Source organism: Trichomycterus rosablanca, chromosome 1, assembly GCF_030014385.1.
Source record: "Trichomycterus rosablanca isolate fTriRos1 chromosome 1, fTriRos1.hap1, whole genome shotgun sequence".
NCBI classification, from domain to species: domain Eukaryota; kingdom Metazoa; phylum Chordata; class Actinopteri; order Siluriformes; family Trichomycteridae; genus Trichomycterus; species Trichomycterus rosablanca.
This window is the reverse complement of record NC_085988.1, coordinates 85,202,612-85,262,850: the sequence shown is the minus strand read 5'-3', so window position 1 is coordinate 85,262,850 and position 60,239 is coordinate 85,202,612. Positions and strand designations below refer to the sequence as shown.

The 60,239-nt window shown below is 44.0% G+C and overlaps 3 protein-coding genes and 1 long non-coding RNA gene across 7 annotated transcripts in view; 3 read left to right on the top strand and 1 right to left on the bottom strand.

Moving 5' to 3' along the window:
• Positions 1-7,204: 7,204 nt before the first annotated feature.
• Positions 7,205-13,706, top strand: guca1aa (guanylate cyclase activator 1Aa). Its single transcript, XM_063007359.1, has 4 exons — positions 7,205-7,402; positions 9,025-9,174; positions 13,334-13,427; positions 13,579-13,706. Exons 1-4 carry the CDS (start codon positions 7,205-7,207, stop codon positions 13,704-13,706), a joined length of 570 nt encoding a protein of 189 aa, XP_062863429.1.
• A 5,506-nt stretch (positions 13,707-19,212) lies between these two features.
• On the bottom strand, positions 19,213-39,648 carry orc5 (origin recognition complex, subunit 5). 4 transcript variants are annotated; one of them, XM_063007322.1, is made up of 15 exons: positions 39,588-39,648; positions 35,957-36,073; positions 35,224-35,316; positions 34,854-35,039; positions 34,296-34,370; positions 33,347-33,458; positions 31,395-31,525; positions 30,784-30,832; positions 25,153-25,243; positions 25,026-25,072; positions 24,815-24,927; positions 24,605-24,652; positions 24,329-24,439; positions 20,554-20,666; positions 19,213-19,512 (listed from the first exon to the last, which is right to left on the bottom strand). In XM_063007322.1, the coding sequence occupies exons 2-15, from the start codon at positions 36,071-36,073 to the stop codon at positions 19,467-19,469; spliced, it is 1,332 nt and encodes a 443-aa protein (XP_062863392.1). In that variant the 5' UTR covers positions 39,588-39,648; the 3' UTR covers positions 19,213-19,466. The 4 variants fall into 4 exon arrangements, with proteins under 4 accessions (XP_062863392.1, XP_062863408.1, XP_062863400.1 ...); XM_063007338.1 differs by lacking the exon at positions 34,296-34,370; XM_063007330.1 differs by lacking the exon at positions 39,588-39,648 and having other exon boundaries at positions 35,957-36,240.
• Positions 39,649-43,944: 4,296 nt separating this feature from the next.
• LOC134325206 (uncharacterized) lies at positions 43,945-45,281 on the top strand. Its single transcript, XR_010014267.1, has 2 exons — positions 43,945-44,139; positions 44,795-45,281. It is a non-coding gene; the product is annotated as an uncharacterized LOC134325206 (long non-coding RNA).
• A 2,609-nt stretch (positions 45,282-47,890) lies between these two features.
• lhfpl3 (LHFPL tetraspan subfamily member 3) overlaps positions 47,891-60,239 on the top strand; it is a 29,691-nt gene continuing 17,342 nt past the window's right edge. Inside the window, exon 1 of the mRNA XM_062997033.1 lies at positions 47,891-48,564. Within this exon, the coding sequence (XP_062853103.1) occupies positions 48,162-48,564 (403 nt within the window). The 5' untranslated portion in view covers positions 47,891-48,161. The remainder of the gene's footprint in view (positions 48,565-60,239) is intronic.

Here is a 60,239-nt window from a genome sequence, read left to right as displayed (position 1 = left end):
TTTCAATCATTTTCTCACACATCTGTGGACAAACTGGATCCTCTGATCATCTTTACTCATCAGAGACTCTCAGCCTTTCCTGGATGCTGCTTTTGTACCAAACCATGATTACAATCACCTGTACACATCACATCATTATTTAGATTTTTCACCTCATTACTAGCTCTAAATTGCCGCCGTCCCAACTTTTTTTGGGATGTGCTGCAGGCCTGAAATGCAGGAATGGATGTTTATTAATAAATGAAATAAAGTTGAGCAGATAAAAGATGAAATATCTCAGGTTCATCCTGTCTGACATCAAATAAAAGTCAATGTAAGAAACTCTGTGTTTGTATTATATTTGCATTTTCCATACTGTCCCAACTTTTTCTGATTTGGGGTTGTACATGAATTAAAACATTAGAAGTGTTGTCCTAATACTTTCTGTCTGAATCAAGTGTTTAATTTTCTGTCTCTATCACAGGTGCTGGATCATAAAGACCTGAGGGACGAGGGAGCGTCCATAAACTCCGACCCCCCAAACTCAGCTGCTCTCACTGTGGACCGTCTCATATCTACTGGACACAAACTTCTGAAACGTGCAGCTTTTACAGAACTGGAACCCCAGGATCTGACCCCTGACCCCTGAATGCGGTCTCGGCGTGCAGTTTGGAACGATGATCCAGCCCAGACGGCGAGGCCTGGCCGTGCAGGTGAACCTGATGGTTCAGTACTGGAAGCGGTTGGGTCGTAGCTTCCTCCTGCTGGCTCATTACGTGTCGGTGTTCGGGGGTGTCGCCGCCCGCTCCGTCGGCTGGTTGGTGGACGTGATGGAGTGGGCGGAGCTCTTGACGAGACACACGGCGTCGGTGTTCGAGTGCGTACACAGTAAGCTGCGGCGGTTGTGTCGCGGACGGACGGCGAAGATCGTCTCCAATCACGACACGAAGTCGGGGTGAAGGTCTGAATATGCGCTAATTCTGAAAAATTCTCGTCGCTATGCAGAGTGGGCGTGGTCGGACAGAGAATGGACGATTTTAGCCTCGTTTAGCCATGATTTAGCATTTAGCTATAATTAACTCATACTTTTGTGATTCAGTCTGACTTTGCAGCTTCATAAAGGCAATTTAACGTCCCAGAATTAGCAAGACGGACCAAACCATGTTTGGTTTATGTTTGTTGACCTGCTAGCAAAGCTAAGTTAGCTCGGTAATTAACTAAACGACGTTTTTCTGCCTCCTGTTTGACTATAAACGGTTTATAATCAGGTGTATTAACATTATATTACATTTACATTTACATTGTATATTAAATAGCAGATATTAAAGCAGATATTAAATAGCAGACGCTACAGCGCTACAATTAGCATTATCAGGTTGGTTAACATTACATTAAAAAGGAGACGCTACAGCGCTACAATTAGCATTATCAGGTTGGTTAACATTACATTAAATAGGAGACGCTACAGCGCTACAATTAGCATTATCAGGTTGGTTAACATTACATTAAAAAGGAGACGCTACAGCGCTACAATTAGCATTATCAGGTTGGTTAACATTACATTAAATAGCAGACGCTACAGCGCTACAATTAGCATTATCAGGTTGGTTAACATTACATTAAATAGCAGACGCTACAGCGCTACAATTAGCATTATCAGGTTGGTTAACATTACATTAAATAGCAGACGCTACAGCGCTACAATTAGCATTATCAGGTTGGTTACAACTATATAAAAAGAGAGAGATTTGGAGACCCCTCTGGTAGAAACATGTCATTGCAGGCAAAATTAAATAGTGTAACTCTACGTCGCAGCTACGTGACAGGGACGTAACGAAGCCTAAAATTATTCTCTGATTTTAAAATACGGAGTGAATAATCAGTTTGTGTCCTTATAAATCATGTAAAGAAGCTTATTTTAAGCTGCAGTGTGTAAGCTTGGGAGGATTTGGAGACCCCTCTGGTAGAAACATGTCATTGCAGGCAAAATTAAATTGTGTAACTCTACGTAACGTGGCCTAAAATTATTCTCTGATTTTAAAATGCGGATTAAATAATCAGTTTGTGTCCTTATTAATCATGTAATGACGTTTATTTTAAGCGTCTACAATATTTTGTTTATTTGGAGACCCCTGTGGTAGAAACATGTCATTGCAGGCAAAATTAAATAGTGTAACTCTACATCACAGCTACGTCACAGAGACGTAACGAAGCCTAAAATTATTCTCTGATTTTAAAATGCCTCGTTTTATATCAAAGTTGTTTGTTTCATTATTGTTTATGTAATGAAGTTAATATCAGTGTGCAGTGTGTGAGCTCGGGGGGATTTTGGAGACCGCTCTGGTAGAAACATGTCATTGCAAGCTAAATTAAATTGTTTAACTCTACGTCACAGCCTAAAATTATTCTCTGATTTTCAAATGCATTGTTTTATATCGCAGAATCAGTTTGTGTTCTTATTATTCATGTAATGAGTTTTATTTTAAGCTGCAGTGGTTAAGCTCGGGGGGATTTTGGAGACCCCTCTGGTAGAAACATGTCATTGCAGGCGAAATGAAATTGCACGTCTATTTGGGAAGTTTGGGAACACTGATGAGATTTATGAGTCTAAAAAACGTGCTGACGGCGCTGAATGCTCAGCGGTCCAGTGGCGCAGTGGCCTAGCTCACTACAGCTCGAATCAGGGTTTAATATCAGCCGGACGGGCGTCTAAACAGACACGATTGACTTCGTCTGACTGGTGGTTGAAGCATTGCGATCAGGACGTTCCTGCTTTGTGTCCGGTGTTTTTCAGTGGAACAGGACCCGCCGCATCACTGACCAGGATAAAAGAATGCATTTTTATTTTGTTTTTTTTTTAATATTACAAATCGTTCAGAGTGGCCAAAAGTATGTGGACACCAGTCCTAATGATAAAATACACGATATGCAACAGTTTGAGGAAGGCCCTTTGACTCTTGAGTGTGTTCTTGAGGAACTCTAGTGGGTGTGGCCTGCCTCAAATACCCTTCGAGATGAATCGGAACACCGATTGCTCACAAATTCTGTTTTGCCCAAATAGGCACAAATTGCCTAGATAACCTAGATACTCTAGCGATGACATACTGAAAGGAGGGGCGGTGTCCAAATACTTTTGGCCGTATGGTGTGAACGGTGCCGGCTAACAGTATGTACAGTGTTGTTGTTGTACAGCATGTTCCTGCATCATTTCTTAAAAGCACTGAAGCCTGAAACCTAAAATCCTGACTGTATTCTAATTTTGTATACTCACTTTTCATTATAACCCTTGCAATTTCAAAAAAAGTTGGGACGGCATTAGTGTAAACAAAACCAGGCAGCGAAGAGCAAAAGTATTTAATGATTCAACTCATCAACTTTGATAAGTAGGTGATGTCAAAGAAATTAAATAATCCGTTTGTGTTCTTATTATTAATGTAATGAGGTTTATTTCAGTGTGCACTGTGTGAGCTCAGGGGGGATTTGGAGACCCCTCTGGTAGAAACATGTCATTACAGGCTAAATTAAATTGTTTAACTCTACGTTACAGCTACGTCACAGGGACGTAACGTAGCCTAAAATTATTCTCTGATTTTAAAATGCGTCATTTTATATCAAAGAAACGGAACAAGTTGTTTTTGTTTCATTATTATTGATGTAATGAAGTGTGCAGTGTGTAAGCTCGGGGAGATTTGGAGACCCCTCTGGTAGAAACTTGTCATTGCAGGCAAAATTAAATCACATTAGTACATTTACATTTACATTTTCAGCATTTAGCAGACGCCTTTATCCAAAGCGACTTACAGTACATTTACAGTAAACAGTCTGAGCAATTGAGGGTTAAGGGCCTTGCTCAAGGGCCCAACAGCAGCAACCTGGCAGTGGTGGGGCTTGAACCAGCAACCTTCTGATTACTAGTCCAGTACCCTAACAACTAGGCTACGGCTTGCCCTTAGTACATTTTAATCTGTAAGTTTGGGAACATTTATGAGATTTATGAGTTTAAAACAGTGCTGATGGTGCTTTAATAAGTACATAAACACTTATCATAAATGTAACGACTGCGTCACGTTCCAAAAAAGCTGGGACAGGGGCGCGTTTACTATTGCGTTACGTCCCTTTTCTTTTTTTTAAATCTATTTTATCTGTTTTATCGTAGTAAATCAGTCTTACGCTGCTGGTGGAACCCTGATTGCAGTCGGGGTGGGCATATCGCTGCTCACGCCTCCTCCGACCCGCACTCAGCCCTTAGCGGAACCCTTTTTTACCCATGCATTCTGCACAGGCGCCTCTATCTGCTAATCAGGGTCCTTACACTGCGTTTGAAGACCCCGCCCACATAGTCCGGTCATTCCGCTTTAGAGGAAACGTGTCTGCTGCAGGCACTGCCAAATATGCCCACTAGATGGCGCCCAGCCGACCGGTGGCAACGCCGAGTTTCGAACCGAGGAGAATATCCCGCTGCGCCACCGGCGCACCTTGTCACTTTCCTTTTAACAACTTTAATATGTAATAATTTGAGAACCAAGGGCATCAGTTGTTGTAGTTTGTGGACTTTTGGACTGCAGGCGGGCCAGTCTAGCACCTGCACCCTTTAATAACAGAGCGACTACTGAAAGACGTCGTCTAGATGATAGATTTGTTTAAGTTACTCATGTCACTGGCACCAACACCACCCGACTTCCACATACCACAACAAACTCTGGCTTTAACTCTAATCTGAATCTTTCAATAATATCATGGACTGTAGATGGTAAAAATCAACAAATTACTTGCATTAATGCGTTAAGAAACGTTCTTAATATTTTGAACCTGCACTTTCTTGTAAACGACTGACGCATGATGTTTTGTTTTTTTATTATTTGCCAGGTCCAACTTTTTTGGAACACGTTGTAGTCATAAATCAGGCACGAGTGAACATTCACACAAATAAATAAATAAAGCATAAACGTTAAATATCTCTCCTCTTTGTGCTGATTTTAATGTGGAAGAACAAACCACTGACCACCGACCGTCCCAACTTTTTTTGGAACTGGGTTTGTTTTCAAAAGTATTCTTTTTGATCATGTGTTCACAATAAAGGAATCGTTTCAATAAACGTGTGTGTGTGTGTGTGTGTGTGTGTTTAGTTCCTGCACTTAACAATAAAGACTAGTGGGTAGAGCTGTGGGCTATCAATCGAAAGGTTATGGGTTCTAATCCAGGTGGACCCTTGAGCGAGGCCTTTAATCCTCTCGGCTGACCCTGCACTCTGACCCCAGCATTCCAAACAAACTGAGATATGCTGTACACACCAATAAAGGCGTTCTTCTTCTTAAATGGAAAACAGTTTGGGGAAGGACCTTTGATTGATTCATGATGTAAAAGGGTCCACCATGGTAGAAAATGGCATTGACGTCAGTGTTCCGGTTCATCCCAGAGCTGTTTAGTAGGGCTGATGGCTTCATGCTATAGTCAAACTGGAAGAGAAAAGGGCCTTCCCTAAACTGTTTCTGTAAAGTTGGAAGCATATCATTTCCTTTAGCAGCTGTTGTGGCTGAAACACATGAATTCGGTGATTAGAAGATCAGCTCATGGACGGATGACCTCACATTCCTTCAAAAATCACTCCGTTCTGATGATTTTCCCACCTCGCAAAACGTCAGAAGGTGGATTGGCTGCTATAAATGTTGCCGCCCTATCCAAGGTGGCACCGTAACCCACCCAAAACTGGTCTTGGTACCACATGAAGTCATTTATAACTCGCTATGTACACTATATTGCCAGAAGTATTCGCTCGTCTGCCTTCACACACATAAGAACTTGAGTGACTCCCATTCTTAATCCATAGGGTTTAATATGATGTCGCCACCCTTTGCAGCTATAACAGCTTCAGCTCCTCTGGGAAGGCTTTCCACAAGGGTTAGGAGTGTGTTTATGGGAATTTTGACCATCCTTCCAGAAGCGCATTTGATGTTGGATGAGAAGGCCTGGCTCACAGTCTCCGCTCTAATTCATCCCAAAGGTTTTCTATCAGGTCGAGGTCAGGACTCTGAGCAGGCCAGTCAAGTTCTTCCACACCAAACTGGCTCGTCCACGTTTTTATGGACCTTGTGCTTTGTGCACTGGTGCGCAGTCATGTTGGAACAGGAAGGGGGGCCATCCCCAAACTGTTCCCACAAAGTCGGGAGCATGAAATTGTCCAGAATCTTGGTACGCTGAAGCATTAAGAGTTCCTTTCACTGGAACTAAGGGGCCGAGCCCGACTCCTGAAAAACACCCCCACACCATAATCCCCCCTCCACCACACTTCACACTCGGCACAATACAGTCAGACAGGTACCGTTCTCCTGGCAACCGCCAAACCCAGACTCGTCACTCCAGAGAACACGTCTCCGCTGCTCTAGAGTCCAGTGGCGGCGTGCTTTACACCACTCGGTGATGTAAGGCTTGGATGCAGCTGCTCGGCCATGGAAACCCGTTCCATGAAGCTCTACACACTGTTCTTGAGCTGATCTGAAGGCCACATGAAGTTTGGAGGTCTGTAGTGATGGACTCTGCAGAAAGTTGGTGACCTCTGCGCACTATGTTCCTCAGCATCCGCTGACTCGCCCTGTCATTTTACGTGGTAACACTCGGTCGCTGTCGTTCCCAATCGCTTCCACTTTGTTATACCAGCACTGACGGTCGACTGTGGAATATTTAGTAGTGAGGAGATTTCACCACTGGACTTGTTGCACAGGTGGCATCACGGTACCACGCTGGAATTCACTGAGCTCCTGAGAGCGACCCGTTCTTTCACTAATGTGTGTAGAAGCGTCTGCATGCCAAGGTGCTCGGTTTTATTCACCTGTGGCCATGGAAGTGATCGGAACACCTGAATTCAGTGATCTGGATGGAGGAGTGAATACTTCTGGCAATATAGTGTAACTTAGTCGTGGTCCACGGAGCTGAAAATGATCCAGAACGCGTGATGATTAGCGTGACCCACACACACGTGAGCTAAATAAAATCCGACTTTGTCCTTGTAAGCCTCATAACTATATTCAGCTCTGGATTAGGACACGTCCGTCAGCATCAGTCCGTCCCAGACGGCTACAAAAGGGGCACGGAGCTCCCGGCTCTTCCCCGGACGCCCGAGTCGCGAGTCTGTGAGACGCGAGGACCTCGCCGGGATCTCGCCTGCACGGCGGAACGATTTGGCTCCTCGTCGTAACCTCTTCTCTCAGACTCTCAGGTGGTTGTGGACATGGGGAACTCGAGCGGCTGCACCGTGGACGACCTGCAGGCCGTGGAGATGCACCTCTGGTACAAGAAGTTCATGACCGAGTGTCCGTCCGGTCAGCTGACGCTGCACGAGTTCAAGCAGTTCTTCGGCCTGAGGGGTCTGGACCCGGAGGCCAGTGCCTACATCGAGCAGATGTTCCGCACCTTCGACATGAACAAGGTGAGAACCGGCCGCGTTCTGGAACCTTCCAGAGGCGGGGTGCACTGGCCAAAAGTATGTGAACACCTTTTAATGTTAAGTTCAGGGGGTTCCGTCGCACTCACTGGTAAAAAGAGTGTGAAATGTATTCAGTCAGATGAAATCAACAGTTTGGGGAAGGACCTCACCTGTTTTGGTTCACTGTGTCCCCGTTTACAAAGCAAGGTCCATTCAGACATGAAAGCCTGACCTCACAAATTCCCACGTACACACTTCAAAATTTCTGGCAAGCCTTCCCAGAAGATTGAAGGCTGAGATGAGTGAGCAGCTTCTTGGAAAAGATAAATTTTACGAGATTGGGCAACCCCTTAGTTACTTATTTTAGAAATTTTCTAGAGGCAAATTATTATTATTATTATTATTATTAATTATATATATTTATTTATTTGTTTATTTATTTTGTAATTATTTATTTATTTAATTTTGATTTATTATATTTTAAGTACATAGTTTTCTCTAAATATTGTATTGTTATTATTTTATTTTATTATTTTTAAATATTTTATACAAATATTTATATTTATTTACTTATCTATTTATTTATTTTCTATATTTACATTGGTTTTTTTAAATACTGTTTATATTATTATTATTATTATTATTGCTATTATTATTAATATGAATTCAATAATAATAATAATGAATTAAATATATTATATAAATATCATTAAATATTAAAAATAAATATATATATAAATATATACAAATAAATATATTATTATTTATTTACTTATTTATTTATTTATATATATATATATATATATATAATATTTTATATTAAAATTTATTTTATACAAATATTTATATTATTTATTTACTTATTTATTACTATTTATTTATTTCTATTTATTTATTTTTTATATTTATGTTTTGAGTATATTTTATATAAAAATACTGTTAATTAATATTAATTAAATGAATAATAATAATTAATTAATATTTTATTTAAATATAATTTTTTATGTTTATTATTTATTTACTTATCTATTATATATATATATATACTGTATATATATATATATATATATATATATATATATATATATTATAAAATAATATTTTATATAAAAAATTATACTAATATTTATATTGATTATTTATTATCTATTTTTTATTTATTTTTTATTTATTATTCCCATGGTGTCACTTTCAAGTTCGTTACTGTAACTTAATATTTATTTAATATTAAAATCTTCCTTTGGTTTGGTTTTTGCTCTCGAATCATCAGTAAAAATTAAATAAGTAAATAAATTAAATAATGCTGCGTCCACATATTTTTGGCTGTAAAGTCAGAACTCGGTGTTGTTATTTTTATTGTTTGTTATTACCCTCCTTCCAACCGTAAGGTTTTGGTTTGATGTGAAGAACTTCAGCTCCACTTTGTGTGTGAAAAGTATTCGGACATCTGACCACGAGCCTCCTCCCCTTTCTGTCGGATGTGGGACAAGCTCTCGCTCAGGTGTTGCTCAGGTGTTGCTCAGGTGTTGCTCAGGTGTCGCTCAGGTGTCGCTCAGGTGTCGCTCAGGTGTCGCTCAGGTGTCCACGTACTTCTGGCTGTGTATCAGTAGCGGTTTGTGTTGCAGGACGGATACATCGACTTCATGGAGTACGTGGCGGCGCTGAGTCTGGTGATGAGAGGGAAGATGGAGCACAAACTGCGCTGGTACTTCAGGCTGTACGACGTGGACGGGAACGGCTGCATCGACCGACACGAGCTGCTCAACATCATCAAGGTGAGCGGCAAAGCCACGCTAGTGCACCAGCGCACCAGCGTTCCAATCTCAGCTCTGCTACCGGCCGGCTGGGCGCCCCCTACTGCCTGCAGCAGACAAAAATCTGCCGCTAGTCTGCTGCGTGGGAAAAGACAGGACTTAAAAAGTGGGCGGGGTCTTGAATGCTGTGTGAGGACCCTGGTTAGTAGCCAACAGGTCTGGCATCAAACTAAAGCTGTTGTACCGTGGGTGACCGTCCACAGTCAAGCAAGCTTCACATCTTAATGGGCTTAAAGGCTGCTGCCAGAAACGAAAGAAACCACCTACATTCAGTGTAAACAGCAGGGCTTTAGTGTTTGGAACCCAGTAGTTACTCTATAGAGGGGTCCTGTTTGTTTCATTAGCGCTTTATCCTGGTCAGGGTCGCTGTGGGTCCGATTCACGTCCGAGTAAAAAGCAGGAAACATCCCGGACACGTCACCAGGTCATCACAGGACAGACACACACACACACACACTTTCACTCTCTCACACACACATACACACACTCTAATACACACACTTTCACTCACTCTCTCTGACACACACACTCTCACACACACGTATTCATACTCTCTCACACATACACACACTCTAATACACACACATTCACTCACTCTCTCTGACACACACACTCTCACACACACTTATTCATACTCTCTCACACACACACACACACACTAATACACACACATTCACTCACTCTCTCTGACACACACACACTCTCACACACACTTATTCATACTCTCTCACACACACACACACACACTAATACACACACATTCACTCACTCTCTGACACACACTCTCTCACACACACTTATTCATACTCTCACACACACACACACTAATACACACACATTCACTCACTCTCTCTGACACACACTCTCACACACACTTATTCATACTCTCTCACACACACACACACACACTAATACACACACATTCACTCACTCTCTCTGACACACACACACTCTCACACACTCTCTCTCACACACTTATTCATACTCTCTAACACACACACACACTAATACACACACATTCACTCACTCTCTCTGACACACACACACTCTCTCTCACACACTTATTCATACTCTCTCACACACACACTTATTCACACTCACATACACACACTAACACACACACATTCACTCACTCTCTCTGACACACACACACACACTCTCTCTCACACACACACACACTGTCTCACACACTCTTATACACACTCACACTCTCTCTCACACACACACTTTTTCTTATACACACACACTTTCACTCTCATACACACACACTCACAATGTCTCTTTCACACACATTCTCTCGTTCACAGACACACACACTCACTCTCACACACATACTCACTCTCACAAACACACTCTCTCTCACACACACACACACACAGTCTCACACAGACACACACACTCACACACATTCTCTTCTCTCACACAGACACATTCTCTCTCACACACAAACACACACAGTCTCACACAGACACACACACTCACACACATTCTCTTCTCTCACACAGACACACTCACTCTTATGCACACACATACACGCACTCTCTCTCTCACACTCTCTCACACACACACTCTCTCATATACAGTGTATCACAAAAGTGAGTACACCCCTCACATTTCTGCAAATATTTCATTATATATTTTCATGGGACAACACTATAGACATGAAACTTGGATATAACTTAGAGTAGTCAGTGTACAACTTGTATAGCAGTGTAGATTTACTGTCTTCTGAAAATAACTCAACACACAGCCATTAATGTCTAAATAGCTGGCAACATAAGTGAGTACACCCCACAGTGAACATGTCCAAATTGTGCCCAAATGTGTCGTTGTCCCTCCCTGGTGTCATGTGTCAAGGTCCCAGGTGTAAATGGGGAGCAGGGCTGTTAAATTTGGTGTTTTGGGTACAATTCTCTCATACTGGCCACTGGATATTCAACATGGCACCTCATGGCAAAGAACTCTCTGAGGATGTGAGAAATAGAATTGTTGCTCTCCACAAAGATGGCCTGGGCTATAAGAAGATTGCTAACACCCTGAAACTGAGCTACAGCATGGTGGCCAAGTTCATACAGCGGTTTTCCAGGACAGGTTCCACTCAGAACAGGCTTCGCCAGGGTCGACCAAAGAAGTTGAGTCCACGTGTTCGGCGTCATATTCAGAGGTTGGCTTTAAAAAATAGACACATGAGTGCTGCCAGCATTGCTGCAGAGGTTGAAGACGTGGGAGGTCAGCCTGTCAGTGCTCAGACCATACGCCGCACACTGCATCAACTCGGTCTGCATGGTCGTCATCCCAGAAGGAAGCTGACGCACAAGAAAGCCAGCAAACAGTTTGCTTAAAACAAGCAGTCCAAGAACATGGATTACTGGAATGCCCTGTGGTCTGACGAGACCAAGATAAACTTGTTTGGCTCAGATGGTGTCCAGCATGTGTGGCGGCGCCCTGGTGAGAAGTACCAAGACAACTGTGTCTTGCCTACAGTCAAGCATGGTGGTGGTAGCATCATGATCTTGGGCTGCATGAGTGTTGCTGGCACTGGGGAGCTGCAGTTCATTGAGGGAAACATGAATTCCAACATGTACTGTGACATTCTGAAACAGAGCATGATCCCCTCCCTTCGAAAACTGGCTCATGGCAGTTTTCCAACAGGATAACGACCCCAAACACAACCTCCAAGATGACAACTGCCTTGCTGAGGAAGCTGAAGGTAAAGGTGATGGACTAAACCCAATTGAGCACCTGTGGCGCATCCTCAAGTGGAAGGTGGAGGAGTTCAAGGTGTCTAACATCCACCAGCTCCGTGATGTCATCATGGAGGAGTGGAAGAGGATTCCAGTAGCAACCTGTGCAGCTCTGGTGAATTCCATGCCCAGGAGGGTTAAGGCAGTGCTGGATAATAATGGTGGTCACACAAAATATTGACACTTTGGGCACAATTTGGACATGTTCACTGTGGGGTGTACTCACTTATGTTGCAGCTATTTAGACATTAATGGCTGTGTGTTGAGTTATTTTCAGAAGACAGTAAATCTACACTGCTATTCAAGTTGTACACTGACTACTCTAAGTTATATCCAAGTTTTATTTCTATAGTGTTGTCCCATGAAAAGATATAATAAAATATTTGCAGAAATGTGAGGGGTGTACTCACTTTTGTGATACACTGTATATACACACACACACTCTCTCTCATATATACACACACACACTTTCACTCTAACTCACACACACTCTCTCTCACACAAACACACAGACACGGGGAGAACATGCAAACTCCACACAGAAAGGAATGGAACCCAAGACCTTCCTGCTGTGCTACCCACCGCGCCCTCGTCCCGCCTGCAGTGTTTCTCAGTAGGTTGAGGATTATAGTTGGAGACAGGATTAGGATTAAGACTGATTAGATTATGGAAATGTGAAGGTCACGGCTGTGTTTATTATACACTACAGGGACAAAAGTATTGGGACGCCCTCCCTAATTACTGACTTCATGTGGTTCAATCACAACAGTTACTAACAGGTATAAAGGAAATCTTATGCTTCCAACAGTTTAGGGAAGGTCCTGAGCTCAGCACCACTCATCAGACCAGCCGTACAAATGCTGTCATCTTTTGTCTGAATGGGTACAAATTACCACACAGGGAAGGGCCTTCCCTAAACTGTTCACAATGTGAAAAGCTTATAATTCATACCAAGGTAATAACTAGGAGAGTTACCCACCTACTGTTCTGACTTATACTGTATTTTTGAACCATGTTTCATAATGGTCAGGGTCCTGGTGGGCCCAGTTCCTCTAGGGCTTCGTCTTCTCCCCTCCCCCAGGCACTTCAGAGTTTCCAACCTGGAAAAAACAGTGATTTTATTTGTTTTAGTCATATCCAATTCCCCAGTTAAATCTCCTTCACTGCTGGAGACCCTGACCCGGACCGAGCAGGCCCGTAACTAACACACACCCTCAGACACGTGCGCATACTGACCGCTTCTTTTCACCTGCCAGAGATGGGCGGGTTCACACAGCAAGTCAGCACGCCCACCCTCAGACACAGCCAATCACAGCCCAGACACTGTGTTGATTGAGCTGTGTGTGTGTGTGTGTGTATGTGTGTGTGTTAATCAGGCCATCCGTGCTATTAACGGCAGCGACGCACAGGAAGTGACGGCGGAGGAGTTCACCAACCGAGTGTTCGAGAGGATCGACGTGAACGGCGACGGTGAGCGTCATAAAAAGAACCGGTTCCGTTCAGGCTTCTTAGAACCCGAGCTTGGCGTGTTCATGGTCTGTAGGTCCCAGAACTCTTCTGGTTCCCGTGTACAGCACATGTTTCCTGCTCTACAGAGCTGAGCTTGTGTTTCTCTGAGCAGGAGAACTCTCGCTGGAGGAGTTCGTGGAAGGAGCTCGGAGTGATGAGGAGTTCATGGAGGTGATGATGAAGAGCTTAGATCTGAGCCACATCGTAGCCGTGATCCACAACCGCAGGAACAGCGTCTGAGTACCACCAGGGTCTCAGGAGAGGACCAGAGGAGCTTCCAGTGTGAAGATCAGTCGTCAGGAAGCAGCTGGAAAGGAGACTAACTGACGTGGAAACAGTTTGGGGAAGGCCCTTTCCTGTTCCTTTTCCGCTGACCTGCACAGAGCCCTGACCTTAAACCTTCTAAACAGCTTGTAGGATTAATTGGAACTTCAACTGCCAGCCAGACCAGATATAATCACAAATCTTGTATTAATCCAGGCTGGGCACAAATCCCCACAGATATAATCATAAATCTGGTATTAATCCAGGCCGGGCACAAATCCCCACAGATATAATCACAAATCTTGTATTAATCCAGGCTGGGCACAAATCCCCACAGATATAATCATAAATCTGGTATTAATCCAGGCTGGGCACAAATCCCCACAGATATAATCACAAATCTTGTATTAATCCAGGCTGGGCACAAATCCCCACAGATATAATCATGAATCTTGTATTAATCCAGGCTGGGCACAAATCCCCACAGATATAATCACAAATCTTGTATTAATCCAGGCTGGGCACAAATCCCCACAGATATAATCATAAATCTTGTATTAATCCAGGCCGGGCACAAATCCCCACAGATATAATCACAAATCTTGTAATAATCCAGGCCGGGCACAAATCCCCACAGATATAATCACAAATCTTGTAATAATCCAGGCCGGGCACAAATCCCCACAGATATAATCATAAATCTTGTATTAATCCAGGCCGGGCACAAATCCCCACAGATATAATCACAAATCTTGTATTAATCCAGGCCGGGCACAAATCCCCACAGATATGATCACAAATCTTGTATTAATCCAGGCCGGGCACAAATCCCCACAGTTATAATCATAAATCTTGTATTAATCCAGGCTGGGCACAAATCCCCACAGATATAATCACAAATCTTGTATTAATCCAGGCTGGGCACAAATCCCCACAGATATAATCATAAATCTTGTATTAATCCAGGCTGGGCACAAATCCCCACAGATATAATCATAAATCTTGTATTAATCCAGGCCAGGCACAAATCCCCACAGATATAATCACAAATCTTGTATTAATCCAGGCTGGGCACAAATCCCCACAGATATAATCATAAATCTTGTATTAATCCAGGCCAGGCACAAATCCCCACAGATATAATCATAAATCTTGTATTAATCCAGGCCAGGCACAAATCCCCACAGATATAATCACAAATCTTGTATTAATCCAGGCCGGGCACAAATCCCCACAGTTATAATCATAAATCTTGTATTAATCCAGGCTGGGCACAAATCCCCACAGTTATAATCATAAATCTTGTATTAATCCAGGCCAGGCACAAATCCCCACAGATATAATCACAAATCTTGTATTAATCCAGGCTGGGCACAAATCCCCACAGATATAATCACAAATCTTGTATTAATCCAGGCCGGGCACAAATCCCCACAGATATGATCACAAATCTTGTATTAATCCAGGCCGGGCACAAATCCCCACAGATATAATCATAAATCTTGTATTAATCCAGGCCGGGCACAAATCCCCACAGATATAATCACAAATCTTGTATTAATCCAGGCTGGGCACAAATCCCCACAGATATAATCATAAATCTTGTATTAATCCAGGCTGGGCACAAATCCCCACAGATATAATCACAAATCTTGTATTAATCCAGGCTGGGCACAAATCCCCACAGATATAATCACAAATCTTGTATTAATCCAGGCTGGGCACAAATCCCCACAGATATAATCACAAATCTTGTATTAATCCAGGCCGGGCACAAATCCCCACAGATATAATCACAAATCTTGTATTAATCCAGGCTGGGCACAAATCCCCACAGATATAATCACAAATCTTGTATTAATCCAGGCTGGGCACAAATCCCCACAGATATAATCACAAATCTTGTATTAATCCAGGCCGGGCACAAATCCCCACAGATATAATCATAAATCTTGTATTAATCCAGGCCGGGCACAAATCCCCACAGATATAATCATAAATCTTGTATTAATCCAGGCTGGGCACAAATCCCCACAGATATAATCATGAATCTTGTATTAATCCAGGCTGGGCACAAATCCCCACAGATATAATCACAAATCTTGTATTAATCCAGGCCGGGCACAAATCCCCACAGATATAATCACAAATCTTGTATTAATCCAGGCCGGGCACAAATCCCCACAGATATGATCACAAATCTTGTATTAATCCAGGCCGGGCACAAATCCCCACAGATATAATCACAAATCTTGTATTAATCCAGGCTGGGCACAAATCCCCACAGATATAATCACAAATCTTGTATTAATCCAGGCTGGGCACAAATCCCCACAGATATAATCACAAATCTTGTATTAATCCAGGCCGGGCACAAATCCCCACAGATATAATCACAAATCTTGTATTAATCCAGGCTGGGCACAAATCCCCACAGATATAATCACAAATCTTGTATTAATCCAAACCGGGCACAAATCCCCACAGATATAATCATAAATCTTGTATTAATCCAGGCTGGGCACAAATCCCCACAGATATAATCACAAATCTTGTATTAATCCAAACCGGGCACAAATCCCCACAGATATAATCATAAATCTTGTATTAATCCAGGCTGGGCACAAATCCCCACAGATATAATCACAAATCTTGTATTAATCCAAACCGGGCACAAATCCCCACAGATATAATCATAAATCTTGTATTAATCCAGGCTGGGCACAAATCCCCACAGATATAATCACAAATCTTGTATTAATCCAGGCTGGGCACAAATCCCCACAGATATAATCATAAATCTTGTATTAATCCAGGCCGGGCACAAATCCCCACAGATATAATCATAAATCTTGTATTAATCCAGGCTGGGCACAAATCCCCACAGATATAATCATAAATCTTGTATTAATCCAGGCCGGGCACAAATCCCCACAGTTATAATCATAAATCTTGTATTAATCCAGGCCGGGCACAAATCCCCACAGATATAATCACAAATCTTGTATTAATCCAGGCTGGGCACAAATCCCCACAGATATAATCATAAATCTTGTATTAATCCAGGCTGGGCACAAATCCCCACAGATATAATCATAAATCTTGTATTAATCCAGGCTGGGCACAAATCCCCACAGATATAATCATAAATCTTGTATTAATCCAGGCCGGGCACAAATCCCCACAGTTATAATCATAAATCTTGTATTAATCCAGGCCGGGCACAAATCCCCACAGATATAATCACAAATCTTGTAATAATTCAGCCCACTTGCCCAGATAAATGAAAAAAATTATCAGCATTAATATGGGAATTTGTGCCCATTCAGTCCAAAAAGCTTCGAAAAAAGTTGGGACGGGGGTTATTTTCTTTCTGCGTTGAAAGAGGGCGTATTGCTGCTCACACCTCCTCCGACCCTTAGCACAGGCGCCTTCATCTGCTAGATAGAGAGAGTTGCGACACTCCTTGATCTCGCCGCCACGCGGTCACGTGGTTCATGTGACCCTCAATAGTTCCAAACAAACCCGGCGCTGTCATGTTCTCATATGGGACCGGCAGCAGTGAGTGACATATTAAACATTAAATAATAAACATTTGTACAATTTCTGGGTATTTTCACCTGCGTTTACATTTACTGCATCTGCTTTAATATCAATCTGGTATATAAAGTGGAAGATTGATGTTTATAATGATGTTAATAGGTCGTTCTTGTTAACACACAGTACATTATATTAGCATACATTACATCATGCCATATCATTAAGTAGTAGAGACGATATACAGTAGAGATTAAACTGTACTGTTTTTTACATAAACTATAATCTCCCTTCACTTTCCCGAGGATTCATAATAATAATAATAATAATCATTTTGGTTAAACACTAAGTCATGTGGCTGGATTCATAAGGTTTACCTGCACTGAATGAACAGATTCATAAACACACTACCGTACCAATACCTTTAACATTATAGTGCAGGTACATGAAATAGCATTAATTCATGTCTTATTTCATGAGTAAGTAATAATTTATTCCTACATGTAATACATGAATTAATTCATAATTAATATGCACTAGTTCATTCTGTCTAATGTAAGTGGTGGACGAGGTACACAAACCATGTAGTTGAGTTGAAGTAGAGATATCCAAGGTGAAATATTACTCCAGTAAAAGTAGTAATAAAAGTAAAAATACTCTTTACCTCCACTAAAGTACTAAACTAAATTTACCTTCAAATGTACTTAAGAATGAAAGTAAAAGTAGCATGATTTATTATGGTTCTAATGTTTTATTATCATTTCTGTAACAAGACTCTTGATTAATCAACTTTTAATTAATCAATTTTAGGTGAAAAGACTCTAGTGTCAATAATTAAGCTTAACTGACTGAGCTAAATTCGGTTATACCTATTAATTAAGATAAACATGTAACATTTAGTGCTGAGCAAATGCTAAACAATAACAGGATTAAGTATATTAATGACATTAAATTCATTATTTTTTAAAACAAAGCAACATGCAGCTAAAAATGTTTGATAAGTAGTGGAAATGAATGGGGCTCTATGGGATGTTTGGAACTATACAGAGCTCCACAACCCGGAAGCTGCGCAGGATAAATGTCACCGCCCCCGTTACAGCGGTTCCCTATGGGAGTGTCGCCGCTCTGTTCTCTCTACCGCTCTGGTTCTCGGTACGCCATACTGATCCCTGTGTGAATATGCAGCAGTAGAAGAAATACAACTAGGGAATTGGACATGACTAAATGCAGAAACGGACCAAAAATCATAACGATGTGTATTTATTTCAATGCATTTCTGAATGTGTGATCTAAGCGTATCCAGCGCTGCGGAATTATCATCGTACGTCCACTTTATTTATTTTCCCGCACTTTTAGCAAAGTCAGTCCCAAAACTTTTGGTGCCTTGTGTTCTAACTGTGACGTCGACCTACTCATGCTTTCTCATTCCTAAATAAAAAACCCCAAAATTGACACCATGTGGTGCATTCGACTCTCTCTTCAGGTTGGCAGCGTGGCACAGTGGTGTCCCACAGGGTTCTGTTCTGGGGCCCTTATTTTTCTCTTTTTCTCACTTGACGTGACGTTAAAGGTGAAGCATTGTGGGGAAAAACCTGAGCTAGCAAGAGCTACAGTTCATCACATGGGCATGGGTGCAACATTATCTGTCATCTCCATTATCATCATATGTATGTCAGGAGAGCTACCGGCCTGTGTGTGTGTGTGTGGGGGGGGGGGGGTAGTCACACAGAGCTTAGCGTGGCTTTGTAGGGACTTAACACTGCCAGGTGATGAGAAGTGGCGGCAGACTGAGCAAGGATGTGGTGAATCGGGCATCGGAAATGACTAAAAGGTGAGATAACGGGGAAAATACGGGAAAAAAGGGAGCGGCCTGACGCCCGATGCACGGCGGCGAGATCACCAGCGCATTAGGATGCGGCGAAAACACCTAAACTCAATAACAACACAGTGTTTATTCATTTATTTGATACAGATATATTAATACAGAAACACAGAGGCACCCCGGACTGCAGAACGTTCATTAAGGACACTACACGGTAGCGTGGCCTAGGGTTTTTTGGGACATGCCCACTTCCCACCTCGAAACTGAAGCCTGTGCACCACCACACTGAAATCCCAACCAATAAGAACACAGTCTCCGGCCCAAGCTCCTCCCATCCCGCCGGTCAAGGTTCCGGTCCCAGTGATCCTGCTCCCGCTTCACAGGAAGTCGTACAGGTACCTGACGATGTCGAAGCTGACGGTCCTGCCGAGAGAGACACGAACGAAAGGTCAAACTGTGGTCAAAAGTATTGGGACGCCCCTTCTCGGCCACAACAGTTGCTATTAATGCTACACATGGTTTGGAACTCCGGTGTCCTGCACTGGAGCCCTGATCCCAACCCCACTGAACACCGTTGGGATGAATTGGAATGACGACACGGCACAAATAGGCACAAATGAACCTGACCTGCTACTTTTTACAATATGGTGGGGTGTGTCCACATAGTTTCGGCCCTATTACAGCCATCAAACGTCAGGTACAACCGGTCTGATCTTTGACCAGTCCACTCGGAAGGACTGGTAGCCTTGGCAACCAAATTGGCGGGTTTTCTGGCACGTCCACATATTTTTGGTAGGGCTGAGGTCAGTACCTTAAGTAAAGTTTCGTTTGACCTCGGTTTACTCTACTTTACTGTGGGTCACTCCCAGATCCTAATACTACCACCACCGTACTTCACAGCGGGTAGTGCGGTTGGATTTGAACGCCTCACCTTTTCTCCTCCGAAAATATAGTCACCAAATAACATATGAATAAATAAATAATAACGCACAGCCGCCTCTAAACCCCCGGCAACGTAAAGCCTGATCGACCGCGGACAGTGACACGCACGTTCTCGTGAGGTCAGTCAATCACCGACAAGGACTCGGGAGAACATGCTGCAGAGTGGCTGATACGTATATATGTATATTTCCTACCCATAAGTCATAAGGGCTTCGTCCCGGTCAGGGTCACGGTGGGTCCAGCAGATAACACATCCTGATTGGAATACGCCCTGGACAGGTGACTTGTGTTTGACTGGGCATTAAACACTCCCACATCCACGCAAACATTCAAACCTAGGGTCAATTCAGAGCGGCCAAACCACCTTCTGCACGTTAAGAGTATCCGACATGGGTCCGGGTGGGTGCAGGCGCCTCAACCAGCCAGCAGAGGTCGCATCCGGATTCGGGGCAGCAACGCACCCACCCGAGTTGCTTGCGATACAGTACGGATGATTAACTGGGTACGAGACCACACACAGACCTGGAAATGGGCAGGATGAAGTCCAGGGACACGGCACACTTGTACTTGGGGGAGTCCAGCTGGTCGTCATGTCCGACCTGCGTCAGGAGCTGCAGAGTGACCAGAGACGAAATCTACACACAGGAACACAAACACGGATTCGTCATTCAGGGTTCAAATCCACGTGGGGACGAAGACGTCAGAAACATGATGCTGCTGCGATGCGGAACGGGTTCGGTTCCAGTTGGAGAACCGCATTTAGAACGCTTCGGCGCTATTGTACCGATTTTTAACTAGGATTCTGTTATGGAAAAATTAGATTTGTATGCTTAATATAACTTAGTGTTAGTATTATGCTGTTTTGTGCTTTAAATCCTTATGCCAAGTTCTCACTACACGACCGGATCTCTTGTAATCGGGAGTCTCTTAAGTCGGTGTGTATTTCACACTACACGACTGATCGGTGACGGGGGGTCACACACTACACCATCTATCACCGACTGGAATCGCAGGCGAGCTTCTCTGCTCTCCCGAACTACGTTCTGTCACGAAAACGCACGCGAGAAGTGACGAGGGGTTTAATGACACCACGTCCAAAAATGCACGTCAACGAGTAGCGAGCGATCAGAGTTTGTGCGCTGATGTGCGGCGTAAAATCAAAGAGGAAAAATAAATGAATCCGAGTGGATTTGGCAACCCGACCAGCAGGGATTGTTCTGTAGTGAGTCGGAGGTTAATAAATATTGTTTGCAATGCAGCGTGGGTGTTTTGTTTTGTAGAGAACGATCAGGTCAGAAATACTGTAAAACGTGTGTGTGTGTGCTGATGTATTCTGATATGAACTATATTACGCCCCTGTCCCACCTGTTTACACTCCTCCCCTGCGTTTCCCCTCACACCGTATCCTGCGTTCTCATTGGCTGTTCGACACCGCACTCATTACCAGTCGGGCAACTCGGCTCGGATCGAGCTGTTGAGCAGTTCACACTTAGCGATCGAGAGCCGAGCTTCGATCGCCGAGCGAACGCCGAGTTGCTCCCGAGCCGGCAAATCTAGCGCCGACCAGTCGTAAAATGTGGTAAACAAATAAGGGGCAACCGTTATCGCAGAATAAAGGTTTCAAAGTTCAACACCCAAGTGTTAAAACAGTGATGAGACTGGAGTAATATGAAAGGAAGGCCACAGATCTGTCCGTCATTCTTCAGCTCACGTACTGCTATAAGAACCCACGATTGTGTTTTAATTAGAGATGCGTGAGTACCGATACTGGTGTCGGGTATCTGCCCGATACCGCGCTCACTAACTCGTACTCGTACTCGCAAACGAGGCTCCGATACTAAACATCCGATACCGTGAGCCTAGTGCACGTCGCTGCGTTATGCCCGGTTCACACTACACGATTTTTGGCGACCGGTCGGCGCTAGATTTGCCGGCTCGGGAGCGACTCGGCGTTCGAAACTCGGCTCTCGATCGCCAAGTGTGAACTATCCGACAACTCGATCCGACCGGCTCGCCGAGCGCTCGTCTAGCACGTCAGATATCTGATCCGAGATGTGCGACTGGGAATGAGTGACATGTCGAACAGCCAATTAGAACGCAGGATACGGTGTGAGGGGAAACAGGTGGTACAGGGGGATAATATAGTTTATCAGAATACATCAGCACACACACGTTTTACAGTATTTCTGACCTGATCGTTCTCTACAAAACATAACAAAACACCAACATTGCAAAAATACTGATTAACCTCCAACTCATTAACTCCATTAACTCATTAACTCCTTCATTCTAAATAGGTATCGGTATCGGCAGGTACAAAAATACATGTACTTGTACCGATGGTATCGATGCATCCCTAGTTTTAATAAATCGTCTTTAATCCAGTCCATGGGAACCGTTCGACTGCTTTTCTATTCTCACCACATTTTCTAATGACAGTTCGAACCGGGAACGTTCGTTTTTAGCTGGAAACGAAGAATAGTTGTTTTTTCATGACGAACTTTAAGGATCAGTGGTCGCGAGCCGCTCAGGTGGCGCAGCGGTAAAATACGCCAGCACACCAGAGCTGGGATTTCGAATACACCCCGGCTGCACGAACAACGATTGGCCTGTTGCTCATAGGGTTAGGGGCAAGCCGGATCATGGGTCCTCATAACCGGTGCAATTACGACCCCTGCCGGCCGACCGATGGCGCCCGCACAGGGCTGAGGAACGATGCCGATCAGGGCGTGGCTCTCCGTGCACAGTGCTGATCGGTATATATGAACTCGACTCGTGCGGGTGAAAAATGCGGTCTGTACTGAGCACGTGTCGCACCAGACTAAAATCAATGGACAGAAAAAAAGCTGACATGCTGTGCTCTACGTCAGTGTTTCTCAACCCGTTTCCAGTCACGGCACCCTTTAAAAGTATGCAAAATCTCAAGTCACACCAGTCTAAAATGTATTAAAAAACGTACTCTGCATCCCTCGGACCGCTAACACACACGCACACGCACCATAAGGTGTCATTTAGGGAGGGGGGGGGGGGTAAACGTGACTTACTTTTAATGGGAAACCTGAGCCTGGGATGATGCACACAATCGCCCTATTCTGTCAGGGATGGATGAGAGGCAGATGCGGAGCTCCTGGTCCAGAGCCCTCAGTCGCTCCCTGTACTAGTTCTTGATGTAAGTTAGACTCGAAAAGCTCAGTTCAAGCAGATTTAACATAATTAAACAAGTTTATAGTTTATTTCTCAATTATTTGTCATCATACTAAGAGCACTGCTTCTTTTCTGCATGTTCTCTCTGTAGCTCGGTTACGGCTCTCTCAACTCAAAAGAAGCTTTATTGGCATGACAAATGAGGACGTTCGTATTGCCACAGCAAGTTGTAAAAAATAACAATAAGAAAGAACAAATATATACAAAACAGTCACATGTGCAAAAATATAAAATAGAATAAAATATTAATAAAAACAGTGCAAAATAATAACAATAAAAATTATAATATTTACATTATTGAGGTAGTAATAACAATCAGTGTGTGTGTGTGTGTGTGTGCGTCTCTCTCTCTCTCTCTTTGTGTGTGTGTGTGTTTTATATATTAATAATTTAAATATAAAATTATTAATATTTTATTCTATTTTATATTTTTTGCACATGTAACTGAAGCCAGACGGCACCCCGGTTGAGAAAGGCTGGTCTATGTGACTAGCTGGACCTAAAACACTGACCATTAGTACTGTACGCGATATGTCCAAAAGTATGCGGACAGCTGACCATGAGCTTGTTGGAAATCTCATTCCAAAATATGGGCAATACGTCTTTAAACACTGTGGGGAAAAAGCAGTGACAGGTTAGGCACTAATGTGGGATGAGAAGGTCTGGGTCATAATCGACGTCCCAATTCATCCCAGGCAGTCATGCCAAAACAAAACAGGCCTTATCCTGTATAACTGTTGGCACCATGTTCGAAGCATAATTAAGGGTGTCCACATACTTTTGGTCATACAGTATATAAACCTGTGACTCACAAACCGGAACACAAACTTTAGCTTGGTGACGAATCGACTCCACTCATTAAAAGTACGTGGAGCAGTGGTCTGTCTGCCAAGGTCTGGAATTAGAGTGTCAACTTATGCTGTAAACGATGTAAACCGAGAACCACAACTCGAATTAGAGTCGGCCACAACACCGGTGACACCGTCCACAGTCGAGCCAGCTCTGCGTATCCAAAATCCGATACCGAGTTACAAGCTCGCTCGACTGTGCGCAGTGCCAGTCGATCGAAACGAATCGTCAAGCCGTGAAGGACCTGCGAGAAGACGCTGGCCGTGGGCGCCACCCGGCTGTCGACCACGCTGTAGAAGATGGCCAACAGTCTGTCCAGAGGAAACGGCTTCGGTCCCAGCAGATGATTACTGGTCTGTGGAGAAGAGAGAGAGAGAGAGAGGGGTGTCCCAATACTTCTGTCCAAACAGTGTAACTCCATAAAAGTGCCCCAGACCAGGTGCAGTAACACTGTTGCACCAGAGCGGCGCTAATTCCCCGAAATGACGTGTACAGCAGGTTTAGAGAAACACTCACTCACTTTCTCGTGCTTCTTTAAGAAGTTGGTCTTCTTTATTTTCCCATGATGCTGTAGCGAAGAGAGAAACGATCAGCGTTAATGCTGCAAAAATCAATCCTGACTCTCACACAGACTCAAAATACCACTAAAATAATCTGTCAAACTACAGACCACATTCATTTCGGTCATAAAGGTGTTTTTTTTTTTTTTTTTACAATAACAACACCCCACCTTGAGGAAGAAGCGGCGGTCCGTCCTGGCTGGATTGTAGGACGCCAGATACGCCGCGATCAGGAGGAATTTGGAGTAATATGGCAACTCCACGTGAGCGTGAGCTGATAAACCTACACAGGGAACAGAAATTGGTTATTCCCCCATGCACCACCTCTGGTGGTGGCTGGTCGAGACGAGCTGGTCGGGCCGTCATGATTTGAAGCTTTACCTCTCAGAGGTTCCTTTTCTTCCATCTGCTGCTGCTCCCACTGAACACTGAGGGATGAGAAACATACGAGCAGTGTTAGGAACGCATCAACACCCCCGGTGTTCAGATAACGATGGTGTTTACGGACCTGGAGACTTCTCTCAGGTACACGCTCTGCATGGCTTTCTTCAGGTGGGGCTCGATGTTCCTCCACAGCTTGTGGGTGTCGCTCTCTTTGGCTGAAGGGACAAAAAGGACGAGAGGGAAACGATCGAAGCATCTCCGAAACACCGAGCACGGTGATCCGAGGAGGGGACGAGCCGTGAAGGCTGGTCCGCCTGGTACAGACCAACAGTACCAGTCCAAGTGCCCATACTAACTCCTATCTAACATCCACAGCACCTACGATGGGCACATGGACATCGGAGCAATGGATTTGTCAAATAAATCTCGTCTTTTCCAACATCATGGGTACATGTTCTTCGTTCGGCCGTAAAAGAAACGGGATGCGTAGGTCATAAGTGCCACAGTGACAAGGAACCCTGTTTCAGCCATCATCCCTCCCGCTACAGACTCACAGCCAATCGTGGGTCTGTGTAGACGCCTGGCCGACCAATAGCACAGCTGAGATTTAAACTCAAGGCTGCTTATGGTGCTGCTGCTTATTTAGAGCTTTCAGCTGAGCGTGTCAGTCTCATCAACCCCAATTATTCATTTATAATCACACAATTAGGTTTATTATTATGGGAAATTATTATGTGTTGCAGTTTGACTGCTGTTAAGCTCTGTATAGACAGAGAGACAGACAGACAGACAGACAGACAGATAGATAGACAGACAGACAGATAGACAGGCAAACGGGCAGACATGTAGGTAGATAGACAGACAGATGGATAGGACAGACCGATGGATAGGACAGACAGATATACAGACAGGCAAACAGGCAGACACGTAGTTAGATAGACAGACAGATGGGCCAGACAGATAGATAGACAGACAGACAGATAGGTTAAGTAGACAGACAGATAGGTTAAGTAGACAGACAGATAGGACAGATAGATAGACAGACAGGCAAACTGGCAGACAGGTAGGTAGATAGACAGATGGATAGGACAGAGAGATAGACAGATAGGACAGACAGGCAAACAGGCAGACAGGTAGTTAGACAGACAGACAGATGGGCCAGACAGATAGACAGATAGGTTAAGTAGACAGACAGACAGACAGACAGACAGACAGGCAAACGAGCAGACAGGTAGGTAGGTAGATAGACAGATGGATAGGACAGACAGATAGACAGACAGATATACAGACAGGCAAACAGGCAGACAGGTAGTTAGATAGACAGACAGATGGGCCAGACAGATAGGACAGATAGGACAGATAGCTAGACAGACAGGCAAATGGGCAGACAGGTAGGTAGATAGACAGATAGACAGATGGATAGGCCAGAGAGATAGACAGATAGGAAAGACAGACAGATATGCAGACAGGTAGTCAGATAGATAGATAGATAGATAGATAGATAGATAGATAGATAGATAGATAGATAGATAGATAGATAGATAGATAGATAGATAGATAGATAGATAGATGATATATAGATAGATAGATAGATAGATAGATAGATAGATAGATAGATAGATAGATAGATAGATAGATAGATAGATAGATGATATATAGATAGATAGATAGATAGATAGATAGATAGATAGATAGATAGATAGATAGATAGATAGATAGATGATATATAGATAGATAGATAGATAGATAGATAGATAGATAGATAGATAGATAGATAGATAGATAGATAGAGAGTTAGATAGATAGATAGATAGATAGATAGATAGAGAGTTAGATAGATAGATAGATAGATAGATAGATAGATAGATAGATAGATAGATAGATGATATATAGATAGATAGATAGATAGATAGATAGATAGATAGATAGATAGATAGATAGATAGATAGATAGATAGATAGATAGAGAGTTAGATAGATAGATAGATAGATAGATAGATAGATAGATAGATAGATAGATAGATAGATAGATAGATGATATATAGATAGATAGATAGATAGAGAGTTAGATAGATAGATAGATAGATAGATAGATAGATAGATAGATAGATAGATAGATAGATAGATAGATACAGTGCCTTGCAAAAGTATTCAGCCCCCTTGAACTTTTCAACCTTTTGCCACATTTCAGGCTTCAAACATAACGATATGAAATTGTAATTTTTTGTGAAGAATCAACAACAAGTGGGACACAATCGTGAAGTAGAACGAAATTTATTGGATATTTTAAACTTTTTTTAGAAATAAAAACCTGAAAAGTGGGGCGTGCAATATTATTCAGCCCCTTTACTTTCAGTGCAGCAAACTCACTCCAGAAGTTCAGTGAGGATCTCTGAATGATCCAATGTTGACCTAAATGACTGATGGTGATAAATAGAATCCACCTGTGTGTAATCAAGTCTCCGTATAAATGCACCTGCTCTGTGACAGTCTCAGAGTTCTGTTTAAAGCGCAGAGAGCATCATGAAGACCAAGGAACACACCAGGCAGGTCCGAGATACCGTTGTGGAGAAGTTTAAAGCCGGATTTGGATACAAAAAGATTTCCCAAGCTTTAAACATCTCAAGGAGCACTGTGCAAGCGATCATATTGAAATGGAAGGAGTATCAGACCACTGCAAATCTACCAAGACCCGGCCGTCCCTCTAAACTTTCAGCTCAAACAAGCAGAAGACTGATCAGAGATGCAGCCAAGAGGCCCATGATCACTCTGAATGAACTGCAGAGATCTACAGCTGAGGTGGGAGACTCTGTCCATTGGACACAATCAGTCGTACACTGCACAAATCTGGCCTTTATGGAAGAGTGGCAAGAAGAAAGCCATTTCTCAAAGATATCTATAAAAAGTCACCTGGGAAACACACCAAACATGTGGAAGAAGGTGCTCTGGTCAGATGAAACCAAAATCTAACTTTTTGGCCACAATGCAAAACGTTATGTTTGGCGTAAAAGCAACACAGCTCATCACCCTGAACACACCATCCCCACTGTCAAACATGGTGGTGGCAGCATCATGGTTTGGGCCTGCTTTTCTTCAGCAGGGACAGGGAAGATGGTTAAAATTGATGGGAAGATGGATGGAGCCAAATACAGGACCATTCTGAAAGAAAACCTGTTGCAGTCTGCAAAAGACCTGAGACTGGGACGGAGATTTATCTTCCAACAAGACAATGATCCAAAACATAAAGCAAAATCTACAATGGAATGGTTCACAAATAAACGTATCCAGGTGTTAGAATGGCCAAGTCAAAGTCCAGACCTGAATCCCATCGAGAATCTGTGGAAAGAGCTGAAAACTGCTGTTCACAAACGCTCTCCATCCAACCTCACTGAGCTCGAACTGTTTTGCAAGGAAGAATGGGCAAAAATTTCTGTCTCTCGATGTGCAAAACTGATAGAGACATACCCCAAGCGACTTGCAGCTGTAATCGCAGCAAAAGGTGGCGCTACAAAGTATTAACGCAAGGGGGCTGAATAATATTGCACGCCCCACTTTTCAGTTTTTTATTTCTAAAAAAAGTTTAAAATATCCAATAAATTTCGTTCCACTTCACGATTGTGTCCCACTTGTTGTTGATTCTTCACAAAAAATTACAATTTCATATCGTTATGTTTGAAGCCTGAAATGTGGCAAAAGGTTGAAAAGTTCAAGGGGGCTGAATACTTTTGCAAGGCACTGTAGATAGATAGATAGATGATATATAGATAGATAGATAGATAGATAGATAGATAGATAGATAGATAGATAGATAGATAGATGATAGATAGATAGATAGATAGATAGATAGATAGATAGATAGATGATAGATAGATAGATAGATAGATAGATAGATAGATAGATAGACAGATAGACAGACAGACAGACAGACAGACAGACAGACAGATAGATAGATAGATGATATATAGATAGATAGATAGATAGATAGATAGATAGATAGATAGATAGATAGATAGATGATATATAGATAGATAGATAGATAGATAGATAGATAGATAGATAGATAGATGATAGATAGATAGATAGATAGATAGATAGATAGATAGATAGATAGATAGATGATAGATAGATGATAGATAGATGATAGATAGATAGATAGACAGATAGATAGATAGATAGATAGATAGATAGATAGATAGATAGATAGATAGATGATAGACAGACAGACAGACAGACAGACAGACAGACAGACAGACAGATAGATAGATGATATATAGATAGATATATAGATAGATAGATAGATAGATGATATATAGATAGATAGATAGATAGATAGATAGATAGATAGATAGATAGATAGATAGATAGATAGATAGATAGATAGATAGATGATAGATAGATAGATAGATAGATAGATAGACAGACAGACAGACAGACAGACAGACAGACAGACAGACAGACAGACAGACAGACAGACAGACAGACAGATAGATAGATAGATGATATATAGATAGATAGATAGATAGATAGATAGATAGATAGATAGATAGATAGATAGATAGATGATATATAGATAGATAGATAGATAGATAGATAGATAGATAGATAGATAGATAGATAGATAGATAGATAGATAGATAGATGATAGATAGATAGATAGATAGATAGATAGATAGATAGATAGATAGATAGATAGATAGATAGATAGATGATAGATAGATATACAGATAGATAGATAGATAGATAGATAGATAGATAGATAGATAGATAGATAGATAGATAGATAGATAGATAGATGATAGATAGATAGATAGATAGATAGATAGATAGATAGATAGATAGATAGATAGATAGATAGATGATATATAGATAGATAGATAGATAGATAGATAGAGTTAGATAGATAGATAGATAGATAGATAGATAGATAGATAGATAGATAGACAGACAGACAGACAGACAGACAGACAGACAGACAGACAGACAGATAGATAGATAGATGATATATAGATAGATAGATAGATAGATAGATGATATATAGATAGATAGATAGATAGATAGATAGATAGATAGATAGATAGATAGATAGATAGATAGATAGATAGATAGATAGATAGATAGATGATAGATAGATAGATAGATAGATAGATAGATAGATAGATAGATAGATAGATAGATAGATAGATGATAGATAGATAGATAGATAGATAGATAGATAGATAGATAGATAGATAGATAGATAGATAGATAGATAGATAGATAGATAGATAGATAGATGATAGATAGGTAGGTAAGTAGGTAGGTAGGTAGGTAGGTAGGTAGGTAGGTAGGTAGATAGATAGATAGATAGAGAGTTAGATAGATAGATAGATAGATAGATAGATAGATAGATAGATAGATAGATAGATAGATAGATGATAGGTAGATAGATAGATAGATAGATAGATAGATAGATAGATAGATAGATAGATAGATAGATAGATAGATAGATAGATAGATAGATAGACAAACAGGTAGATAGATAGACAGACAGATAGATAGACAGATGGCTATATAGACAGACAGACAGACAGACAGACAGACAGACAGACAGACAGATACTTTATTGATCCCGAAGGAAACGATTAAAGATCCATAGTAGAAAAAGCAAGAACAAGTGACCCAAACTAAAGAAAGAAACGCTACAGTAGTACAACCCTGACTGAGATACTGGACAGGCTGCCGCTCGTACAACACACATAAAGCATTTTGTTTTTTACCTTCTCCTTTCTCCAACGGCTCGGTGAACTTTGGAAAATTAAGCGCAGCCTGTTAAGAAAGAAAAGATCTTTATTGAAAACATACAACATATACGTCATTTTACTGAGAAATCCCAAACAAAGACACTGCAGCTGCACTGTGTAAAGAAAGAACTCATTCTAAGAGGCTTGTTTACAGGATTCTGGTCATTTTTCTACTGCGCGGTACCCTATGATATGGTACCCTTTTAAATCTGTGGACTAAGCGTACCAAAGTGAGCTGTATGGGTGAGACATTCCGTTATTGCTACCGCCACTGTTTACAGTTTACATGGGAATCGAACCCAGGACCTTGGTGCCGTTAGGCGACAGTGCTACCCACCGTGCCACCCTCGTCAGGATTAAATTATTACTCTGATTAAAGATAAACCTCTGGCTGTGTCCCAATCCACACCACAGTGTACTGATGACGGGCAGTGATAGCTCGGTGGTTAAGGTACTGGACTAGTGATCAGAAGGTTGCCGGTTCAAGCCCCACCACCGCCAAGTTGGCGAACCAGTGTGACATATATGCATTATTAGAGGTCATCAGAGAGGAGCAGTGTGTGTGTGTGTGTGTGTGTGTGTGTTACCAAGTGTCGGAGCTCTCTCAGGTCCCTGCAGACGGAGTAGAAAACCCCGAGCAGGATGTTGATGTAGGACGAGTACAGGTCAGGCGAGTATGACGGGTGAGCGTCGCGGGACAGGATCTGCAGGAGTTCCGCTGTAACACAAACCCGTCGGCCAAAACGTCAGGACCACGCCCAGAAACGTAGCGCTGGTGCACGTGTTCTGGTAGGGAGGAAAGGGCCGATAAGGTATCCCAGAGTCACGGCACGAGCGGTGGGGGAATACGCAGAGTAAAGCGTGATCCTCCAAACGCGAGAAGTGACCCGGCCTCGTCTAGAAAGTCTGAAAAGAATCCGGACGAGTAAGTGTGCGGCCGGGCGCTGATCGATCAGTGGATGTTCCGGTTCATCCCAGATCTGTCGAGAGGGCTGAGGTCAGGGCTCTGTGCAGGACTAGAGATGCACGAGTGCCGATACCGGTGTCGGGTATTTATCGTATACGTACGATGCAATTTTGCTGATCGAAAATATTAGTGTACAAAGATAATACAGTCCGACCCCATCTGAGCCGATTCCATCAGCACGTTATATAAGTTCGTGGTTCACTTTGGTGAATCGTGAGCGGTTCTTGCTTTTTGATGTAGATGGGAGCAGAAAACGTTACTTCACAGAGTCAAGCGTAGACAAAAGTTCATCAATTACTAAGTGGGTTAGTTCGGGATCATCTGCTCTGACTGACAGAAAACGTTTAGCTCCACAGGCAGAACGACTCTGAGTCGGCTCCCGCTCTGTGGTAATACTCGGTATAATTAAGCCGGAGCTTTATAAGGTAAGCGAGTCACGCAGAATGTTCTGTAGTAGTCGGTGTTTATTTACAATCGCATCATTCATTATAACAGTAAACACGGAGAGACGACTGAGAAAAGAAGCTTAAAATGAATCGACTCCCGAGTCACTTATAATCGATACTGTGAACAGAGCGTCTCTCTTAAAGACACACACACACACGTCCTGTAACGGCGGTCGTCGCTTTTGACACCGGTTATCTTCGCTGCGAGCTCTATTTTGAAGGTTTTTTTTCAGACGGAACTGAATAACATTAAACGTGCGTGTGAGCGTGGTCAGTCAGACCAGGGGTCTTCAACCCGTGGAGCACTAGCCTGGGGGGGGGGGGGGGTCTGCGAGCGGCTTATTAGTGCGAACCCGCGGCACCCGAGACCGGCGGAGGACGCACCAGTCGTCTGAGACCGAGCCGTGGTTTCACTAGGGGGGGGGGGGGGGGGGGGGGGGGGGGCGTGGCAGAAGCAGAGCAAGGCATGCGCAATCGAGCACCGTTCCACCAAGGGGAGGGGGGCGTGGGGGGCGCGCAAGGTACACGAAGGGGGGCGTATGCCTAAAAAGGTTGAAAACCCCTGAGTTAGACTAATGAAATCTGTCTCCCGTGGGTGAAAAATGAATTGCTTTAGTTTTAGGAGTAAAAAACTAAAGCCCCCCCCCCCCCCCAGACAAGTACTCCCCCAGGTTGAAAACCCCTGTTCTAACATGTCAGATATCTGATCCAATAGGTATCGGTATCGGCAAGTACAAAACTACATGTACTCGTACTCGGTCGGGGAAAAAATGGTATCGATGCATCCCTATGCAGGACACTAAAATGTCTTTAAACCAAGCACAGGAAAGGACCTTCCCTAAACCGTTACACCTGTTAGCAACCGTGGTGGCAAAAAACCAGATGAATTCAGTAATTACAGCAGCGTCCCAATACTTTTGCGTCCACATATTGCGTCTTGCAGGACGTGATGCAGTTCAGTGGCTCTTTCCATCTAAAGAAATGAGTACTGCACGCATGCTGGTGTGATGGTCTTAGCCCGTCTCGGCCAGCACAGGGGCACGAGGGGCACGGGCGGCATCAGAACTGTACCAGGGGAACTGGCGATGATTAAATTGAAAGCAATCTGGACGAAGAATGGAATTACCTTTAGTGTAATCTGGGAAATGCAGCAGCAGGGGCTCGAAACAGCCGGTGTTGGGTCTGAACTTCTCCCAAACGATCTCGCTGAGGAGGAAAACCGTCACGTTATCGTCCACCTGAGGACACAGACGAGGATCCTCATCATGCTCCATCATTATTATATTCTGATTCAAATATAAACCACGGTGCTCTACACTCACTGTCCATGTGATCAGCTCCACTTACCATATAGATGCACTTTGTAGTTCTACAATCACTGACTGTAGTCCATCTGTTTCTCTACATGCTTTTTTTAGACCCCCACAGAGCAGGTATTATTTAGGTGGTGGATGATTCTCAGCACTGCAGTGACACTGACATGGTGGTGGTGTGTTAGTGTGTGTTGTGCTGGTGTCCACTCTATTAGACGCTCCTACCTAGTCGGTCCACCTTGTAGATGTAAAGTCAGAGACGATCGCTCATCTATCGCTGCTGTTTGAGTTGGTCATCTTCTAGACCTTCATCGGTGGGCACAGGACGCCGCCCACGGGGCGCTGTCGGGTGGGTGTTTTTGGTCGGTGGACGGTTCTCAGTCCAGCAGTGACAGTGAGGTGTTTAAAAAAAATCCACTCATACCAGCACAACACACACTAACACACCAGCACCATGTCAGCGTCACCGCAGTGCTGAGAATCATCCACCGCCTAAATAATACCTGCTCTGTGGGGGTCCTGTGGGGGTCCTGTGGTGGGACTTTTCCCACCCAGAGGCCGATCGTGCCCGCTAGGGGGCGCCCAGCCGACCGGCGCCCAGTTCATCTTATTTCTATTATTGTATTTCTACAGACGGTGAAGCGGGTTTGGGCTGCTTTGAGGTCTGACGGCACGTGCGGATACGAAAGGGAAGAACTCAAGCTCATAATGCTGGAATAATCGCACGGATACTGGTTCTAGTGAGGATTAAGGCGGACCCACCAGTTCCTGAAGGCGCAGGAACCCAGGCAGCAGGTTGGCCTCCATATCTCTGAGCAGCTCCGCCCTCTCCAGAACCTACAGACGCAATGATGTCAATCGTACCTTCTACATCACACCACGCAGAGAGCAAAGAAAGCACTTGTTCTTTTTTTTTTTTATGCATTTCTAGTACTTCATCTTAACTGGTGCTGACCCCCGTACCGACTGAGGAGAGCGAGCCGACACACGCCCCCTCCGACACTTGCGAAGTAGCCAAGGCGAGTTCATATGCGGATCAGGCTTGCGCACGGAGAGCCGCACCCTGATCAATGCATTTATGAGGTCCCGTCCGGCTTCCCACAGCCAATCGTTGTTCATGTAGCTGTCGTAGAAATCCCAGCTCTGGTGCGCTAGCGTATTTCACCGCTGCGCCACCCGAGCGGCTCAAGAAGCACGTTCCTACCCATAATTCAACCTGCTTCATCCTTATATCGCTGGTTCAAGCCCCACCGCCGCCAGGTTGCCACTGTTGGGCCCTGGAGCAAGGCCCTCGGACTCCCTCCGTACCGGCGTACTCACCACGTAGCGGGTCTGCCGCGCGGGTTCCCGGCCGCGCGCCTGCCCGTAGACCCGGACGAAGTCGGACAGAGAGGGGGCGCGCGGGAGCAGGGCGGCCGCGTCCACGCCGAACAGCGCCAACAGCACCCGCTCGAACAGCGACCCCGCCGATACACACTCCACACAGCTCACTGCTGCATGAGGGAGCTACACACACACACACACACACACACAGATGAAACACAGTGGGATCAGTGAGGGAAGGTTGTCAGTTCTATCCCTCGTGTTCTGTTCATCCAAAAATGAAGGAAACAAAGACATTTCAGAGCTTAAAGACTTTCAGACGTTTACAGACGTGGAGTTTTTACTTGTGGAGGAGCATGAATCTCACCTCCAGCTGTGTGAGCGTGGTGAGGAGAACGTGACTCTTTCCCGTCGCTCGGTGGCCGTAGATGAAGACTGAAGGGTAACTGTACTGATCCGGCTGGTAGAGGAAACAGATACAGAACCCTGATCCTCATGTACAGTACAGGCCAAAAGTTTGGACACACCTTCTCATTCCTGTGGTTTCTCTTAATTTTTTTAAATTTTCTACATTGTAGATTAATACTAAAGACGTCCAAACTATGAAGGAACACATATGGAATTATGTAGTAAACAAAAAAGTGTTAAACAAACCAGAATATGTTTTATATTTTAGATTCTTCAAAGTAGCCATCTTTTGCTTTAATGACAGATTTGCACACTCTTTGAAATTTTCTCAACCAGCTTTATTAGGTTTCCACCTGGAACGGTTTTCAATGAATGTTTGTGCCTTGTCTAGAGTGAATTTTTGGAATTTGTTGCTTTTTTAATGTGTTTGAGACCATCAGTTGGGTTGTGCAGAGGTAGAGTTGGTAAAATATAAAACATATTCTGGTTTGTTTAACACTTTTTGGTTCACTACATAATTCTTCATAGTTTGGATGTCTTTAGTATTAATCTACAATGTAGAAAATAAAAATAATCAAGAAAAAACATTGAAGAGAAGGTGTGTCCAAACTTTTGGCCTGTACTGTATATGTGCTGGGAGTAATTCTGGGTGTGTGTACAGGTGTGTGTGTGTGTGTGTGTGTGTGTGTTACCTCTCCCATCAGAGCGAGCAGCGTGGCCGTCTGTGCCTCTCTACAGCTCAGTCTGTCTGTTAAGCTCTGGAGTTTACCTTCATCATAACCACCACACCGCAGCACCGCACCGGGCATCTTCGGCCAAACCACAAGTACCACAATTATTAGTCTCACCCGGGAATCGAACCCAGGACCTTCTCGCTGTGAGGTGACAGCGCCGGGAAAGATCTGTCGTTCTTTAGGAACGTGAAAGCTGGACGATAAGAAACCAGGACGGGTAGATCATCCACAACTTAAAACTTTAAAGCTGGTGAAGAGTTTAAAGAGACCTTGGATGGCAAAGAAGAGACACAAACGGATCCTCAACCAACTCAAACCGAAGTCTCTCACTAGATGCACAGATAGCCAAACTAAACTGAAGCTCGATTATCTCGGACACGTTATGGGAGGAAAAGACGATTGTGCCCGCTAGCGCACCGGCACCAAGATTCTGAACACTCCGGTTCTCGACTCCATCTAGCTTGGCACAATTGCCAGTGCCTGCAGCAGACAAAAACCGGCCTTAGTGTCTGCTGGGCGGGGAAATGACCAGACTGAGTGGGTGGGGTTCTCTGGTTAGCGGACAGAGGCATCTGTGCAGAAGTAAAGACAGTGGTGGGGCGTGAACCACTAAGCTACAACTGCCCTAAACAATTGACTACGCTTAAATCGGGGGAGAAAAAGGAAGAAAATGCAAGACAGTTATGCTTGAGAGAATTGAAGGTAAAAGAGGAAGAGGACAGACAGCGACAGGATGGATGGAAACAATTAGAGGAGCAATGAACAAGCCATTAAGAAGCCTAAATACCTGAGAAACAGAGTCAGCACAGTTTGGAGAAACAGCATTTATACAGTCACCAGAAGTCAGAACTAATGTAATATTAATAATAATAAATGTTTTAAATACTATTAATATTAACGACTAGAGATGGGACGATCGATCGGCTACGAATCGGTATCGGCCGATTTTTAATCAAAATATGCTATCGGCGATCGGCGACATGTCCTAAAAGTAGCCGATCCGATCGTGTGATCTATAAAAGATCACGTTAAGTTAACGGCTCAGCGGATCGATCCAGACTTTGAGCTACGAAGCGCCAACCATCACATCACCATTCATCAACCATCGTACAGAAACCATCGTGAAAGCTCTTACGATGTAATTCTGCTGATTGTAATATTTACTTTAAAAAGATAATTCGACCCGGTCACATCTGAGTGGATTCTATCAGCACGTTATATAAACTCCTGGTTCACTTTGGTAAATCGTGAGCGGTTCTTACTTGTGATGTAGATGAGAACTGAAAACGTTACAGAGCCAATCAGAGGCAAAAGTTTATTCGTTACCAAATTCGTTAGTTCAGGATCATCTGCTGAACTTTTAGAAAACTTTTAGCTGCTTAGATGGAACGAGTCTGACTCGGTTACAGATCTGTGCTAATAACAGTGTAATGAAGCTTTTTAATGTAAGAGAGTCACACAGAATGTTCTGTAGTAGCTGGTGTTTATTTACAACCACGACATTTAATTAATAACAGTAAACACGGAGAGATAACCAAGAAGAGAAACTTACGCTTCACATAAAAACGAATCGACTCATGAATCACTTATAGCGATACTGCGAACAAAGCGTCTCTTCTAAAGGCACACACACACACACACACACACACAAACGCGCGCTGCTCCGGTTTATCTTTACTGTGAGGCTCTTTTTAAGTTTCATCGGAATCGGCTATCGGCCGATGTCCCTGAAAGGAGATCGGAATCGGTGCCAAAAACCCCGATCGGTCCATCTCTATTAACGACTGTAATTTAATTCAAATATGAACAGTTTTATACAGTAATTCGTACCTCATCGTCTATGTGTGACCTACATTGGCCGCCTGTTCAGCACAGGATTCAGTTTAAAGTGCTTTTATTTGTTTTTGAAGCGCTTAATGGTCGAGCCCCGGCTTATCTCGGTGGTATGCTTTCTCCCGCAACCGCACAGCGATCTTTAAGATCAGCCACTCAGAATTTGTTGACTGTTCCTAGGGCTGGTTCGAAGCTAAAAGGTGATCGTGCATTTGCAGTTTATGCTCCGAGGCTATGGAACACTCGACCTCCTAATATTCCACAAGCGCCTCCGGCCGCTGTTTTTAAATCGCTCCTAAAAACATTCCTTTATAAGCTGGCATTTGAACAGTGAGGAGCCGTGGTGATTATAATTGTTTAGTCTATTTTTATCTGTTTTATTTTCTCTCTTACTCTGTATTTTTATTTGGTTCTTACTTTTTTAACGTAATGTTGTGTTATGTATGCTTATTCGATGTACAGCACCTCGGTCAACTTGTTTTAAGAGTGCTTTATAAATCAGATTTACTTACCTACTTAAAAAATGCTATAAAATATAAGATATACATTAATAAACATGATACATTTAAATTAATAATAATAATAATACATTTAATTAGTAACGCACTTCACATTTGTGTACAAATCTCAAATTAAATAAATAAATTAGAACGAATTTTAACTGTACGGAACACTGTGATGAGCTACCGTTACCATAGTAACTAACTATCGGTTATTGCTTAATTCTGTTGTTTCATAATCGAATCATTTGTACCTCATCGTCTATGTGTGACCTTTAGACATGTTATAAAATGTAATATATACATTAATAAACATGATTGTCATAAACTAGAACGAATTCTAACTGTACGGAACACTGTGATGTGCTAGTTTCCATAGTAACTAACTATCGGTTATTGTTTAATTCTATTGTCTGATAAACAAACATTTTGTACCTCATCGTCTATGTGTGACCTTTAGACATGATATAAAATATAAGATATACATTAATAAAGATGCTCAGTTTAAATTAGAATGAATTCTAACTGTACGGAACACTGTGATGTGCTACAGTTACCGTAGTAACTAACTACCGATTATTGTTTAATTCTATTGTTTCATAATCAAATAATTTATACCTCATCGTCTATGTGTGACTTTTAGACATGTTATAAAATATAAGCTAGTATATACTATTACTAAACCTGATAAATTTAAATTAGAATGAATTTTAACTGTACGGAACACTGTGATGAGCTACCGTTACCATAGTAACTAACGCTATTATTGTTTATCGGTTATTGTTTAACACTATTGTTTGATACTCAAATAATTTCTACCTCACCATCTATGTGTGATCTTTAGAAATGATATAAAATATAAGATATACATTAATAAAGACGATAGATTTAAATTAGAATGAATTTTACCTGTACGGAACACTGTGATGAGCTACAGTTACCATAATAACTAAATCTATCGGTTATTGTTTATTTCTATTGTTTCATAATCGAATAATTTGTACCTCATCGTCTATGTGTGACCTGTAGAAATGCTATAAAATATAAGATATACATTAATAAACATGATCAATTTAAATTAGAATACATTTTAACTGTGCGGAACACTGTGATGCGCTACAGTTACCATAGTAACTAACTCTATCGGTTAGCTTGTAAGCGTTATAACTATATGAACGAGATAATTCTCAGTATTAAACGTAACACAGATTAAATACAGTTATTTTTTGGTTTTTAAATGACATTAAATCTCTTACTTTTTAACTGAAAATGAAATAGAAAGTAGACAACACGCTCGTGCAAGGTTCCCGCGCTCTGTGATGCGTCACTTCCTGAATAGAGATGCGTACCATATTACTCCATAATCCCTACTCCCTACACCCGACTAAGTGCACTACAGTATTGTAATTTGAACAATAGACCGTCATAATAAAAAACTTAAAACATCGTAAGGTGGATCTTCGATGTACTGAGTTGTGACACATTCACCTCATTACCAAATGATCTGCAATTAGATCCACAGTGGATATTCTGTTGCTTCGTACCTGATGCCACAGCCTTCAAATCGCCTGGCATCAATGAGTCTTGGCAGCCCAGCAATCTGTTGGCAGTTTGTGGCCTCTCAGCTACAGGGCAGTTGGATAAAGCCTGACCCTGCGTTCAGATCCCAACTTTTAAATACGCTGAGACATGCAAAAGAATTGATTTTATTTTACTGTACAGGTTTATATGTAGAATAATAAAGTGAAGCTGTTTTAATAAGCAGAAACGTTTTAATAAACATCACATTGTATTGTGTATTATGTATTATGACAACCCACCTAATATGCTGTCATATAGCGGTAACCAAACCTTTTGAGCCCCCCAAAAGATTAATCTTATGAAAACAATACAGTTAAAGATAGAATAAAAGGCCGCTCAGGTGGCGCAGCGGTAAAAACACACGCTGGAACCAGAGCTGGGATCTTGAATACATCGTATCGAATCTCGGCTCTACCTGCCGACTAAGGCTGAGCGGCCACATGAACGACGATCGGCCTGTTGTTCAGATATGGGCGGGACTAAGCCGGATGGGGTCTCTCTCTCTCATAACTGGTGCAATTACGACCTCTGCTGGCTGATTGATGGCGCCTGCACAGAGATGAGAAAAGAGTGCTGTCAGGGTGTGTCTCTCCGTACACAACGCTGAGCTGCATTGTACTTTTCAGTCTCCTCAGTCAGAGCGGGGATCGGCATTGGACGCGCTAAAAAGGGAGAAAAAGGGAGAAAATGCATAAAGAAAATAAATAAATAAATAAATAAATAAAAAGATAGAATAAATAAAATAGGGTAGAATAAAATTTAAAAATATTGACTATATAATGACAATTACTATTATACATCACATCAGTATGACAAATATGTACATTTACGGACGGAAGGGGGGTTTAAAGTATAAAAGAACTGAGCCTGTGTGTTAATGCACGGTTAAAAAACAACAGATAACTTCACCCTCAAATATTAAAAGTGATGTTTGTACATCATATTTAATCTTTTTAAAACTGCTATACAGTCGACCCTTGAGTTACGAACAGTTTACCATACAAACATTTCGGGTTACGAGCGATCTTTTTCAACTTAACGTACGAACAAATTTCGGATTACGAACCGAAATTAGCGAAACACGTGACATCACGAACAAGTTGACTCCGAGCGTCTCTCTCTCTCCATATATACAGTACAGGCCAAAAATTTGGACACACCTTCTCATTCAATGCGTTTTCTGTATTTTCATGACTATTTACATTGTAGATTCTCACTGAAGGCATCAAAACTATGAATGAACACATGTGGAGTTATGTAACTGAAAACATGTTTTATATTCTAGTTTCTTCAAAATAGCCACCCTTTGCTCTGATTACTGCTTTGCACACTCTTGGCATTCTCTCAATGAGCTTCAAGAGGTAGTCACCTGAAATGGTTTTCAGGTGTGCCTTATCAGGGTTAATCAGTGGAATTTCTTGCTTTATCAATGGGGTTGGGACCATCAGTTGTGTTGTGCAGAAGACAGGTTACTACACAGCCGACAGCCCTATTGGACAACTGTTAAAATTCATATTATGGCAAGAACCAATCAGCTAACTAAAGAAAAACGAGTGGCCATCATTACTTTAAGAAATGAAGGTCAGTCGGGTCCGGAAAATTGCAAAAACTTTAAATGTGTCCCCAAGTGGAGTCACAAAAACCATCAAGCGCTACAGCGAAACTGGCACACACGAGGACCGACCCAGGAAAGGAAGACCAAGAGTCACCTCTGCTTCTCAGGACAAGTTCATCCGAGTCACCAGCCTCAGAAATTGCAAGTTAACAGCAGCTCAGATCACAGACCAGTTGAATGCCACACAGAGTTCTAGCAGCAGACCCATCTCTAGAACAACTGTTAAGAGGAGACTGCGCAAATCAGGCCTTCATGGTCAAATAGCTGCTAGGAAACCACTGCTAAGGAGAGGCAACAAGCAGAAGAGATTTGTTTGGGCCAAAAAACACAAGGAATGGACATTAGACCAGTGGAAATCTGTGCTTTGGTCTGATGAGTCCAAATTTGAGATCTTTGGTTCCAACCGCCGTGTCTTTGTGAGACGCAGAAAAGGTGAACGGATGGATTCCACATGCCTGGTTCCCACTGTGAAGCATGGAGGAGGAGCTGTGATGGTGTGGGGGTGTTTTGCTGGTGACACTGTTGGGGATTTATTCAAAATTGAAGGCACACTGAACCAGCATGGCTACCACAGCATCCTGCAGCGACATGCCATCCCATCTGGTTTGCGTTTAGTTGGACCATCATTTATTTTTCAACAGGACAATGACCCCAAACACACCTCCAGGCTGTGTAAGGGCTATTTGACCAAGAAGGAGAGTGATGGAGTGCTGCGGCAGATGACTTGGCCTCCACAGTCACTGGACCTGAACCCAATCGAGATGGTTTGGGGTGAGCTGGACCGCAGAGTGAAGGCAAAGGGGCCAACAAGTGCTAAACACCTCTGGGAACTCCTTCAAGACTGTTGGAAAACCATTTCAGGTGACTACCTCTTGAAGCTCATTGAGAGAATGCCAAGAGTGTGCAAAGCAGTAATCAGAGCAAAGGGTGGCTATTTTGAAGAAACTAGAATATAAAACATGTTTTCAGTTATTTCACCTTTTTTTGTTAAGTACTTAACTCCACATGTGTTCATTCATAGTTTTGATGCCTTCAGTGAGAATCTACAATGTAAATAGTCATGAAAATACAGAAAACGCATTGAATGAGAAGGTGTGTCCAAACTTTTGGCCTGTACTGTATATATATATATATATATACAGTGAGCGGAGAGCAGACGGTGTTCGGTGTTTTCTTTATATTTTGATAAAGTCTGATTATATTGAAATGGCCTCAAAGAAGGTGCAGAGAAAGCGTAGTGGTGAGAAAATAAAACAATCTAATGCTATTTGTTGTTGTATAATTACTCCTGCCAGTAGGTGTCTTTGTGTAAGGGGACAGTGAGTGAGAGAGAAGAAGGAATTCAGCTGAGTAAAGTATTCTTTCTTTCGTGCAATTACACCAACAAAATGCAACGCTACTGAAATAAAGAAGGAAATAATAGAGAAATATGAGAGTTATTGTTGTTTCTGGTAGATACATTTTATATAAAAAGAAGGAAATGTATTATGGTGTATGGTACAGCACACGTACTGTATTGAAATGTGATGTGTGTTTATGTACAGTACTACTGTGTATTGTTGTTTATTATTGTTTATTACAGGAATGTACGACGGCGTATTAGGGCCACTAAAGAAATTTTTTTTTTTTATTTGTTCTGAGATTAAAGTCGATATTATTCTGAGATTAAAGTCGATATTATTCTGAGATTAAAGTCGACATTATTCTGAGATTAAAGTCGATATTATTCTGAGATTAAAGTCGAAATAATATGGCCATAGCAGCCGCCTCGTGTTAAAATGAGTGATGTTCATGATTTGGTGAAGTTATACTTTCGCATCGGTTTTACGAATAAAGAAATCCTCAATCTCTTGGCACAACAGCACCGGATTGTTATTAGCATAAGGACGCTGAAACGGATTTGCAGTAAACTGCATTTATTTAGAAGAAAGAACCAGACGGACTTAGAGGAAATCTTCTCTTTTGTTGAAGCGGAACTTGAGGGTAGTGGCAGGCTACAAGGCTATTGGTGGTTACATCTCCGTGCTATTCGAAGAGGGTTTGTAGTTTCACAGGAGACGATGAGAATGATCATCAAAATGATCGATCCCGAGGGAGTGCAACTCCGGCGCGCTCGGCGTCTGCGCCGTCGCCAGTACTGCAACCGAGGCCCCAACGCTTTATGGCATATGGACTCGTACGATAAACTAAAGCCTTATGGCATTGCTATAAATGGTTGCATTGACGGATTTAGTCGCCATGTCATGTGGATGGAGGCATACAACACGAATAACGACCCAAAAGTAATTGCGGGTTATTGGATAAGCACAGTAACGCGCATTGGAGGCTGCCCTCAGCGCCTGCGTGCCGATCCAGGTACTGAGAATGGGCATGTGAGGGAAATGCAGATGTTTTTACGCAGAAATCACTCAGACCCTTACGCAGGAGAGAGAAATTTCATTTATGGATGCAGCACGGCAAACCAACGCATAGAATCGTGGTGGGGCATTCTGCGTAAACAAAGTGGACAGTTCTGGATGGACATTTTCCAGACGCTCAGAGATGATGGACATTTTTCCGGTGACTTCTTGGACAGAAATCTGATACAGTTCTGCTTCCTTAACCTAATTCAGGTAGGCTCTATAGCCACAGGCTACACCTTCTGTATTTATATTCATCAGTTATGTATTGCCAGATTGTTTTTATTAAGCTACCTTCACTACATTTGATCAGAAACAGCTATAGTCTGTAATTAATCTGTCTATTAATCTACACATTTATTAATGTAATAGCACCACCAAAAGGTATTATTTTGTTGGCAGACAATTCCAGGCTCAAGTCACACTTACAAAAAAGTCCAGCAACATTGCTGTCACATTCAGTTGTACCAGCAAAACACACTACTATGTTAGTGCCACTGCTGTGATGATAATATTCTACCACCAAAATAGCTTTACCAACAAATCAGCTGCGATCCCATCGTACCAGCAGTCTTTTACCACTAATGGTCAAGTTAGGGGTTGGCTGATAAATTGTGGAGCAAGAGACGAGACACGGTGACTAATTGTAGGTGTGCTTGGTAAACTGGTCATTGAAGCCAGGTATAACATGTTGACAATATAAAGTTTTGATAATATTTTAATGACGTATATGTTTAACTAAACTTATGACTCAACACAGGCTTTTTGAATGACAAGTGTCCCATATATTGATGCAGGTAAATGTTCTGTGCAGATTTTTTGTTGGGACAGTAGTTGAACTAAGTTTTACATATTTATGTTCATGCAGGAGGAACTAGACGAAGTTGTGAGGACATGAAACTCCCATCAAATAAGGTCAAGGCCAGGAATTCCAGCAGGACGCCCAATTTTAATGTACTGCATGCCACAGATTTATGGTGCAGGGGAGGACAAACTCAAATATGTGCTTCCAGAAGAGGTCACTGTTTGCAAAGAGGAATGCACCCCAAAATCCCAGTTCCCCTGTGATGAAACAGTCTTTGAGCTTTGTGCTCTTCTTATTGATGAAAATGGCTGGGATGCTCCTGTTGATGCATACCATGCAGCTGAACTGTACATTCTCTTAAGAAATCAAATACTAGATAATATCTACTGAGCTTCTCAACACCAGCTATGGGGATCCACTGATGAGCTGAGCCAAGCCAGTGGGTTCTCGGAACTGAAGTCACTTTCTAAGAGACTGTCTGTAGTTATATTAAAATAAATGTGTTTATATGCATGCATCTGACAAAATAAAAATGCAATAATTTCACATATATAGTGTCTGTCTATTTATTTTACGACGGCGTATTAGGGCCACTTTAAAGAAAAATTTTTTTTTAGTTTTCATTTTGAGAATAAAGTCATATAAGTTTCGATTTCGAGAATAAAGTCAAAATAATAACGAGATTAAAGTCAAAATAATTACGCGATTAAAGTCAAAATAATAACGAGATTAAAGTCGAAATAATAACGAGATTAAAGTCGAAATAATAACGAGATTAAAGTCAAAATAATAACGAGATTAAAGTCGAAATAATAACGAGATTAAAGTCAAAATATTATAGCCATAGCAACCTCCTTGTGTTGAAATAAGGGGTGTTCATGATTTGTTATACTTTCATATCAGTTACACAAATAAAGAAATCATCACTCTCCTGCACATCAGCACCAGTTTGTTATTAGTATAAAGACAATGAAACGGCCTTGTAATAAACTGAGTTTATTTAGAAGAACGTGCAGCACCGGTGCGCTCGGTGTCTGCGTCGTCGCCGGTACCTCAACCGAGCCTTATGGACTCGTACGATAAACTAAAACCGTATGACATCGCTATAAATGATTGCAGTGACATGTATAGTCGTCATGTCATGTGGATGGAAGTGTACAATACAAACAGCCACCCAAAAATAATCACGGGTTATTGGATAACCACAATAACACTCATTATAAACTGCCCTCAGCGCATGCATGCCGATCCAGGTACTGAGACCCGAGTTTCTCTGAACTGACAAACCTGTGACGGCTGCACACTCTCTGGCCATAATATTTCAACTTTAATCTCAGAATAATGTTGACTTTAATCTCAGAATAATGTCGACTTTAATCTCAGAATAATGTCGACTTTAATCTCAGAATAATGTCGACTTTAATCTCAGAATAATGTCGACTTTAATCTCAGAATAATATCGACTTTAATCTCAGAACAAATAAAAAATAAAATTTCTTTAGTGGCCCTAATACGCCGTCGTAGGAATGTCTATTCTATAATTTAAGATTTAAGGGAAATATACGTGTATTTATTTAAGTCATTAGAAAGGTTAGGGGTAAGGGGGGTTTGGGAGGTCTGGCACGGATTAATTCTATTTACATTATTTCTTATGGGAAAAATAGGTTTAACTAACGAACATTTTGACTTAAGAACAGCCCTTCAGGTCAAGGGTCGACTGTATTGCTTTATTTGAGAAGCACATTAATATAAAAGAGTGCATGGTCAGCCTTGCGTGCAATACCACCGCTCACCACGAGATGTCGGTATTTCACCATACACTCAAACTGTAATTCCCGTGCATGGAAACTAGAGGGCATCTCAGCAGTGATTCTGCCCCGCAATCTTCTGCCCCCATCAGAGCTGCTGGTTTGAGGACGGAAGGGGTTGTTTTTTTTAAAGGGGCGTTTTTAGGTTTGGATGTGAATCACTCGGACTGAAGGAGGTGGGAGAGAGGGGTGCCGATGGCGCAGTGATCCTGACACGGAGGAACTGGGTGGATTGTCGGTGCGGGATGCGCGCTGGTCACGTCGTGTGAGGTGCGAATATTTATTCTCATCATCACCTTCATTCCTGATCAGCTCCAGCACAACCGTGGCATCGAGATCTCTGGATGTGCATCATAAAGACACCGATTCAGACCGAATAATCCGATTATTTGTGATGTCAGTGGACTGTAGAGACAGAATGATGTTTATTCTAATGCTTCTGTTGGCTGGTGCGTGATTTGATGTAATGCTGATGCTGATGCGAACGATGCGGGTGTTAGAATGCGTTACATGTGCAAAATAATCTGACAAACGAGTCGAAAACGATCAGATTTTTTGTTTTTTAATGCGATTAGATTTAACTGATTAGATTGAACACTCCCGATGCGGTGCGGGTTCTGTTCTGGAAAATGGTTCCTCACTGGTTCTTTACAAGGTTCGTGGTTCATTTGTACTCGAACAGCCCACTAAACCGTTCTAAAGGTTATATCCTGCTTTAATCTGGAACCTTAAACCTATTTGGTACCTTCTGAATCGTGAGGTTCTAACATTTAATGGTACTAGCAAAGGAACCGACTGAAGAACGTGTCTGGATGGTTCGTGTTCTAGGTGGAAACCAAAAAAAAGGTCTATTCTTGATTTGGGTGGTTTCTGTACCTCAAATGTATTTCTAAAGCTATTTTACTAGGTACCTCTGTTATAAAGTTCCACCTAGAACCTATCAGGGTTCCCCAGATAACAGATCGTAAATCTGACGAGTCTTATTGATTATATTTTATTAACATCATTTGTACAGCATATTTACTTAAATGCAAAACACACGTGTGTATAAAACAGTGTAAACTGCTTTAAAAAAGATATCTTGCTCATATACTGATACATAATACAGTCTAGGTGTTTGTCAGAACCTTTCAAACCTGCTGAAAGTCTAAATCCAGGTAAAATATGTTCGTATTATATTAGTATTCACACACACTGTTTTACTGAGCAAATGTGTCATTTTAATCAGTTTAACATGTAACATATGTGCATAGAATCATTCAGAATTAGAATACAGTTCCGTCCCTTTGAAATCTGAAAAATATCACAGTATTCTGTTTACATGACGTCCTAAATAATCTGGATTATTAGTGAATTATTAGCGTGTGTAAACGTAAACGTTGTGCTTCAGCCTAAGTGTTTTTTAGATTCCGTAAAATCCGATACGATCTTTAAATCAGTGTAAAGTGTGTCGATCACGTGACCGCTTCAATAATCCGGATTATTATTGCACGTGTGAACGCATTGGCTCCACAAAACAGACCCGAACTCAGAGGACCTCGTTTAAACCAGACTTTCCGTCGAACGAACCGCGGTGACGCCGTCTGATTCTGTATCGAGAAGGCACCGAGACCCCAGCCGCCATGCTGCCCGCTTCAGAAGCCGCCAAGATCTACCAGACCAACTACGTGAGGAACTCGCGTGCCATCGGCGTCCTGTGGGGCATCTTCACCATCCTGTTCGCCATCATCACCGTGGTCTGCTTCATCCAGCCGTACTGGATCGGGGACGGCGCCGACACGCCCATGGCCGGGTATTTCGGCCTCTTCCACTACTGCATCGGGAACGGGGTGGCGCGCGAGCTGACGTGCCACGGCGCCTTCTCCGACTTCAGCTCCATCCCGTCGGGGGCCTTCAAGGTGGCGTCCTTCTTCGTGGCCACCGCCATGGTGCTGGTGCTCGGGTGCATCGGGTGCTTCGCCCTCTTCTTCTTCTGCAGCCCCAGCACCGCCTACAAGATCTGCGGCTGGATGCAGCTGGCGGCAGGTGAGACCGATGCTAAATATGTACGAATTCCTCAGACTGGCGTGTCTGCAGTACCGACCAGTTTCTTAGTTAATAATTGGGGTTGGAGTGTTGTAGGGCTCTCATCATAACTGCTGCAGTTACGCCCTCTGCTGGCTGATCGATGGTGCTGCACAGAGACGTGGTGTGTGACTCTCCGTGCGTGATACGGGTCTCCATGTGAAGCGGTCGCTGCTGCACACGTGTCGGAGGGTCAGCAGCAGTAGAAGGGAATCGAAAAATGTTGTGTGATTGTTTATAATGGCCAATTATGTTGCAGATTATGTTTTTCATTAATTTGTGGACACCAGTGTGTCGTTGGGTGCTTGTTGAGAGAATCAGGAGGGAATCTGACCGTGTTATCTTCCCCCGCGGCGCGATCAGTAAATCCGCGCGAGTCTTTCATCTCCTTTGATGTGAAGGGCGTTTCAGAGGAGCCGTCTCTGCCTCCACTTCGCCCTTTATGGATTCTCGTCTCTGTGTTTCAGGTTCAAAGCGGGTTTGAAACCGTTTCCCGAAACACCATCCCGAAACGCGCTGGTGCAGACAGCTCGAACCCGCCGGTTCTGCTATCGTCCAGCCAGGCGCCCACACTGACCCGTCGGTTCGTAATCGGGGGAGGAAGGTGTGTAGGGGATTCCTGATAACTGCTGCAGTTACGCCCTCTGCTGGCTGATCGATAGCGCTGCACAGTGCGTGACTCTCCGTGTGCCATACTGATCTCCTGGTGCGGGTGAAAAGAGAGAGAGAGAGAGAGAGAGAGAGATACGATCGGGGAATTGGATATGACTAAATCAGAGGGAAATAAAGCTGATTGCATGGTGCGACAGTCCCTGGTGTTCCTTTAGTAAAATGCACTACATGGCCAAAACTATGTGGACACCCAACCGCGAGTTAGCACCATATCATACCAACGTCCACTGTTTTTGGAAAAGCAAGATTTCTGAGTGTGTCTGTGGGAATTTGTGCCTTCAGAGGCTGATGTTGGACCAGAAATCCTGGATAAATGAATGAATGAATGAATGAATGAATGAATGAAACGGGGTTGGCGCAGTGAAGTCACCGGCTGTATTTAACGGACACAGTTGGACGTGTCAGAGGAAGGGAAGGTCAGACAGGGTTCGTGGAGTAAAGCTCTGTTAGGATCTGCACACGTCTCGGGGGTTAAGGGGGGTTGTAGCGGGGAATTGGACACGTCTAAATAAGGATGTCTAAACTGTCAGTGTTTTATGGTGTGATTTGTTTCTTCATGGTTGGTTTTAACGTGATGGGAACATCTGCGCCCCCTGAAGGTGAGAGCAGGTCCTCAAATGACCGTGTGTGTGTGTGTGTGTGTGTGTGTGTGTGTGTGTGTGTGTGTGTGTGTGTGTGTAGCCGCGCCCCTCAGACTTTCTATTTCTTCCTGCGAAAGGCCGAGACGTGGATGTAATATTCCGTGGTTCCCCCTCGGGCGCCTCTACGAGCTGAATAAGCGTCAGATCCAGGGTTACAGCTCCACATGTATCTGTGTTTATCTGGATTCTCCTCCCTGTTTCACTTTTAAACTTGTGTTACAGCTCCAGCTTCTGAGAAATGCTGAGAATCAGAATCAGCTTCTCCCAGAGTCTAAAACGCTTCTGGTTCAAAATGAAGCTTAACGTGGTTTAATGTAGTAAAAGAAGGAGACAGGAGCACTAAACTTCTCTTCATTATTACTGCTCATAAGTTCCTCCACTAATCACATTCCTCACTCGCTGTTTTACTACAATAAGTCACGTTACGCTTCTCATGTGAATGCGCCGGTGCTGAAGGGAATACGGTATTCCAACATCAAGCATCTCCAGCATTAAGAAGCGTCAGGAAACAATAAAGAAGTGAAACTAAAGTGCAGCTTTTACTGTATTGTTATTAATGTTTAACTGTTAGTAATTGTATTTCAGTGTGTTTATATTATATTTGTGTTATTTTCAGTGTATAAGTGTCAAAAACAACCTCATTATTTTACATGAGACTAAAATATCTGCAGCTCCACGGGACCATGGACGCATTAACAGGTTTCACATATATCCTTATGGGGAAAAATACCTCGAAACTCAACGTCTTTAAAACTCAACACCCCTCCCAGAACCGACTGATGTCCAGTTTTAAGGTACAGGGTTCGTATTTGTACCCCGTACCCCTCCACTGGGTACGGGGGTACAGAACTGGACCCGGGGTGGATTCTGACGCCCCCTGAAATCCGTTCGGTCGTCGTTTCGGAATCCCGATTGTTCACGCGTCCTCTACTGCAGACCGACTCCGAATCACAGGATCGTACCGAGAGTTCACTTCAAATGTGCGAGGAAATTCTCTGTTCTGGTGCATTTGGAGCCCAGAGGTTTTAGGGCCTCCCTCAAGGGCCCGACTGTAGCTGCTTGGCAAAGCTGGGATTGAAACTGAGGATCAGATTGTAAAAAAAAAAAATTAAGATTTAATTCAGTGTCCTAAACTTCACTAATAATTCACATCAGTGCTCAATCAGAGCCGGCTCGAACCCGGGTCCTAGAAGTCGTGATCTAGCATAAGACTGACGCGCCACCCTTGCATTTGTTAATGTTTTATACATGGTTTTAAACCTGCATGAGTCTTCCATTTGCAGCTATAACAGCCTCCACTCCTCTCTGAAGATTTTCCACAAATCTCGAGGTTTTGTAGTGTGTCTGTGGGAATTTGTGCGCGTTTATTCAAAAGAAGCAGGTGCTGATGTTCCAGCTGTGGGTAGGGTGGAGTTCAGCGCCCTGTACAAGACAGACACTGGACTTACATTAAGGGTTAGGGGCCTTGATCAGGGGCCCAACAGTGGTAGAGTATCTTAACCACTGAGCATTATCCTCCTGTGGTGGGTCCTGATGTCCACTATGTGGCCAAAAGTATGTAGACGCCTGACCATGAGTACGTTAGACGTCCTATTCCAAAAACATAGGCAAGAGTTTGAAGTGTGTCTGTGGGAATTTGTGCCCATTTATGACGAATTCAAAAGAAGCAGGCGCCGATGTTCCAACCGTCGGTAGGGTGGAGGTCAGGGCTCTGTACAGGACTGAGGGTTAGGGGCCTTGATCAGGGGCCCAACAGTGGCAGAGTGTCTTAACCACTGAGCATCATCCTCTATCATTCATTCACTGATCTTGATCAGGGCTGTGGTGGGTCCTGATCTCCACTATGTGGCCAAAAGTAAGTGGACAACGGACTACGAGAACGTTAGATTTTGGAGTGTGTCTGTGGGAATTTGTGCCTGTTTATTCAAAAGAAGCAGGCGCTTATGTTCCAACCGTCGGTAGGGTGGAGTTCGGCGCTCTGTACAGGCCGCCGGACTTGCGTTTGTGACAGATACAGTTTAGACAACCGAGGGTTAGGGGCCTTGATCAGGGGCCCGACAGTGGCAGAGTATCTCAACCACTCAGCATCGTTTGTTTACTCATTCATTCAGTTTTCAGTTACTATTTCATCTTGATCAGGGCTGTGGTGGGTCCTGATCTCCAGTAGGTGGCCAAAGGTATGTGGACACCTGACCATGAGTACGTTAGATTTTGGAGTGTGTCTGTGGGAATTTCTGAGCATGTGTGAGGAATCATGTATTTACGGCCCTCGCTGTGGGAAGAGGACCTTCCCTAAACTGCTGTCACAAAGTTTGAAGCATATAATTAAGCCAACATAGATCATTTAATACAACGGGTGTGTCTGAAAGGCTTCTCACAAGACGTCGAAGTGTGTCTGTGGGGATCTGTGCCCTTACAGTTAATCGATAGATAGGCAGCGTTTGTGTGGCTGGTCACTGATGTTGGTCAACTCGGTCATTAGGATGAGTGGGTGTCCAGATACTTTTGGCCATGTTGTGCATCATATATGTCGTTATCAGTGCAATCGAGGCTTTGTCACAAGACTTTGACGTGTGTCTGTGGGGATTTGTGCCCTTACAGTTCATAGATTGATGGGCAGCATTTGTATGGCTGGTCACTGATGTTGGTCAAGAAAGCCTCAGTTTCTTTAAATCGAGCTGCTCTTTATGTCTTTTGGTGGTGGTGGGACTTGAACCGGCAACCTTCTGATAACTAGTCAAGTACCTTAACCACTAAGACACCTAAACTCGGTCATTAGGATGAGTGTCCAGATACTTTTGGCCATGTTGTGCATCATATACCTCGTTGACGAGACTTTGAAGTACGTCTGTGGGGATTTGTGCCCATTCAGTTAATAGATAGACAGGCAGCATTTGTAAGCCTCAGTTTCTTTAAATCGAGCTGCTCTTCATGTCTTTTGACGGTGGTGGGACTTGAACCGGCAACCTTCTGATTACTAGTCAACTGATGCTGTCAGAAGGTGCGTCCCGATACTTTTGCCCATCTTCTACATGCAAGTGCTAGGCTGCGTCTCTCCTCGGCCAGCAGGGGGTGCCGGAGCGCACAGGGTGACCGAGTATATCCAGACCGTCCGGCTCATCAGTGACGATGGTGCGCAGCCTCGCCTCATTAGGATCAAGCCCAAATCCTGATTAGGAACGTGCCGGAGCTAATGACGGCGCTGGCGGGGCTACCCGAGGTCGGGCGTTAGCCGTTAGGTGTTAGCGCTGAGCGGTTAATAATAGCCGCGCACCATTAACCCAGAGCGCTAATCTGCTCTCGGTCCGCGGGTTCGTGTCTCCGTGATGAGGATTATAAAGACGCCGGCAAGGTCACCTTCACGCATCGCTAGCGGGAGGCTAACCGCGCCGGTGCAGGATCCTCCCGTAAACAGAGACCTCGAGTCTCCGGGGTCTCTGATCCACCCTCCAGGACCCTCACCAGATGATCAGTTTGTAGTTCTACAATTACTGACTGTAGTCCATCTGTTTCTCTACATGCTTTGTTACCCCCTTTCATGCTGCTCTTCAATGGTCAGGACCCCCACAGGACCCCCACAGAGCAGGTATTATTTAGGTGGTGGATCATTCTCAGCACTGCAGTGACACTGACATGGTGGTGGTGTGTTAGTGTGTGTTGTGCTGGTATGAGTGGATCAGACACAGCAGCGCTGCTGGAGGTTTTAAACACCGTGTCCGCTCACTGTCCACTCTATTAGACGCTCCTACCTAGTCGGTCCACCTTGTAGATGTAAAGTCAGAGACGATCGCTCATCTATTGCTGCTGTTTGAGTCGCTCGTCTTCTGAGGTGTTTAAAAACTCCATCAGCTCATACCAGCACAACACACACTAACACACCACCACCATGTCAGTGTCACTGCAGTGCTGAGAATCATCCACCACCTAAATAATAGCTGCTCTGTGGGGGTCCTGTGGGGGTCCTGACCATTGAAGAACAGGGTGAAAGGTTCTGTAAGCCGCTTTGGATAAAAGCGCAACGCTGCAACAGTGACCCCTACTGTCTGGTTAAGGTACTAACACAAGTACTGGAAAGAACACAATTATTTAGCATTTAACTGTAGCGTTTCACTACGGCTGGTGACTTCTCTGTGCCCTCACATTCTTCACACCCCCTCACACTCCTCTCACTCCTCACACTCACACCCCCTCTCACTCCTCTCACTCACACCCCCTCACACCCCCTCACACTCCTCACACTCCTCACACTCTTCACACCCCCTCACACTCCTCACACTCCTCACACTCTTCACACCCCCTCACACTCCTCACACCCCCTCACACTCCTCACACTCCTCACACTCCTCACACTCCTCACACCCCCTCACACTCCTCACACTCCTCTCACTCCTCTCACTCACACCCCCTCACACCCCCTCACACTCCTCACACCCCCTCACACTCCTCACACTCCTCTCACTCCTCACACCCCCTCACACTCCTCACACTCCTCTCACTCCTCTCACTCCTCTCACTCACACCCCCTCACACTCCTCTCACTCACACCTCTCACACTCCTATCACTCACACCTCTCACACTCCTATCACTCCTCACACTCACACCCCCTCACACCTCTCACACTCCTCTCACTCCTCTCACTCACACCTCTCACACTCCTCACACTCCTCTCACTCCTCACACTCACACCCCCTCACACTCCTCACACTCCTCACACCCCCTCACACTCCTCACACTCCTCTCACTCCTCTCACTCACACCCCCTCACACTCCTCACACCCCCTCACACTCCTCACACTCCTCTCACTCCTCACACCCCCTCACACTCCTCACACTCCTCTCACTCCTCTCACTCACACCCCCTCACACCCCCTCACACTCCTCACACCCCCTCACACTCCTCACACTCCTCTCACTCCTCACACCCCCTCACACTCCTCACACTCCTCTCACTCCTCTCACTCCTCTCACTCACACCCTCTCACACTCCTCTCACTCCTCTCACTCACACCTCTCACACTCCTATCACTCACACCTCTCACACTCCTATCACTCCTCACACTCACACCCCCTCACACCTCTCACACTCCTCTCACTCCTCTCACTCACACCTCTCACACTCCTCACACTCCTCTCACTCCTCACACTCACACCCCCTCACACTCCTCTCACTCCTCACACCCCCTCACACCCCCTCACACTCCTCACACCCCCTCACACTCCTCACACTCCTCTCACTCCTCACACCCCCTCACACTCCTCACACTCCTCTCACTCACACCTCTCACACTCCTATCACTCCTCACACTCACACCCCCTCTCACTCCTCTCACTCACACCCCCTCACACCTCTCACACTCCTCTCACTCCTCTCACTCCTCTCACTCACACCTCTCACACTCCTCACACTCCTCTCACTACTCACACCCCCTCACACTCCTCTCACTCACACCCCCTCACACCCCCTCACACTCCTCACACCCCCTCACACTCCTCTCACTCACACCCCCTCACACCCCCTCACACTCCTCACACCCCCTCACACTCCTCTCACTCACACCCCCTCACACTCCTCACACTCCTCTCACTCACACCCCCTCACACTCCTCACACCCCCTCACACCCCCTCACACTCCTCACACTCCTCTCACTCACACCCCCTCACACTCCTCACACCCCCTCACACCTCTCACACTCCTTACACTCCTCTCACTCCTCACACTCACACCCCCTCACACTCCTCTCACTCACACCCCCTCACACCTCTCACACTCCTTACACTCCTCTCACTCCTCACACTCACACCCCCTCACACTCCTCACACTCCTCACACTCCTCACACACTCCTCTCACTCACACCCGCTCACACCTCTCACACTCCTCACACCCCCTCACACTCCTCACACTCCTCTCACTCACACCCCCTCACACCTCTCACACTCCTTACACTCCTCTCACTCCTCTCACTCACACCCGCTCACACCTCTCACACTCCTCACACCCCCTCACACCTCTCACACTCCTCACACCCCTCTCACTCCTCTCACTCACACCCCCTCACACCTCTCACACTCCTCGCACTCCTCTCACTCATCTCACTCACACCCACTCACACCCCCTCACACTCCTCACACTCCTCTCACTCACACCCCCTCACACCTCTCACACCTCTCACACTCCTCACACTCCTCTCACTCCTCTCACTCACACCCACTCACACCCCCTCACACTCCTCTCACTCCTCTCACTCCTATAACTCACACTCCTATAACTCACACTCCTCACACTCCTCTCACTCCTCACACTCCTATAACTCACACTCCTATAACTCACACTCCTCTCACTCCTCTCACTCCTATAACTCACACTCCTCACACTCCTATAACTCACACTCCTATAACTCACACTCCTCTTACTCCTCTCACTCCTATAACTCACACTCCTCACACTCCTATAACTCACACTCCTATAACTCACACTCCTCTCACTCCTCACACTCCTATATCTCACACTCCTCACACTCCTATAACTCACACTCCTCACACTCCTATAACTCACACTCCTCACACTCCTCACACTCCTATAACTCACACTCCTATAACTCACACTCCTCTCACTCCTCTCACTCCTATAACTCACACTCCTCTCACTCCTCACACTCCTATAACTCACACTCCTCTCACTCCTATAACTCACATTCCTCTCACTCCTCACACTCCTATAACTCACATTCCTCTCACTCCTCACACTCCTATAACTCACACTCCTCACACTCCTATAACTCACACTCCTCTCACTCCTCTCACTCCTATAACTCACACTCCTCTCACTCCTCACACTCCTATAACTCACACTCCTCTCACTCCTCTCACTCCTCACACTCCTATAACTCACACTCCTCACACTCCTCACACTGCTATAACTCACACTCCTATAACTCACACTCCTCACACTCCACACACCCCTCACACTCCTCTGGCTCTTCGGTTCTGGACTGTATTATGTATTAATTAGATTTTTCTTTAGAATTTCTTTCCTGACTGAGCCAGTAAATCAGTTCTACATCAGGCCCGAACAGGCCTCACACATCCCCCCGACAGTGCCGGAAAAAATACCAACAAAAAAATAAGAGGAACCCTCGGTGGACGTGTCCTCAAAACAGCACCAATGCTTGGCTTGAAGTTCTGCCTGATTAAAACGTACCGAACGCCCAGCCAGAAGCACGGACGAGCGTTCCAAACTCACAGCGGCGAACGGGAGGAGGCTAAAATCAGCCTAAATGTTCACGTCCGCATGATTCGGGTGAAGGGGGTGTGGTTTAGACTCTTTACCTGTTAGTCCCCGTAAAAAGGGGTGTGGTTTAGGTTCTGTACCTGTCAGTCTCAGTAAAGGAGGTGTGGTTTCAACTCTGTACCTGTCAGTCTCAGTAAAGGGGGAGTGGTTTAGGCTCTGTACCTGTCTGTCTTAGTAAAGAGGGTGTGGTTTAAGTTCAGTACCTGTCAGTCTTAGTAAAGGGGGTGTGGTTTAGAGTCTGTACCTTTCAGTCTTAGTAAAGGAGGTGTGGTTTAGGCTCTGTACCTGTCAGTCTCAGTAAAGAGGGTGTGGTTTAGGCTTTGTACCTGTCTGTCTTAGTAAAGAGGGTGTGGTTTAGGCTTTGTACCTGTCTGTCTTAGTAAACAGGGTGTGGTTTAAGTTCAGTACCTGTCAGTCTCAGTAAAGGGGGAGTGGTTTAGGCTCTGTACCTGTCTGTCTTAGTAAAGAGGGTGTGGTTTAAGTTCAGTACCTGTCAGTCTTAGTAAAGGGGGAGTGGTTTTGGCTTTATGCTTGTCAGTCTAAGTAAAGAGGGTGTGATTTAAGCTCTATACATGTCAGTCTTAGTACAGGGGGTGTGGTTTTGGCTCTATACCTGTCAGTCTCAGTAAAGGGGGAGTGGTTTAGAGTCTGTACCTGTCAGTCTTAATAAAAGGGGTGTGGTTTAGGCTCTGTACCTGTCAGTCTTAGTAAAGGGGGTGTGGTTTAGAGTCTGTACCTGTCAGTCTTAGTAAAGGAGGTGTGGTTTAGGCTCTGTACCTGTCAGTCTCAGTAAAGAGGGTGTGGTTTAGGCTCTGTACCTGTCTGTCTCAGTAAAGAGGGTGTGGTTTAAGTTCAGTACCTGTCAGTCTTAGTAAAGAAGGTGTGGTTTAGGCTCTATACCTGTCAGCCTTAGTACAGGGGGAGTGGTTTAGGCTCTATACCTGTCAGCCTTAGTACAGGGGGAGTGGTTTAGGCTCTATACCTGTCAGCCTTAGTACAGGGGGTACAGACTTAAGAGGAAACAAAAGAACACTAGGTTGCAGCTCCGGTACGTGACTCTCCATGCGCGATACGGGTCTCCATATGAACTCACCTGGTGCAGGTGAAAAGAAGCGGTTGGTACAATTGGGGCGTGTGTTATTCACGACCCTCCTCAGACAGGGAATTGGATACGACTAAATTGGGGGAAAATGTGGAACCACGTGGAACCTATTCCTCAGTCACATCTCCTCCACTGCTGCAGAGCCCGACCCTGACTGAGGAGGGTCGTACCTAAGACACACCCCTCCGACATGCATACAGTTACCAACCGCTTCTTTTCACCCGCTCGAGACGGGCTCACTTATATCCCTTTACTAAATTCCACTAGCACACCAGCACTGGGATTCTTGACTCCCCCAGTTTGAATCTCATCTCTGCTACCGGTCGGCTGGGCGCCCCGAGTTGACACAATTGACCACTAGTATTCAGGGTGGGAAAAGACGGGACTAAAAAGTGGGCGGGGTCTTGGACCCTGGTTAGTAGCCCGAGGCGCCTGTACAGAAGTGGAGGAACGTGGAGATCAGCGCGTGACTCTCCATGAGCAAGACCGACCTCACCACCAAAGTACGAGTGAATATAAAGGGGTCGGAGGGAGGGCGTGAGAATATACCCTCCTCAGTACGCCATCGGGGTCTCCAGCAGAGGAAGAGGAACTGGGTATGACTAAATTAGGAGAAAATGCTGCAGTGTAAATAAACGTAGCCGGGAGAGGGAGGCGAGCGCGGCGGAGTCCTGATTATTCTCTCTGAAGAAACGCGACGCCCTTCACTTTAATCCGCCCTCCGAATCAATACGCGATAATGGATGCGGCTTGTCTGGCGGCATTAGTACTCACGTCGCCGCTCTGACAGAGTGCATTATGGGGAAAAAAATGTCACTGCGCGCAGCCTGACAAACGGCTAACCTCCGCCGAACAGGGCGGCGGCTACGTTTACATTCACAGCCCGAGGCGGCTCACGTCTGTGAACGAACACAATCCGGGCTGGTGAGGTCGGTGGGGTTTGAACCTACGACCTTCCGATCAATAGTCCAGCACTTACAATCGTACGCTGCTGCTTTATACGTCATGTTATGCATAGTGAATTAAATATATATATATATATATCACACACTGTAGGGCCAGAAGTATCTGGACACCCTTCCTACTTCATTCCTCAGTAGTTTGGGGAAGGCCCGTTTCCTTTCCAGTATGACACAGTTTGACAGATGTGGTGTGGATCCCTGAACACAAGGCCGGCTTCAACCAGTTCCCTTATTTTTACTAAATGGCACAAATCCCCTTAGGCAGATTCCAAAATCAGAAGTGTAAAGGCTGTTATAGCTTCTACACTCACTGTCCATTTTATCAGCTCCACTTACCATATAGAAGCACTTTGTAGTTCTACAATTACTGACTGTAGTCCATCTGTTTCTCTACATGCTTTGTTACCCCCTTTCATGCTGCTCTTCAAAGGTCAGGACCCCCACAGGACCACCACAGAGCAGGTATTATTTAGGTGGTGGATGATTCTCAGCACTGCAGTGACACTGACATGGTGGTGGTGTGTTAGTGTGTGTTGTGCTGGTATGAGTGGATCAGACACAGCAGCGCTGCTGGAGTTTTTAAACACCGTGTCCACTCACTGTCCACTCTATTAGACACTCCTACCTAGTCGGTCCACCTTGTAAATGTAAAGTCAGAGACGATCGCTCATCTATTGCTGCTGTTTGAGTCGCTCATCTTCTAGACCTTCATCAGTGGTCACAGGACGCTGCCCACGGGGCGCTGTCGGCTGGATGTTTTTGGTTGGTGGACGATTCTCAGTCCAGCAGTGACTGTGAGGTGTTTAAAAACTCCACTCATACCAGCACAACACACACTAACACACCACTTCTGGTGTCAGTGTCACTGCAGTGCTGAGAATCATCCACCACCTAAATAATACCTGCTCTGTGGTGGTCCTGTGGTGGTCCTGTGGGGGTCCTGACCATTGAAGAACAGGGTGAAAGGA

Excerpts from the sequence above, each read along its gene's own strand:
- guca1aa (XM_063007359.1), top strand. The coding sequence starts at position 7,205 with ATGGGGAACTCGAGCGGCTGCACCGTGGACGACCTGCAGGCCGTGGAG. Across the intron at positions 7,403-9,024 it reads GCACCTTCGACATGAACAAG|GACGGATACATCGACTTCAT; the intron begins GTGAGAACCGGC and ends TTTGTGTTGCAG. Across the intron at positions 9,175-13,333 it reads AGCTGCTCAACATCATCAAG|GCCATCCGTGCTATTAACGG; the intron begins GTGAGCGGCAAA and ends TGTGTTAATCAG.
- orc5 (XM_063007322.1), bottom strand. The coding sequence starts at position 36,073 with ATGCCCGGTGCGGTGCTGCGGTGTGGTGGTTATGATGAAGGTAAACTC. Across the intron at positions 25,244-30,783 it reads GCCGTTGGAGAAAGGAGAAG|CCAAAGAGAGCGACACCCAC; the intron begins GTAAAAAACAAA and ends TTGTCCCTTCAG. Across the intron at positions 24,653-24,814 it reads ACCGCCGCTTCTTCCTCAAG|CATCATGGGAAAATAAAGAA; the intron begins GTGGGGTGTTGT and ends TCTTCGCTACAG.